General features: G+C 36.9%; 4 protein-coding genes across 6 annotated transcripts; 1 reads left to right on the forward strand and 3 right to left on the reverse strand.

Annotated features, from left to right (window-relative positions):
• Positions 1–2,173: 2,173 nt before the first annotated feature.
• LOC145224121 (carbohydrate sulfotransferase 3-like) lies at positions 2,174–12,121 on the reverse strand. The gene is made up of 9 exons (XM_080090551.1): positions 11,718–12,121; positions 10,913–11,066; positions 10,351–10,524; positions 9,321–9,450; positions 8,500–8,653; positions 6,705–6,869; positions 5,893–6,032; positions 5,552–5,640; positions 2,174–4,905 (listed from the first exon to the last, which is right to left on the reverse strand). Exons 1-9 carry the CDS (start codon positions 12,027–12,029, stop codon positions 4,721–4,723), a joined length of 1,503 nt encoding a protein of 500 aa, XP_079946677.1. The 5' UTR covers positions 12,030–12,121; the 3' UTR covers positions 2,174–4,720.
• Positions 12,122–12,848: 727 nt separating this feature from the next.
• On the forward strand, positions 12,849–18,283 carry LOC145225354 (uncharacterized). Its single transcript, XM_080092041.1, has 8 exons — positions 12,849–13,116; positions 13,256–13,420; positions 13,506–13,673; positions 14,175–14,380; positions 14,550–14,657; positions 15,186–15,305; positions 15,527–15,652; positions 15,812–18,283. The coding sequence occupies exons 1-8, from the start codon at positions 13,086–13,088 to the stop codon at positions 17,927–17,929; spliced, it is 3,042 nt and encodes a 1,013-aa protein (XP_079948167.1). The 5' UTR covers positions 12,849–13,085; the 3' UTR covers positions 17,930–18,283.
• A 371-nt stretch (positions 18,284–18,654) lies between these two features.
• On the reverse strand, positions 18,655–24,402 carry LOC145222556 (sperm microtubule associated protein 2-like). Its single transcript, XM_080088698.1, has 9 exons — positions 24,387–24,402; positions 24,093–24,135; positions 23,907–24,005; positions 23,711–23,840; positions 23,182–23,327; positions 21,052–21,193; positions 20,517–20,648; positions 19,724–19,899; positions 18,655–18,845 (listed from the first exon to the last, which is right to left on the reverse strand). Exons 1-9 carry the CDS (start codon positions 24,400–24,402, stop codon positions 18,731–18,733), a joined length of 999 nt encoding a protein of 332 aa, XP_079944824.1. The 3' UTR covers positions 18,655–18,730.
• Positions 24,403–26,726: 2,324 nt separating this feature from the next.
• LOC145223108 (uncharacterized) lies at positions 26,727–49,457 on the reverse strand. Of its 3 annotated transcripts, none has more exons than XM_080089445.1 (21): positions 49,264–49,457; positions 42,738–42,971; positions 41,444–41,758; positions 40,795–40,899; positions 40,263–40,389; positions 39,407–39,596; positions 39,133–39,200; positions 38,795–38,869; positions 37,106–38,415; positions 34,996–36,120; positions 34,382–34,562; positions 33,214–33,385; positions 32,123–32,275; positions 31,126–31,227; positions 30,331–30,561; positions 30,068–30,160; positions 29,729–29,824; positions 29,147–29,249; positions 28,924–29,057; positions 28,593–28,738; positions 26,727–28,136 (listed from the first exon to the last, which is right to left on the reverse strand). In XM_080089445.1, the coding sequence occupies exons 2-21, from the start codon at positions 42,936–42,938 to the stop codon at positions 28,057–28,059; spliced, it is 5,007 nt and encodes a 1,668-aa protein (XP_079945571.1). In that variant the 5' UTR covers positions 42,939–42,971; positions 49,264–49,457; the 3' UTR covers positions 26,727–28,056. The 3 variants fall into 3 exon arrangements, with proteins under 3 accessions (XP_079945571.1, XP_079945570.1, XP_079945572.1); XM_080089444.1 differs by lacking the exon at positions 49,264–49,457 and adding an exon at positions 43,241–43,411; XM_080089446.1 differs by lacking the exons at positions 40,795–40,899; positions 49,264–49,457 and adding an exon at positions 43,241–43,411.
• Between the last annotated feature and the right edge of the window lie 2,212 nt (positions 49,458–51,669).

Below are 51,669 nucleotides of genomic sequence, written 5' to 3' on the forward strand. Positions count from 1 at the left end.
GAAATTCAGGCAATATCAAATGCAGAACAAACAACTGTAAGTAACAGGAATTTTGAAATGAAGACAAAAAAAGAGTGAAGACAATTTAAAGTGTGGATTTCTTAACACACCATGTGGACAGTATTTGCAACCAAGTGCAATCATGTGTATTGATATAATGGACATGTACTGTTTGTCTAATCTAAACAGTAGCTGCTAAATTGCTTCACAGGAAGTGTTTCTTAAGAATGAACATTCTACAGACAAGATAGTAGTGACACCAAGCACATCCTATTGTTGACAAAGAAAAGCTAGTTACTCAAATGAAAATGTTTCTGTAGATCTGATGTTCATGATTACTTTGAAAATAATTAATCCAGAGATGATGTTTTGACAAGTTAAATTACTAGGATGAAAAATCGTTTTTTCCATGATTCCTTCAAAGGCAAAACAGTTCTTTTTAACACTGAAAAAGATGCCAATTTTTTCTGACGAACACCAATATTTCCAAAAGACTTGCACTTGCAGTGCTAGTACTAAATAGAAAAACAGTTTCTTAGTTATCATTTGGGATTAAGGAAGAAGCTATCAATTATCATGTCCCAACTATAACTTCATGATTCATTTTGGTTGGAAAAAGGAAGCACAAGATTTAATAATATGGTTTAAATTTAAGTGAGAGTGTTGTAAATTTTAAAGCTTGAAGGCGTTTTGCACATAAAAAAGGAATTATAAGCTATTTGCCAGCAAGCAGCAATTATAGCAGTTAAGAAACTAAAATACAATTAATAGTATGTACACAAAAATTCAAGAAAGATGTTTAAATGAACAAGTTCTGAAACCAATGTAATGTGGTTGTTAAATTTGTTAGTTATGATACCAATAAAAAGCTGTATGTCTAGTTTTTTTGTGTGACAATACCGTAATTTTCTGTGTATAATGCGCAAAATTTAATTAATTTATTGTCCTAAAATCTAGGGTGCGCATTATGCATGGGTACAACAATTTTTGAAGAAAATCTGCCTCGAAATAAAACTTGAAATCAGACCTTTCTTCTTGTTTGTTGTCAATCGCGCATCACATTTAGCCATCCTGCCCAACACACTTAGTCAGTAAAATTCATAATTGACGACACATCGTTTGATGCGATTGTGCAATCCTTGATGGTGTGTTATTGTCAAATACTGCACACTGCCCATTTAGCGACAACGTAAATGGGGTGATATCATTGCCGATATGCAACGGATCGAACTAAAATTTTGTATATAAGTTTGAATTTAATTATTCTGATTTTTAGGTATTTTAATCTGATACATATTAAACTTCATTTGTGTTTTAAAAATAAAAATGTTCTCTGCAAGTATTAAGATCGGTTCCGCTTGAACGCGACCAGTAAGATCTCGTTTGCTGTCACGATGTACCCTACACAATTCCTAAACATTTTTCGCTATCGAGTTTGCGAGCGCATGCGCAGTGATACTGACCGGCAGAATAACATTCGGTTGTTTCAAAAGATGATCTTTTTTCTGAAATAATTTTACGTTTACGGATTTAAGAGTAAACATTTGGGTGCGTATTATACATGGGTAGCCTACAGGCTTTTTTCCAGCATCGACATGCCATTTTTAGGGTGCGTATTATGCACGGGGGCGCACTATACTTGGAAAATTACAGTAATCTGTAAAGTGTCATAGAATATGTTGAAAACGCTGACTGTGACTAAATTTACTTAAATGAAACATGACAGTTTTTGTTGTCGAACTGAAATACTTCGACCTTTTCGACTCATTTATATGTATTTTTTCTATTACTTTTTTTTCTATTGTTCTGTTGTGTTTTACCGTATTTACAACCACTTCGTTTCGAAGCTGTGCCAATTGTGTTTTTGTGCCACATTATTACTACATGTTATTGTGTTTGGCCCGTCGCTGTGCAAGTAAACAAAATACACAAATGATGCCGTCTGCTGTTTACACTCGTGTACATTATTGCGCAACAAAAATTACGTCACAATGGAGTTGCTAATTAAGATTTGTATTACTTGTTTTTATACACTAAACAAATGGCTAGAAAACTAGAAATGTAGCTTTTCAATATATTGCCAACTTATATATGTTCAGTAAAGGCTAAAATTTGTGGGGGCAGCACTCCCACAAATTTTATGCACGAGCCGCCACTGGTTGTTATCTAGCAGAACACTACGTGTATGTTTAATTCACAAAAGAAGACAAAAATGTTATGAATTAAAAAATAATGACAAAACTACAACTACACTATAATAACGATACAACAATAAAATCGAATAATGATGAAAGATACAGAAAGCTTTTTTTTTTAAATCGCAAAATTATTGTTGTTTTGTAACAAACACACTGAATTTGGCAGTAAACATTGAAAAATAATCTTTAAAATGGAGTGATTAGCTGTTTTCACTGTTTTTGAATATACTATAGAAGATTCTGTTCAAAACAAAAGTTGGTAAAAGCTGTAAAGACGATTGAAAAAGCAAGAAACACCCAAAACATAATATAGATGGCACTACACGAAATAATCTTCACAGTGAAGAATAAACTGTCATTTCTTAAAGCATGGATACGGTGAATATTAATATACAGTAAAACTCGGTTAATTCGGATTTTTGTATATTTCGGACAAAACAAGAGGTAGACTACAAATGATTTGTAATGTGGTAAGATTTAAACTAATCAACATCGGTTAATCCGGATCTTTGCCCAATCCGGACAGTTTTTTTGGTCCAAACGGGTCCGGATTAACCGAGGATTACATAATGTTTATTGTACTATTTCGGCATTAAAAACAGGTATAGTTTTTGCGCATAAAATTGACTGTTTTGCAAAAGTTTACCAATACAGTACAGAAAAACAAAGTTTCGTTCTTTGTTGGTATTCGTTTGTGACAAAAGCTATAAAGAGTAACACTATAAAGTTTGGAAACATCGACCATATTATACAAGTACATAAAATGTCATTTTAATATAAATGATTGATAATCTAAGTTAAACAGTATACTACCAAGTTTATGATATGCAATACAAAGCCTTGTACTAGGACACACACATGGTATAGGACAGTGGGTCTCAACTCGTTTCAAGCCATGTTTAATTAAATGAATATCTTAGACCAGTCCAACCAAGAGTGATATCTAACAACTGATAGCTAACCATAAATGGCCAATAACTTGAATAAGTATTTTTCGTACCGAATATTCTAAAAAGTACATGCAACTATTTCCTTGTGTATATAATAATTAACGTTCAGTAGAACACCCCCAAAAGGACTACCAGCTGAGAACCACTGGAATAGAAATTTAACACTATCACTGTTTGTGCGTAAAGAATGTAGCATGGAGTAAAAACAGATATAATGGCATTTTACAGAACACCGATCAATTTGTGTCATGGAAAGAAAAAAAAAACATGGATAAGGTAACGCTAATACAGCATGAAAGGTATTGAAAAGACGTTTTACGATATACTAAAACGCGGTTCACAGAATGCTATGCTGTGATACATGGCAATGATATGCTACGCTCTGTTAAAACAAAACACTAGCTACAGAATGCAGGAAAAGAATTTGTGTGCAGAAAATGATTTAGATTTAGGATACAACTCTAAAGTGTAACAAGCTAATATGAGTCCGAGTTACGTTTGAGTCATTGGAATGGGCCACTCATGTCAAGTACAAGACAAATATGACCTAAGGTTTACATAAAACCGAAAGTGTAACAAGTTAAGTTGAGTCATGTACTTAAAGTTAAGTTTAAGTCATTGCAGTGGGTCACCCAAGTCAAGATATAAGACAAATGTGAGTTGTCACTTACGGTCTTACGCAAAACCGATAGGCATTTTTTATCTCTTATGACTTAAGTGACTCAACTGGAGTGCTACTCAAGTCAAGTCAAGTTAAAATACACACTGACTCAAGCGAAAAGTATTACAGTAAACGAATTGAGCTATTGTGTAACTGAATGTAAAATTAGTTAAAAATTAGAAGCGATTTTGTGTTAAAACAGCATGCGTAAAATAAAGACATGTGTGTATACATTGGGTACCGAAGCATGGCAATAAACTGGGCATGTTACTGGTTAATAAAATACAATGTTCATAGCGTAAAAATGCTGATGTAAACTAGTTTAAAAAAATGTTTAGTTTTATGATAACGCTGTTAGATAAAGTAATTAATAGAAAAAAGATAAATGGGTTAAGAACGTTTTACACAACATTCAATAGTGAATAAATACACAAAAACACTTTTAGACTAAAACAATAAATAAACTCTGCAAAGTCGTAAAAAAAGTTACAATGCTTTTAAATACTGCTCATAAAATGGCAATAAAGCTGCAAAGGGCAAAAACATATTTACAGAATCTAAAAGTACATTTGATTGATCGAACATGCTGCACATCTAAGCTAACTACACCATTGGCAATCAATACATTATGTGTATGTATGAATAGGTAACTCTAGTTTACAGACACAACAAACAGCTAAAATGGTAAAAAAGTCTATGATTTATGTCACAAAAACACATACACTAACTCTTAAAAAAACCAAATCCATCCTTTTGATTGGGTGACTTTGTTAATATTTAACGACTTTTGAGTGTTTGTTGTTTTGTTCCTTGGTCTTCTGTACGTTTATAAAACATCCAATGACCGCTTTTTGCTTTAGAGAGCTCACATGTCATTAAAACTTTATCCGAGCAGGCTGTTGCTTGTTCATTCAAAATTGTGGTATCTTATTTAGGAAAAAATGCCTTGAAAGGTTTCCATATGTCACTTTGTCAATGGGTAAATATCCAGCAATCCGCATAATTTCTGTGCATACAGACTCAATGACACGCGTCTGCAAAAATGGTAACCGGTATCTCCAACGTTGCACCACCTGCTTTGAATCTCTGCTGTGTCCTGTAATAGAATTTAAACATGAAAACTGATATTGGTGATTGAACATTGGCTGTATAGTGTAGCCATATTACGGGACTCTGGTTTGTTGGACGTGAGGGGTTAAAAGCTATGGCCAAAGTGATTGGAACCAAAGTGATGTACTATATCAGAGCATATGTGAAGCCTTTACAAGATAAGTAGGCTGCAGATAGTGCATACTGCTTGGACCTATAAGGTCCCATCAGTGAAAATGACATAGAATTAGAATTGATATTAGGTACAAAGTATGCAAGGTTTGCGTAAACTCGCAAATACGGAGAGATCCCACCTTCCAACCATCTAAGTGCTACAAGACGCAAGGTTACAAACACAGTAAAAATAGAAGTTTAAACCCATATCGGGGGCCAAAGTTTAGCCATTTGTTTTCGGCAAATTTGCCCAATTTTTTTTCACTTAGACATAATTTATTGCCTTGCTCATTAATGGTAAAATATAAAACAAAATAATCTTCTTTAAAAGTCATAATTCCAGAATTAATTCTTATAAATATGCTTTGGGCTGAATTTTTTTTCTGTTGTTATCTTTATCACATGTTTTTTTTAGTTCGTTTTACCAAGAAACAGAGGGATATAAAGATAGCAATTTCGTGTACAAGATGCAAACTTACCCCAGGGGTCGCGGCGGGGTTTTAGGCGTAACATACGTTGAGCGTTGATATCATTTGCTGGAATTTCTTCATCTGATGGTGAAGTGGATCTGAAAAGATGAGTTTTTTTCTCAATTTTTAAGGCAACTCATTAAACTTTTTTTTACGACACAACACTTCAAATAGTTTTTTTCATTTTTTTACCAAATTAAAGTAGACATTGCAAACTTATAAAATGACCCTAGTTTAAAGAGCTAACTTTAAAACACCAAACACGCAACGCACAAAGTAGCATGCAGCTTAGACAAAAAACGTAAGTACGTTAATGGGTTTGATAATGTCGGCTGCCCCATTAAACTAACCTCATAGAAGTAGGTATAGGTTGATTTGTATTCTTGGCAATCCATTCACGAACAACGTCAGGAAAATCGAGACCAACATAATCGTACAGCTCTTGGGCGACCTCGTACGGCCGTAACGCAGCATCCTCGTATCTGAACATCTTAAAAACAGGCAGTCGTGTTTGTGGTAACGCGTATTAAAAATAAACTAAAATTGGGTGCAAAATTTGTGTGGAAATATTTTGTCAAAAAATTCAAAAAAGGTCAAAACTCTTAGTCGAAAAAGCACTTTAAAAAAGTCGTTAATTTGATTGTTACGTCATCCCTGGCTCGATTGAGTACTGTGCATAAAATATTCAATCCTTGTCTGAACAAAAGATCCACAATTTAGGTCCATTTTTTCAAAGATTTTTAAGTTACTTTAAATTTCAAAAAAGGCATATTTTTTTCAGTTTATTTAGACTTTAGAGTAATAAAATCGATTAACAATGTAAAAATGAACAGTATGACATGCCGTTTTGCTAAATAACCCAGAAATCGATTGCAATATAATATCAATATAAAAACAGCCTAGTAGAGACCTTTTAATAAAGGGAAAGAAACAATGCCTGGCGTTGTGGTAAATATTACCAAGAAAAACGTCGGATTTTTCACCCTATAGCAGCAAGAGCACCTTTACAGCCTTATGCGCCGTGCGGAATAGGGCTACCACGGTTTAAACCTGCCGTGATAACATAATTCGCAAAACAAAAAATACACTGCATTGTGGTGTCCATAATCCAACCTCTTTTGCGTTTATTTCCAAACTGTACACGATTACGAAATCTACAAACCTTGTAACGGCCTTTCAGCCACTCGGGGGCGATATTGAGTCCAAGTAGGGAGTTTCCCGCTTGACGTTTGCACGTAAACCTCATCGATTCGACCATATTCATCCGAGGGTGGATAGCATGACGAGAGTGAGCAATTCCACGAGGGTCTCGTATTAAATGCAAAACCTAGATTTAAAAACAAGAATATTATAGTTAAGACTATGCGACGTTATGCTACAAAAAGCATAAAAAACTCAATTGTACAGTAAACCCCGGTTAAACCGGATTCGGTTGATCCAGGTTTTCGCCGAATCCGGACAAAACTTGGTATACAAATGATTTGTGATGTGGTGAGACTTTAATTAATCGACATCGGTTAATCCGGACAATTTTTTTGGTCCAAATGGGTTCAGATTAACAGACGTTTACTGTAGTTCTAAGCATAACCACTGAAATTAACGTCGAGTAACTAGCTGATAAACGCTGGAAAAGATAAACTGGAAATTTCTACGCAGGCATTCGGTGTTTTGGGGTACTGTAATTTCAAATAGCTAAATCAGAACTTTTTTGGCAAAACATATGTTGTACAAAACGCAACACGTCCAGCTAAACGTAGTGACAAAGACAGTGGTTGGTTAATTGCTACCTTTTGACAAGCTGTAAACTTAAAAAAGTCGCGTTTTTTGAATTAAAAAATTCGCTTAAGGCCAAATTTTTAAAAAAATGATGCATACGATTTTTGCGCTTGCTACAGATACTGATAATATTGTTAATTTAACATTCCTAAAGAACAAATGACTTTTTAAATCCGAAAAACAGCATTGCAAAAAAGATTCCATTTACCCAATACTTTGGTGCGTTTATGGGCTCAATTACAGCGTTTGTTAATTTTTGTCAAAGAGAAGTCAGAAATACGTGTTGGTAGGAGGTATCCATCACAAAAATTATCTGGGGTTCGTGACTGTAACACAGGAAACAGATGACTGCCATGCACTGCGCACAGCATTAAGTTAAGAATGATAACTTTCGATTCTGTTTTCGGTTATATTAGCAACATAAGAATTTGACCGAAGTTTCTGCGACAAAAGACTGCTTAATAAGGAAAATAACGGCCAAAATAGACTTAACAAGCTACGGCTTGATATCACTGATGATGGCATTAGGATTTGCCGAAACAATTGATTAGTAAAGCATGTTGTCTTTAAGTTTGTTATGGCCGTAATTTTCCTCATTAAACTTATGAACAGGTCCGCATATAGTGTTCCATAAGACTGTTGTATGGAAGTAATGTTGTCATTGTCAATTACCTTGCAACTAAACAAAAAATTCCTCTCTTTAGCTAGAGTACGTAGCTTGGTATATTAAACACTCTGACAGAAAATTCCAAACACATTTAAAGTATTTAAAATTAAATCATTACAACTTGTGATACTTTTTGTAATTAGACGCAAGACAGAACATCAATGATCAGATATTTTTGGAAACCAAAAGCCAAAAAAGTGTTGTTTTTCATTGTGCAAACAAACAGTTCATGAAGTATGAAAATATCCTCAAAGCTGCATACAGTGCACACTGTTTCCAAGTTTTATCGGTGCAGTTGGTGACAAGAGAGTTGGCAATTGAGCTAAAGCAGCTGCCTTAAGACACTCCAGTTTGTTGGGAGTTTTTACTTAATGTATTGACTCAATGCTTACATATCCTTCTGTTTTTTTAGTATTAACATGGCTATGGACAAGAATACTAGAAGTTTTAATTAAAGACACATAAGATTCACACAGATACAACCAAATATTTTTTTTAAATGTTAACAATTCACCTTCAAATCTATTGGTATGCTGTCTATAACATCTTCAAGGTCACCCATGTCACACAACCTTATCACTTTCATTGCCACATATTTTTTTCTTTTACAATCATTGCCGGCAAGATTGGTGTTGATCGCCCCACAGTGGTCCCATGGATCATGCCGTCTGAAAAAGCATATGCAAGATGTTTTCATACTTATGTAAGCTATTGCTGCCAGGCATAATATCAAGTTTATAGAGCATGCACATTAAGTGTTATTTACCCTGATAAAGGCGACCTGAATAGGAGTTCGAAACGCCGGAATAAAAATACATTTGCCAGAAGAGCTCTACAAACTTGATGTTCTCATACTGTATGATATCAATAACTACTACTTTGTTATACAACTGCAGCACAATGCAAACGTTGAGAAAAACTTTATTATGTAGGTAAAATTCGGGGATCGGGTCATAAGAAAAAGAGAAAATGTTAGTAGCCTGTACCAGAACACACTGTGCACAGTGCGGCTGATTTTTATGCTTGCTGGACAGTCATGCTTTAAAAGTGAGACAGCTCAAACAATACATGAAAAGCTTTACACATGATGGAAGAGGTGTAGAAACTCTTATCGCAAAAATTATTGGAAACAACCTATTTGTGTTAAGCTCCTATGCAATTTATTATCCATTTTAGCCGATAAAAACATTAACATAAGACCTTTGTGTTTACCAAAACTAAGCTTAAAAAACTCACTGTATGACAAAAGATACGAGAACCTGATGCCTTGTGTCATCAATGATCATTGCACTTTGAACAAACTAAACACAAAACATGGAAAATTGGGTTACTAACCTTGTTATATTAATTTGGGCCAGAGGACAGTGTTTCTCTTCTGTTAGTTCTTTAGTAAATGGTGCAAAACAGAACTTTTTCCTTATGCATGTAAAAATGTTCTTGGTCATACGGGGTCGTCTTGGCAGTTCTGTAAGCAAAAATATTGATTGTTATCTTCTAAACCAGTGGTTCTCAACCTTATGTTGACCGTGTTCCCCTAAAAGTAACCCTGTAGGACCTGTGGCCCCCTTAAAAATGTAAATGGCAATCTCGTGTTGAAATTCGGTACTATTTTCGACTTCAAACAGGTCAAACAAATAGAGTAAACAAGAATCCTTAATCGTAAAAAACCACAATATATCCTTAATCCTTAAGTATTATGACAAAGCTTAGACCAGTGGTTCTTAACCTTTTTGGTGCAGTTTCCCATTAAAGTAAATTACCAAGGTCAAATTCCCCCCTCTGTTATTTTTATAATAATGTTTTGTGCCAAACATTAACAAAAAAATTATTCTTTAATCGAAATAATTTTGTGAAGCGATTTGGTCGGGACCTTAAAGGTATACTGCGATTTTATTTAGTTTGATTAGTGATTTCTTGAGAAAGTAATATCGTGTGGAATTTTGAAAAATCTCAGGTGCTTGCATTAGTCATTTATTGCATCACAATCAACAGATCAAATGCATTTATTCGCGAACAATAACAAAGTCATTGATACTTTTGGTAATGTCTGTGACGTAACAAATGATGTTTGGATTTTTATGCGCCTTGCAAAACTAGATGTAGTTAATCTTACATGTTGTTGCGGAAAATATTGTATTAAATTAACTTTCAATGGTTAATTTCAACCCACGGGCCCGAGTTTGGTGACTTCTGATTCACATAATTTCCCTCTAAAACCATTAAATTTCCCACCGGTTAAGAACCACTGGCTTAGACATTAGGTCAGGGGTCGGCAACCTTTTAAGCAGCGAACTTTGGTCCATACATGTGTCACATAACGTAACATTAAGGGAAATACATTATTGGTAGTTTATACAGTTCATACCTGAATATATTTCATACCAGTTGGGTATTTTACACTGAAAGAGGTCTTTTAAGATTTTCTTCTGCAACTCTCTGTTTCTGCCACAGTATTCCATTTGAGATACAACAATAAGAGGTTCAAACATATAAAATACATCTGGATGCTGATTCAACAACTCTCCAAAGAATGAAGAGCCTGGCAAATGAAATCACAATACATTTGGTATTTACATAATACAGATTATTTCAGTCAGCAACAACTAAAACTTGCCAAGCTTACATTTACTTTGTAAATATACATAATTATTAACTAACTATAAGCAGTACACATCACAGCGTTTTTTAACAAAGAGTGTGTGAACTCAAGTAACTGCATAAAAAGTTTTGTAAGTTTCACCTTCTCGTTACAAACTAAAATGTATCTTTTTGCTGCATACCGCTTATATTAATACATACTTTCATTATTCGTATGGGTATGGTAAGGGAAAGCAAGACTCATCAGTGTTGAGAAACACCGCTTAAAATGCTTATTAAGTCAAATAACCATGGGAATATAGTGTCAAATCTGTTGGTGTTTGCCTTACCTGATCTGTAATTTGTTACAATGATAATTGCTTTGGACTGTGGAGGTAGTTGTTCTTCATGTGTTTGCAAATAAGTGACATATTTTTTCATAGCGGATGTATCATTTCTGAAGACATTTGGAAAAATAACTCTTTCCGTTTTTAGACTTCCATCCTAAAAAATCAATTCATTAAGGTTATTTTGTTCCTATGTTTCTAATGTACATGTGTAACAGTGCTACTAAGTCCAATAAATCTAAACCATTTGGGGTAATGTTATTCAACTGTAATATTGCAATAGCTGAACGAGTGAGTAATTATTTGAATGCATCATTATCTTAGTCACTGAAGGGTAGTAAACAAGTCTTTACCATAAAGTTTCAATTCAAGTTTGTTTATTGGTGCAGAGAAAAAAAATATAGGCTACCCCTTCTTATCAAATAACAGGTTAGGGATTTATTATGTTTTGTACAATACTGATAAACAAAATTTGCTTTGGTGAATAAAGTTTAAAAGTCACAAAAAACTGCTTGTTTTAAACCCATTGATTTCACATAACTGTGTGTTTTGTGCGAAATTTCAAGTATGCATGTAAACAACAAATGTCGAAGATGCCCAAACAAAAATGCTTTATTTCAATGTATTGGCCTAGAATTTTTTAAATGAAATACCAAGAGACAAGTGTGTTAAAACTGCATGATTTAAACTTATTCAAGACATACTGTGATTTGTATTTACATGCTAACACTATAATTATGTCACAAAAATGATGTCAAATAAATTAAATCACCATTAAGACAAGTGACATTAAGACATATGTATATACCTGCTGTACAATGTCTGGCACAACCCGAACACTGTATCCAGGCGGTATTCGATTGTGAACTTCTACTTTTGCCCGCTGTAACTTCACAGGGGGACCATCTTCAACCTTTGATATGTTGGTGACTTTTAGTACTGCCAAAGTCACAGTTTTTAAAGGAGCCCCTTCGTCTCTTAAATGAACAGAATTGGTGATGGCAGTTCCAAAGTTATTGTTTCTGGAAAAGCTTATTACAACCAGAACAGTGCCACATAAGAAGATCAAGACAAACCATTTTCTTTGGACACTGGCAAGTCTTCTTCTACATAGAACCATGGCAAACTACAGTTGTGCACGGTTTGGCACATCACTAATATCACAAAACACAGCCTTTTTTTATAAAATCTGAAAGTTAAAACAATAAAACATCACTTTTATTTGTAGAATAACTTTGTCCAAACCAAATGCATCACAATAAATATTGTATTTAAGCTATTAGTTGATTTGTTTTCTATTTAATACCACAGAAGGTCCGCAATGCAACAACTTAGTCTATTTACACAGAAGTGTCATGGTAGAAGTCTGTATCTTTTTCTGTAAACTAAAAGTTATAAATTTTATCCTTTTATCAGTTACTGTTATCCAACTACAAGCAAAGCATTAATAAGCAACCTGCGTCTAAATTATAGAATACTAATAACTTGGCACTTACAACCTAGCTATAAAACATCCGAATTCAATAACCCAAATCGTGTAAACAAAATATGGAACTTTTTAACTTTCAGTCAGCTACTCAGCTTTGAAAAAATAGAGTAATGACGACAACAAAACAATATCACGCTTGGTCAAGCATCACTGGTGTCGCAAGATTTTAATTTTATTATTGTGCTGCGATTTTATTTTATTTTGCACCAAAAATACGCGAACATGATCTGTCAAAATTTTGCAATTAAAGACAAAATTGCAAAATTAGACAAATCCCCTAAAAAAATTGCTCTTTGCAGTGTTTTTGTTGACATGGTTAATAAGAAAACAAACAAACATCTCACCAAGCAATGCAGCTTTTTTCGCAAACAAAATCTTACCGTACGCGATCTAACTGTTAAGAGGTTTAAAGGTATTTCGCAGTAACTACTTGGTATTGTAAGCCGGGCTTTGTAAGGCTATACGTAGCAACAAGAGCAAACAATACGAGAGAGAGAATCGTTGAAAACTTACGGTTGGAGTTCTTAGCTAGAGCACAATGGCACACAAACCACGGACGGTACAACTGTCTCCTGAGTAAATAGCTGTTTAGCTTGTTGAAATATGATTGGCCAGCATCTTATTAGGACTGATTATTACATCAAATGCGGTTGTCAAGCTGAACAAAACAAACAATAAGGCCTAAATATGGAAGAAGATACGTTTTGGTCAAGTGCAGGTACTGAATGGTTACAGTTTGCCGTTGGACTAAGTAAATATGCAGACTAGTAATAACAATTTGCTAACGGTTTGAGTAACATCGTATAGCAAACAGTTTAAGGTTGCGTTACGTACAAAATTTGCATTTGCTTCTGTAGAATGGGACTGGAATGTCGAAGAAAGTGACAGTGCAGACAGCAGTGTAAAACCGAAAGTGATAAATTCCTGTGAAATTTTAATGGAAAACCAAGAATGCAATCTAGCTGAAATTGAACCAAAGCATATAAGTTTAACTGACAGAGGTTTTACTTCACAATACAAAGGTAAGTTTTCCCAAACCATATCTGTTTCAGATTACCAGTGCTAGGTATTTAGTCTGTTTATTCAATGACTAAATCAACATTACAGATGGAACCAGATTGGAGAATGATGCCACGGAAAGCGTTACTAATTTGCCAACTTCACAAAACTGGTGCGAAATTTCGCTGGATGGCGACCTTGGGAAAGGTCTGGAAACAAACGACCGGCATGCAAGTGGAGAACCAGCATTAGGCCTACAGCAACAAGCTAACGAAGGTAATGGAATGGAAAAGCGCATGCATGTGAATAGTTTTTCGTACAGGTACAAAGACCTGACTTAAAATTTGCTTTCAAATTTGACCAACTAGCATATAGGCTGTGAAACCATCTTTCTAACATACAAACCGTATAAACTATAAGTCTATTTTAACCACGTACAGAAATACAAGCGTGCAACGTAAAACAAACAAAAACTTGGTTTCCAACATTACACAGCCTCACAGGCACTTACTTAGACCAAAGTTATTTGAAATGTAACAAATAATGTCCCAACAAAAACTTTACCGAATCGACATAAAGAATGTTCTATTAAAGCTTACGGTATTATGTGGCCCACAATGTTAGGTTAAAACGTACAAAACTACTAATGATTTTTTCCAATATTTTGTTTCATGTCAAAAAACATTATCGCAACCATATCGTCGCATGTTGATTTGCAACGTAAAAAGTTACATTTGACGTTCTTCAGACTATATTAAGTTCACGTACATTTTGTAGGCAACAAAAACGAAACAGCTAGCAGTTCGTTCGCATATCAACTGGGCATGATGGTTGTTTCGAAAGCTGCCGAGGTCGTTCACAATGTTTCGGAAAGTGGAGATAAAGTTGAAAAAGAAAGCAAGGCAGTGGAAATGTTACAAGAGAAATTGGAAACAGCGATATCGCGTGGCGAAGAACTCTTCTTGGAACTAGAGAATGCCAAAGTTTGTAGAAAATGAAAAAGTTTTCTATTTGTTACAAATCAATAAGATCATTTTGTCTTTAATCCGCGTTGAATTTTTTTTTTTGGTTGGGGGGAGGTATTTACTTTAAGTTATACTTTTACCGCATGAAAATGGTTTTACAGCAATGGTATATTTGACTATTTAACAGCAATGGATTAGTTACCACGAAGGCGTGGGACAGAACCTTAACCAACAGTTGGACGACGCAACACAGCGATACGTTTCTATGCAAAAAGAAACAGAGCTAAAATTGCAGGTTGGAAAAAAACGTTTTAAGGGATTGTGATGTTAAATCTAAGTTTTAGGTTGGGTTACTTGCAGTGAAATGCAAGTTAAATGCCAAAAAATATTCAGAGTTACTAACAGTACCTCCCGACAGTCCCACATTTAGCAAAATTTTGATAGGTGGCGCAAAGAGCTGAAATATTAATTTAGCAGCTAAAGAGGGGTAGGGGTGGGAAGTAAGTTTTTGAAAATTTTACATAAGGAACCAAAATTTAAATTTAAAATTTTGGTTTTATTGAATTTTTGATGATAATACCTTTCCCAAAAACCTAATAGCCTCAACCGTCAGCATTTTCTGAGATGTATCGCTTTAAATATGTACACTGTGCTGTTTGCGCCACTTATCAAAAATAAGCTAAATGTTGGTCTGAGGTGAGATAGTAGATTGTTCCATAAAATTAAGATACACATTTCGTTAGTGTTGTACCTTATGGTTGTTCATAAGCTCTGCAGTCAACAGCTGACGACATATTGATCCCTTGATAATATGTTGACACAGGCAAGCCGCAAAGATACTGAGAGGCTCGACACAACGTTGCACACTGTTAAAGGGGAGAACGACAAATTGATAGAAAAAGACGAAATGAGCCAACCCAAGATAAAAGATTTGGAAAATCAGGTGCGAATTTAATACTAAAAGAAATTTAATTTTTGACCTTAGTTTGAACAAGAATACAAAAATACCTGTTATTGCAAAATGAGGGGAACTATCTTATCTAAGGATTGGAAAAAGAGTACGCTTTAAGCAGTGTAACAAAAAAGTTATTCAAGTCTTGTGGTGGTTGTCCTGTGCCAAATGCAATTTCTAAAATGATCTTTTTTCCACCTATGTTAACGCAGGTACTTTTGTTATCCGACCGCCTGGCACAAAAGGAAAACTTGCACAAAGACCCAAACACATCCCTAAGCAACATAATGCAAGAATGCCAAACCGACCAAACTCAATTAGTCGAAACCTCTGTACAGGTCAGCATAACAACTCTATATGCTAGTTGTTGCAAAATTTTAAAGAGCCTTAAAGTTTAACGATTTTTTATTGCAAATAGGGCATTTTACAAGTTTTTTAACTTCTTCAGACCTCTGTGCTTGTCGAAATTAAAAGTTATTTTTTATCTTTTTGTTAAGTGTACTTTGAAAGAAAATGACGACAGTCGCTTGGAAGATACGACGTCGGCATTAGCAACGGCCAATGCGCGCTGCGAAAAAATGCGTCACCGGTTAATGACATCACTGGAGTCGATGAAGGCACAAACAAGCCAAATGCGCACGTCGCGTGTCGCGTTGGAAGACGCGCTGAACGAGTCACGCGACACGCGACAAAAGTTAAGCGAAGAACACCTGAAGGTTCAGAAAACCGAAAACGAGTTAAACCGAGCAAAGGAAAGTGAAATAACTTTGCGAAATGAAATAGAACAAGCTACAGAAGATGCAAAGAGACAAAATATATTACTTGAGGAGGTGAGAAAAAGCCTTGAAGTTGCTCAAATACAGGGTGAAGAATATAGGCGGAAAATAACTGCGCAAAGTCTTGTGCAGAACTGTATTCGCGACGCAAGGCAAGAAATTGCAAACTTTAATTATGACCAAAGAATTCAAGAGGCGTTATCCCGATGCCAGGATCTTGCCAAAGAAGTCGACGCACAAAAAACTTCCAACGATTGTCTACAATCTAGTTTATGTGAAGCGCAAGCTAAAGAACAAGAGGCATATGAAAAACTACAGTTGGTACACGCTGAGAAAATGATTCTTGCAGATGACCACAAGAGGAGCAAACAAGAGGTATTTCGAGGAAAAGAGGAAATTCAAAACCTGAGGATCACTTTGGAACATCGCGATCTGTTGTTGGAAGACACTAGAAACGATTTTAACAAACTCCTGCACGTGAAAAGTAAAGAAGCGGATGGACTGAACCGAGTGATAAAAAACCTTGAGAGCGAGAACTCATCTCTCCGGAGGACAATCCAAGAAGAGAGAAACAAGAGAAATGCATCTTCTGAAGATAATCAACGCCAATGTAATTCCCTTCAGTCGCAAATATACAACATCACGAAAGAATTGCAAAGCACTAAAGCTGAAAACAAAGAACTAAAAATCAAAGTATCAGAAACAAATGCACAGTACGCGGATTTGCTGATTCAGCATGACGCTGCAAAAAACGTGGAAAAGCAACTTCAACACACACAAGAAGAGCTTTCAAGGGCTGAAGCCGCAAAGTCTGAGATGCTAGCGGTTACTGAAGAAGATAGACGGGCCATCACAGCTTACGACCACGCTTTGCACAATTTGAGAGAAGACTGTAGAGGTCTGGATTGGATTTGCCGAGACCAACATAGAAGGATTGTCGATTTGAGCCGGCAAAATAATTCAATGCGCATACAACTGGCTGATTTAGCAACGTCTGAAAACCCAATTATACCACGTGCTATGGACACTAATGAGGCCCCTACGGTGTTAGATACGATTGTTGAAACCGAAGAAAGAGATTCCATGTCGAAAACTCCGAGTTCAGATAGAGTTTTAAGCGTTGAGAATAGTGTCAATGATACAGATAGGGACACCAACCTTGCCTCTGGTTCGCATTCATCACTTAACGCTGCTGCAGCCATTCGTGCCACTTCGCCATGCAGTAGTGTCACAAGCACAACGAAAAAGACTAAGTCGAGAAAAATTACCACCAAAACGCGAGGAATTTTACCCAATCGCCAACGTAGTAGGAGCAATTCTACGCCAAACAGCGAACGCATACCTAGTCTTGCCATAGCAGCAGAGGAAAATAATAGTGACTGTGTATTCCTACCTTCCCAAGGGCCACAAATACGCCTTGGGATTCCAATGCGTGAAGAACAGTTTAACGAAATTGCTGGCAACCATATTTTTGCATCCAATCACCACAAAGACTTTGATCACGTGAATCTTTCTCATGACGACGGCTACGCATCATCGACTTGCGTTACGCCTCACCGCCGAATGCGTCGTTCCAGCCGCAACCGTCCGGGCACAAGCACCGAGCACTATTATGTAACGTACGATGGGGCAACCTTTGACCTCGCAACCTTCTCATTGGCTAAGATGCGTCAGCTGACAAGCACATGTCCGTCCACGCATACTCCAGACGGAATGGACGCGTTTTTTGAGTTTTTAGCTGAGAAGGCGAATGAATTAAACAATGACCCGAGATGGCGTGGACGTCATACTTTAGGAGAGTCCACTGATTGGCTGCAACTTCGTAATGTTTACAACTAATTGGAAATACACATTTTTAAGCCAATATAGCATAATTTGACACTTCAGAAATGTGCGCGGAATTTTAACGTGCCAAGACAGACTTGCAGAAAGTAAAAATGAACTTTATTTCTGTTGGCCAGACAAAGTGCAAAACATTGATCTTTTAAATAACAGCAGTCGGAAACTTTTAGCTCGCATAACATGCAGAACACAATGAATATGTAAGTTATAAGCACATACTGCTTAAGCGGCTGGTAAAATTGTCGTTGCACTAACAATCTAACACCTGCTACACCACTGTGCCTGCTTTTCAATATCCTTTCTATGCTGTGTACCGCGCGATTTTGCACTACAAACAAATTCTATTTTTAAAATTTAATTCCCTGTGGTAAAATATCTTTGTTCATCGTTTTTTTCCAGATCTTTGTTTATCGTTTTTTTTCTCCGAATTTTTAATACAGATTTTTTATATTGGACTCTGCATTTGCCGAAACGTTTGAACAATAAAGCATGTCGCTTTTTACGTCTATTTGGGCCGTTATTTTCACCATTGGACTCTACAAATTTTCGATTTAATTCCGCTAATAGCTATGATATATGGTGTTTCAATTTTTTGGGTTAATCCTGCTGAAAACTGATCTGAAATAAAAGCCTAGCTTTCTAGAACCTGGAAGACAATACGACCACGTGACAACACAAAAGGTCATGTGACGAACAGGCAGCGGTTCTTATTCTTTCGCGGTAAATCGTACCAGGCAAGTAAGAAGAACGAAAGGGTGAGGGAGTAAAAAAGTGATATAGAACGGCGGCGACGTGACATCATCGTTGAATCGGCCTTGCTAGCTCTTCTAGTCGCGGGGTACACCGGGCTTTTCGCGCCAAAGCACTCACTATGAAAGCGTTGGGATTGAATTGTACATGGTCCATTGATGCTCTATAAAACAAATAAAGGATTAAATTGCCAGTAGCAAAAATATTTTAGTAACAAAATACGTACAAATCAACTTCTAAAGTATAACAACGCTTACCATTTACGGTAAGAGTGAGATCTGACCTATAAAATTTCGTTCTAATTGACAAAACCTAAGTATTTAATGTATGTATGAAAGGCCTGTGCCATGCCTGTTAAACGTTTATGTGTTTGACAAAAAATGTGGTATTCGAACCCAATGCTATACGGCATTAAGTTTAAGAAGGTTCAAAAACTGTCGTAGAAATATGGTTTTAATTGACAATAATGGATTTTTTTAGACAGAAGTTCCTGTGTAGTTTGCGACTGTCCGCTAACACAGCGCGCTTTAACCTGGGTGTACCACAACAGTTTTTTTTTGCATTTTTAAATTCTGCATACTCGACTTAGTACAGGTGTGAAATTTCACCTTTCTACCGGTACTAGAACTAAAGATATGCGATGTTTTGTGTGTTTGCTGGAGCCTTTTTTCCGCTGTTTGCCCTGGGGGCGTAGGTGGCTACGAAGGGGTACGTAAAGAGGGATCGCAAAAAAGTTGTGTGTGTGAATAATTGGCAGTATATGTTTGATAACGTATACCGCCACTTAAAACGGTTTTTTCGATTCACATTTGCGTCCTTCTAGCAACTTTTTACGCCAGTACACTGGTACATAATTACAAGAGTGCATGGCATCGAAGCATGTATATAAACGTATATTTTGCCATTTCTCATAGTTTATGGTAAGAGATGTAGCCAGCATTGGCTTGTTTCAACCAATCCTTCATCCAGCAGGCATGTGCTAAAGCTAAACTAGAATTAAAGTATTCAGTTAAGAGTTGATTTTCTATTGTATAACTTCACCTTATGATGGGAGTGGCCAGTTCCCCTGTTCGTGGGGTGGACACCGCTCGTCTGGCCGCCCTGGACACCGGCCACTGGACGGTCCGATTCGCGATGTAGCCCTCAGCGAAAGTTTTGTACTTTGAAAGTTCGCTCATGCGAGGAGACGCAGTGGCTGCTCTTGCATTTTGGCTTACCTGTGGAATTATCAGGCAATAGTCTTTTTTTAACACACCATGGTTTTGAGGAGTTTTCCAAGCTTTTAATCAGTCAGGGATTAAGGCGGATTGTTGAATAAAAAGTAACAAGTTTTCTGAGAAGTCTATACAGCATTTACCCAATGGAACGCAAGTTGCTGTAAGATTGAATTTAATTAATAATGTAGAAATTATTTTTGTTTCAAACTTGAAAACCATAGTATAATGAAATGCGAAACTGTTGGCTACGTTGCAAACTTGCATGGCATTGGCATTTATATTTCTGAGCTGAATTTGAAATGACAGTTGCAATGTATTGCACAAGATAGAGATGTGTTTCCTTATTCCAAAAATGTTGTATATATCTTGCGATGAGGCAAAACAGGATTTTAAAGGGGCCAGAAATTGGGGCTCGAACCCCACACGAACCCGTAAGTACAAGTCAAAGTCCAACTCAAACCCGCAAAGCCGGTGAATATGCTGCATAAATAACCCCAAGTGTGAAGCCATTTCCGAATCAAGTCCCTTTTATTCTTAGGCCGGGCCCGCCTGAAAAACCTGTTCCGACTTACAACTCTATAGCAAATGGCGAAGAATAAACATGCAGTATTGCCTACCCTCCATATTGAGTCCTCGGGCGATCTGGAATCAATGAACGGTCCATCACCACGAGTTTTGGGTCTTGCCAAATCACTGATACGCTCAGTACAAGCCGCTTTCAGTGAAACTGGTTTAATGACCGTCTCCACCTAATAATATACACTCGCTTAACTAAATAAGCCACAACATTACATTTTTATGTTTCAGCTGTATATATGGGCGTCTATGTTTAAACCTATTATTAAGGAAATGTTAGGCGTAAATTAAGATGAAATTCGGATGTAAAATTTTGTACTTGGAAAGTTCGGTTACATAAAACTGTGGCAAAAAACAGTCTAAAAATATAAGTTTTCGACTGATAAGTCGGCTACTAAACTAAGAATGTTTGAATATGTAATTTCTAGTCATTAAGTGATTGTTTAAGTTAAAAAATGATAAAAAAAACACGTTTTCATGATGCATAATTAGAAGTTAATCTTCAAAGAAACTAGTATCCCTAAATGTCGCATGCTCTATGAATAAGGAACTGACCACGTCTTTTATATTGGTTACCTCACTGTTTGGAAGGTAGTCGGGGTGAGGTCTTTTGGCTTTTGACAGCTCGGCAGTTCGGGGCCTATCCGTGCAACGCAGAGCACCAGGGGCTACATGCCAAATCGGTGAAACCCGCCCGCAGCTGTATTGGTGGTTGTGTCTGTAACATAGGAAATTTCAAGAAAATTCTGTGACTGCTTTAGTTATGCTAGATGAAGCTCATTGGCGCCTCTAGAGGATGTTTTTGCGTTAGTTTTAAATTGTACCCTTTTATTTAAGACCTACAAAAATGTGGAACATACATTTTAAGCTTAAGGAAAAGTTAATAAAAACGAGAGATATGTGAATAGCTAAGATGAATTCATGCATACTGGGATCAGCCCTAAAGCGTCCATGTAGACCAGCGATCTTGGCATACTGATGCATAAATCAAACGAGGTATGTGCATAGGGTTACTTTTGGATAATTACAGTATTACCTGTTAAGTCATAAGTTCTCTTTTTTACAGAACATAAGTTCAGGTAATACTGTACTGTAATTATGCAAAATGAATCATTTGAAGTGTTTGAGCGCTAGCAAGTTATACCCCAGCCAATTTCCATAAAAAATAAAGCAATATCATCCCCAAGACACAACAAAAGCAATTTCCCTGAAAAACGTCTCAGCTTTGCGGGAGACAAACCTGTCGCGTGTTGGGACAAAACTTTACAATAGGCTTGACAAAATTTAACAAGGCCTGAGTGAAACTAAACAGGTTGTCTTGGACACGTCGCGCTGGGATGCCTGTGTATTGGAGCCTATACTCGATACCCGATTACAGGTGCTTATCAATGCAGGTCGGGGAACTCGATATTTAGGTCATAACCGTTATGACTAAACACAATAGGAAGACGGTGTCGTGTGTGCGTTGGATAGGTAACAAAGTGAAGGCATTAAGTGGGTATGTGATTGGTTTTTTTAACTTTTAAATGTGGATGGGTTTTACACAGAGCTGTAAGTAGCGCTGGGCTTTTTGCGTTCGAATTTGAACAAAACGGGCTTGATTCGTGTCTGACTTAACACTATGCCAATTTTAGTGTTGTGTTCACTTTGAAAAACTTTAATTTCGACGGAATTTCGGTATTATTCAAATTTTTAAACATCGGATTCGCTTCAGGTTTCGGGTCGTTTCGGATTTAATTTTAGATCTTCATACAACCGGTTCTAAATAATTTACATCTAAATGCTCGGATCTGAATCCCCGAAAAAAAAAAACAATTCGAAAACTGTAAAACCAATGTACATGTACATAAAGTCTTGACCAAATGCGTGAGTAATTGATTGAACAAAAATCTTATGCGCGTGCTCTAAGAAGTAAGTGCTTGTTATAAGTTGTTTAAAAGAGCACTTATGTACGCCCTTTTATCTCTGCATTGTGTGGAATGATAAACACAACAGATTTGCTGAATAGGTGATGAGCCAAAATGCTATGTAAGTGGATTTGTCTAGCCTAAGAGGGACGCTATTTGAACGGATTTAGAATCATTAGAGTCGCAATTAGGATAGTTGAAAAGGCTGATGCTAAACTCCACAGACACTATGTGGTCTCTTTACAAAGCGATGACAATTGGGGTTAGAATATAATTAGGATAACTACACTATAAGTTATGCTTTCTTCTAATAAGCCGTTTGCGCAATTGTTCATTCTGTGAAAAAAATCGGTGTATGACATAAAATAGTGTGTGACCTCAGCGTGCACGTCTAATCTTGCTGTTTTAGGAAGCTTGTGTATGTAACAAATTAGAGAAAAAATAGAACGTAATTATATGATACAGCTTTGGAACACTATACACGGATCTGTTTATAAGTTAAATGACGAATATAACGACACAAATAAACGTCAAAAGCGACATGCTATCTTCAGTGATGTGATGATAAAGCATGTCGTTTTGGGCCGTTATATTCGTCATTAAAAACCTATGATACAACCGATTTGCCAAAGGACTAATAATTTTCCTCGTTTTCACATCCATCAAAATGTAGGACATGCCAACAAATGCAAAACTATATCTTTGGAGCAACTGCGTACCACCATGTGCAAACCGGTCGCATTCCAAAGCTTTCTGCAAACCAACACCAAAAGTTTGGGCAAAATGGGAGCTATATTACCTGTGTTCTTGATATTGCGATGGTGGTTGCTTTGGCTTGGCTAGGTTGCGTAAATGTCCGCTTGGTTCGGCCTTCATTGCTGATTTACTGACTTCCCATATTTGCGAGTTGCGACCGCAGCTATACACAAATTCCGGTCGGTTAACCTAAAAAACAAACAAACAAAAATATTGAACGACAGTCCAGGCAATTTAGGGCAAAAAACAGCTTAAACGGTTAAAGCAAATGCAGTAAACCTAGGTTAAACCGTGTCTTCGCCTAATTCGGACAAAACTTGAGGTACAAATAATTTGTAATGTGGTTGACGAGTTAAACACGTTGAAATTTAATGTGTGGCTACGATCCCAGTTTCAAAATGCTACATTTCGTACCAAAATGTTTGATAATGTTTACAGTGATCTGTGGCAATTAAAATTGTAAAGGTAGGCCACCAACATTGATACGATAAATATACATTGATTAATGAATTGTAAAAAGAGGTTTAGATTTTCATTTAAATGTAGTTATGGCACAAAATCCCGACGTTTACCTGCTTGGTGCCAAGCTGAAAATTCTTCTTTGCAGCAGCCAATTTTACAAGTCTAGCTGTCGGTCTCGCATGTAGGGTTTCTTTGGAAACTGGCCACATCATATCTTGATCTCCCCAATATAACTTGGGACTAAAGAGAACAAAAATGTAACACGCATTTGCAGGTAGATTATAAACCAAGAGATTTTTTGCTCACCCAAAACTTGTCATCCATATTTGTTTAGAGTCTTTTGGTCTTGATAAGGTAAGAATACGTTGTTTTGAATATCCACGCGATAGAGGTCGGTCAATACCACTTAAACAGACAAAAAATTCGCTGTTTGGCAACATATGATCTTATTTTAAGTCTAAATAGCAAAAACTAAAGACTATATGCACTTACCTTGTATTAGTGGCCAATACATTGGTTTCGTAGCTTACAGGGCCTGCAAAAAACAAAAGCCAATGTTGTAATTAAGTAATTAGGTATGTTTCCTAGAAGGTTTACCGCTTGGTCTTGCTGTAACAGTCATGATTTCAGAATATCGTTGCAAAAATATTCACGCACATAAAACTTATCTTATCTTTTCAGTGTTAAAAGGGTGGACCTTATTTTCTCATACAATGCCCATTGTGACGTTCTAATTTTAACCAAACGTAATCTATATGTGCGTTACATTTTTTTTTGCTATCTTACCTTGAATAGTAACCATAATTTATTTTTTCCATTCAGCCTTCCTTTCCGAAACTGAACATTCAGTGTTTTACAGATTCTGTGCCTAATTATGTAAGACACATTCGCTGCAAACTTTTAAAGTGTAACAAAAGTTTAAAACACAGTTTTGTTGTCTAGGTAAAATTGTTGTATCTGACACAGCTAATTATATTTATTGTCTTAACAACTGTAAGGAAAACTAGTAGCACTAAAACTTCGGGTTTTGACTTGCTAACTTAATTTTAAACTGAACTGAAACTAATTAAAGTTTTCACATTGACAATTAAACAAGCACACTTTTTCTTGCAAACAGACCAAAGTATACTTGCAATGCAGATCAAATGTATGTACACACACATTAACTGAATTAGGCAATACAACCAGCAACACTGAGAACTAGAGAGGCAGACAGACCTTCTGGTGTTAAATGTCCAACATATTTTAAAGCACAACACAGCAGGTAATATGATATGCTCCTGGTTACCAATTCTCACTTCAGCTGGAACAATGTACCTGGGCTAAAGCATCTGTAGCTTGTCTTCTATCTGTTCTAGAAACAAGATTACGTCTCGATAATGTTACGCCGCAAATGAACTGAGGCGGTCCATGATGCCTGTTTAACCGGTTGGTTGAAAAAGGCACGGGCGCTTACGACTTATTGAATAAATTGTATTGTAAGAGTGGCCACGGGGTAATGAATAATGTCCCTAGTGTTATCTTAAGCAAAATAAACAAACAATGGTACATTTTTAATGGGTGTTTTACAACAAAAGCAAAATGTGTAAGGGAACAGAATCCACCTGTATTTGTTTGCAATAAGCCACACAGTTGGATAACTTTTAGGCTTTCCCAATAATTTCAACATTTTTTGGTAAAAAGCTAATTATTTTAACCTGTTATTATTTGTAGGATGTCCTTAAACTTATGTGGAGCATTGTTAAGCTACAACATTGTATAGGGAGAGAAATATATTGTATGCATAAGGTACATAGTTTTTTAGTTGTCTTTTAATAGATAAAAAATGTTAAGATAGTTTATTTAAAAAAGTCTGCCTTGTTGGCGCATCTACAATCATACGATTGTGGCGCCGTGTTAATCGCACCATCGGCAGAATATTTATTGTTCACAGTCCTCTATCGCACCCAAGCGGTAAAAAGTATTTTAACCGCTAGGGCGCGATAGAGTATCGTAAACAATCTTAAAAAATTCAAACCTAGAATTTTCGTGCGGAAACTCCGAAAAACAAGTTTAGCAAGTAATTTAAGGCTTCTGTGTAACGCATATTAATTGACGAGAAACAAAAACAAAATTAAATTTATTTTTGTGATGTATCCATGAAAAATGTTCGCGTTGAAAATGCTCAAAAAACAAATCTTTTTGTGGGCATTCACCGGAGCTTGTAGGCATGCAAAAAACTTCATTGCAAGTGCTTTGAATTTTTCGGGTGCAATTAAGGACCAGAAACAAACAAACAACTTTTAGCCGCTAGGGAGCGATAGAGGACCGTAAACAATCTTTAAAAAATGAAACCATAGTTTTCTTGCAAAAAATTCGAAAAACAAGTTTAGCAACTAAATTAAGGCTTCTGGGTAACGCACGTTAATTAAAAACATTAAATTTATTTTTGTATGTATCTGTGAAAAATGTTCGCGTTTAAAATGCGATGTTCTGCTCTAAAAACAAATCTTTTGTGGGCACTTTAGCGGAGTTTTATTATTGTAGGCATGCAAAAAAACTTCTTAGTCTGTGCTTTGAATCTTTGGGGTGCAAATAAGAACCAGAAATCAACAAACAATTTTCAGCCGCTAGGTGGCGATATAGGACTATAAACCAGGGGTGTGTAACATTTTTCATCCGTGGGCCATCTAACCAATTTTGGATATCAAGGGAGGGCCACACAATTTTTTTATGTACACAATAAATTTGAAAATCTTCCATCAATACATTTAAGCATCAATACATTTATTTTTTGAAACATACAGAGTTTCGCCACAACAGTGGCTTTCACGACAAAATAATTGTTTACTAGATAAAGGGAATTATTACATCACATTCGGTGAAGTACTTGCAAACTACTGTATCGCACACCGGTTGGAAAACGCTGGTTTAGCTTAAGCTTGTTACGAAAAGTATAGCAACTCGTGAGATTTACAAAAAAATAACTGGATTTTTTTTCTGAACCTCCAGGAGAATTGCATTTTTTCTCTGAAACCGTGGAGTGCAACACTAAATAGCTTGGCGGGCCGGATTGTGGCCAGCGGGACGCCTGTTGCACACCCCTACTATAAACAATAATTACTGAAATAAAACATAGACCCAAAGTTCGGATTTTTGGATTTTATTATTTTGCACGTCGACAGGCAACATAACGATTGTCGTGCGCTAAATTAAAAACCCAGCAACCGAAAAAATAACACAAAAACCAACACACGCGAGGCCCACCCAAGTGCACATTCGAGAACGGAAAACAAGGCAATGGCGCTGAAATGCAAGACAAAACACAAACTACGTCGATAGACGATACAATGGTGTTGGCAGTGACAGTTTGGAACATTAGATGAACGAAAAAATGACAAACACAAAGGGTTCGTTACCCAAACAATGTAACATTTTAAATGACTGGGATTTAGACCTGTGTGCTACGACAAACCTCGCACAGCTCAGAATGTGTATTCCAGTAAATTTAACAGAATAAAACTGAGTAGTGCAACATATATTGCCGTGTAGACTAGGGGTTGAACCTTAAAAGACAAGACTTTCAAGACTTGGAGTTGGATTAATTATCTTTTCGAGTTGGTAGTAGTTGGTTTTTCGAGTGTCAAAAATACCATTGAAACGAAAAGTTTTGTCGTTTAAAACAGTTTAAAAGAAAAAATAGGCCTTTAAAGCAGTGATCCCCAAACTGTATGCCTTGCAATATCCGTTTTATGGAGTGTTATTCTCATAGTTTAGGATTTAATGACAAAATAAAGGTGTAGAATGCTAAAACCTTATGTCACTTGGTACCAAAAGCAGTTTTAGCAGTCATATACAAATTTGCAATTGATTACCTTTGAACAAACTTTTGTGCGTTTCGAGCCTGAAAATTATGCCAAAGTCTAAAAAAATGTGGGAATCACTGCATTAAAGCCTTCTTACAGGGAAAACAGTCTTTTCGGCGTTTCCAATATTCCCAATAAAACCTCGTATTCTGGATGGAACATAAAAATGCAATGCACATAAAATGGTGAACAAATATGGAAACACTAGCACCCACCATAACAACAACAATAGTAATAACAATCGTAAAACAAACAAACAAACAAAATTCGGGAGTGGAACCAGCCACAAGGACTTCATACGTATTTGTTCGCATACCACAAGTATCAAATTTGATTCCAATAGAAATCATACGAAGTGTTGTTGTTTTTGACAAACATCCACCACTAAATGTCGCTGTTCATAATTTTTTTTAGTCCGAAACCCAAAAGGTGTAAATATTGGGCAGGAACTTGGCCGAATGGCCTATATTGTTCATAATTGTAGCTTGAAACCTACAATCGTTTAAAAAAGCATTTTGAGGTTAAACTGGGTAGTAGCCAATTTTAGGTAGTTTCTTTTGCAATACAAGGAGTTACCACTACATGTTGTAGCAGTAAGAAATTTTCCTGGGTCATCGGCGCATTGCTTTTTTAAGTAATGTGTCGAAGTCGTCTTCGTCTGTTCTCTGCTGGTTGCTCTCTGGTGCCTCGTCTGGACAAAACAAAAATTGTTTTCTGTTACACAACTGTCTTTTTTAAACTACGGTAATAAGCATTTCATGATCTAACACTTCGGGTTCTGCAGAATGCTCAAGCTATTATGACATAACAATAAAATAACGCATATTTGTTCTTTAAATTTTGACCTGAAAATTAATTTTTGGAATAAATTCGTCGATTTGAAGTTTTTAATGAATTTCGTCGTAACGTAATTTTAGTTTTGCTAATCATATAATTTCGTAAATATAACCCACAATTTTCTCCCCAAAAGTGTTGATTTATGTCAACGGCCATAGCAACTAGAATTGCTGCTAACAAAACAAAAAGCATTAAATGTCCCGCGCAACAGAAATTGACAGTTCCACTGATTGTTTTAACTTAAAAATCACAGGTAAATAAGTTTTGCATAACTCGACTTTTAGCAGAAGTCCAAGTGTTGAGTACTCACCGAGATCCGCGTACTCGACTTGGCAAAACTCGCGTCGACCGCCGAAGCAGAGAGTGTACTTCACCTGTGTGACGTCACTGTTGCCTTTCTCGATCGCCTCGAACGTGTCGCAAGTGAAGCGGAACGTCACGAACGCGTAACTGTCGCTATGACAACCAAAAAAATGTTCGGGATTGAAAAATACAAAAAAAACAAAAACTTATTTTTCCATAAAATTCTAAAAAAATGACGTCATAGTGTTGTGACGTCATCAAAAAACGATGACGTATGGGTGTATCTTGGGAGCTAATTCTGTATGAAAAAATTCAAAGACAATATTTATCATATTTACCGGTCTCTTCTAAAATGTAACGAAATTTCTTCGATCGTTCCAAACTTCTCGAACCTTCGACGCAAATCGATCTTCGTGACGTCATCGTCGATACCGCCTACGTACATCACCCTTCTTTCTTGAATGGCTTTGTTCTGCAAAACGAAAAATCCTATACTTAACCACACTGGCACAGACCGAGGTGACCACGCCCACTTTTAGGAGCCACGCCCCCTTTTCCCACCTTTAGTTCACGATTTTTATCGTCAAGCCGTTTTCTTCGCTTTCCTTCCCAATCTGAATCGCTCGAGTAAGGTGAACGACGTCGTTTGCGGGTGGATTTCGTTCTAAACGTTAAAAACCAAACATCAGATTGTTTATCAGTTGTATTACACTAAACCTCGGTTAAACCGGATTCGGTTAATCCGGATCTTCGCCCAATTTGAACAAAGCTTGAGCTACTAATGATTTGTAATGTGGTAACTAATCGACATCGGTTAATCCGGATCTTCGTCTGATCCGGACATTTTTTGGGTCCAAACGGGTCCCCATTAACCGAAATTTACTGTATTACTGTACTCGTTTAACAAATCTTCAGATTATACGGCAAATTTATCGTATTTTTTAACAACTTAGGTAGCTTTTCTCTAAATTAAAAAAACAATATAAGTTACGCAGGTTAGAAACCATTGGCTTTTTAAAAAGGAAAATTGATTTGAAAGCAAAATAGACTTTGCATTCAGACGCTACTTATTAGTTTACGAAATATGCCGCGATTTGGAAATATAAGTATAAGTTATTTTATTTCGCATATAAAATAACGTACCTGCTCGTAGGGTAGTCAGAATCGGATGAGCTGTAGGACACGTGTCGAGCAGGTGACCTTTCCGTGACTTTGTACCGTTGTGTCCTCCAAGACCGACTGCAAAAATATACTCAGAAATTCAAGTCAATGTCAAATTGCCGTAATGTTAGCTTATCCTTAGCCACATGGGAATGCTTGGGAGACCGCCTTTTAGCCGTATGGCGCCTTTGATAGACCCGGCGTACTATGATTTCGTTATTTTAATTAGATTCAAAATTTGTCTCGTTTTCAGCGGTCAGGGGTTTACTAAATGCGTATGAGACAAATGAAAACACAAATGAATAATGAATTTCGGCTTACTCTGGACTCCTGGAAGGCGATCTCGAACTCCAGCTGCTTTGCGAAGCGGAACGGTCACGCTTGGGCGAGTACGATTGTCGGTAAGCACGTGACCTGTAAACGAGATATATCGATTCAAAGAAATCTTCCAAATAAAGATATGTTGCATTATGTAAGTATACGAAGTACTAGTATTCAAAACATCTTTGATAGGCATCAACGTGTGTGCGTACAATATGCGGTTACATGAAAATCTACAAACTCAAGTATAATGTACTTTATACCTGTAACTAGTGTGAGCCTCCTGGTCTTCAGATCCCGACGAATCAGAAAGCGAGGACGAATATGACTGCTCCGAGGCTCGACGATCGGGAACCAATGAGCGTCGACCAGCGAGAAAGTAATGCGGTAACTTTGAGTAGAGAAGGCGGTCTTTCTCCAACTGTTTGTCCTTCTTCTTGCTTTGTTTCTTTCTCTTCTTTTTGCGTTTTTTCTTTTTCTCTCGCTTCTTGCGCCTGTCAAAACGATAGTGCGAAAAATGTTAAGTTCTATTTGAATAAGATACCGATAATGCTATAAAGACGAAATACAATGATACGGCTTTTAGGCAACGTAGTCGCACTGAATATAACTTGCGCCCATATTTACGTAATTACAAGATATCGTAATCCATCCATATAAGTATGTATGTGTCAAACCTAGCCTCCTCTTAAATAAGCTGTTGTTGCCAGGCATAATATCAAGTTTATAGAGCTCTTCTGGCAAATGTAATTTTATTCCGACGTTTCGACGTCCTATACAGGTCGCCTTCATCAGGGTAAATAACACCGAATGCGCGTAGTACAGTGCACGATAAACAAAGGTAAGTTAATTTATGTTCTTCCTAAACCTGAATCAGCAAGCATAAGGTTCATTTTAGTCTTCATCCATCAAGCAACAAGCTGGGAGATTCTAGTGATGCCATGCTTAAGTACACCATTAGATACCAAAGTTAATGCCGTAACGGTGGTTAGCTTAACCAAGTTTTGTGGTGAAAATAGGTGATGTCCCTCAAGGAGATTTCCACCCTTATGACTTACTTTTCCTCTTGGTCCTGCTTCCACATGGTTTCCGGGGTAACAGTGTCGTCTTCTGGCGGAGGTGGTTCGGTGACGGTGTCGACCACGTGATAACGACCAGCGCTGCCAAACAAATAAATCCATTAAGTGAAATCATCTATACTAGCTAAACTAGCTAAGAGGCTGAGTCATAAAAAATACATTGTTTTTGTGATCTGTTAAGATGAACATAAATTCATAACTGGGATCAGCCCTGAAATGAGTCCCGGAAAGTCTCCTGTCGTGGGTCAGAATCCCACCGCTAGATTTTTCTAGCCTACGCCTTGCCATATGGTGAGGAATGCTTGGTGACTGGCTGATTCGGTATGGCGCCATCAATGGGCCTGGCGTACTGTGACTGTTTTTGTGAAATAATAATTGTATAGGCATGACACAGCAAAATAGAATCTCTTCAGATTGAAATGACGCCCAAGGCGAGTGACGTAGTATCTTATGTGGTGAAGGGCCTCTTGTCATTTCCATGTAATTTAGCAAACATTGCAATTTGGTCCGTTTTAGATAAATTTACCAAAACAACCCGGTTTTAAGTTTGCATTCAAAAGGTACAGACAACCTCGGTTAAACCGGGTTCGGTTAATCCGGATCTTCGCAAAATTCGGACAAAACTCGAGGTAAAAATGATTTTTAATGTGGTAACTGGTAAGGCTTTAACTAATCGACATCGGTTAATCAGTTGAATTTATTTCGCTTGGTGAAAGACAACATAGCAACAAAATTGCACTAAAACAATCACCAAGCCGGAAATAGCTGCGCAACGTTAAAACGTTATGGAGCGCAAAATAGTTGCGAACACAATTGATGGATAATAATGGTTAAAGCGCGGCAGTTACACAGCATTTTTTAATCCGGATCTTCGCCTAATCCGTACAATTTTTTGGGTCCAAACAGGTCCTTAACCGATGTTTAAAGTATTTGTAAAAATAGTCATGATGATGTGACACCTTAAGGCAAAAATTACCTCAGGTATGATGGTAACCTGGAGTAGAAAAGTTCTCTTGTGTTGACAAGGGCGCCCTCTGGTGTGCGTTTCAGAACAGGGTAGTTGTCTAAGCTTCCTGAACTAGTTGCCAGATTTCCGCTTGACCTACGTGATGACAGGCTCTTAGCCATTCTGATGAAAAATGATTGGTTTTATTAAAAACACAAAACAAGTTTTAATGTCGTTATAGTTAAAACATTTTTTTTGCTAGAACGTAATGTACAACTATAGCCAGGGTTGCCATCGACTTGAAACCAAAAATAAGGACAACTGAAAAATCATTTTTTTTGCCGAAACGAAACAAACGTTTTTAAACAAATCTTTGCAATTATAAGCTTACGAGTCATGACATAATATTTGCAATATTTTTGACAGAAACAGTCTGTTTCAGTAACTCGTTGTTCCTAGAAAATATTTTGTGCATCTCACGACAGCTCAGGTCTAGACTCACTGTTACTTGTAGCAGGGATTTGACTTGTATTTGTTGAAAATAAGACAAAAGAAGGACTACAGCCAAAAATAAGGACATTTCTTAGAAATAAGGACAATGAACTTTTCTAAGACATAGCCGTTCAAAATAAGGACAAATCTTAGAAATAAGGACGGTATGGCAACCCTGACTATAGCCCTTGTCACACATTACGTAATTGCATGATGTCAGTCATAAATAATAAAAGATATGCGTCAAAAATTAGTTAAATAGCAACTGAAGGGTATGGGTTAAGGAACTGTACGAAAAAGGACAACAAGCTGGTGTTTCTTACACTTCTTACCCCGTAACGGACCAATAAAGAAACCAGATGATTTAACAGATGATTCAGAAAAATCAGTCTTCAACTTAAAGGATATTTAAACTAACTTTTTTTGCTATCTGTTAGTGCACCATTTTTTACAAAGCTGATAATTCACCCAAAACAACTTCTCTAATACCAACAGCACAATTATACACAGTTTTTTTTTCCAACAATAACAATTTTAGTAGTCTCTCAGAATTTATTGGGCAAACTTGCAAATATTCGGTTTCATCTTTAGTAACAACTTAAACTATAATTGTCAATACTTGAACTTACCCTGGAAAGGCCTTCCCACCACGAAGGTAATGTGGCAGCTTGTTGTAATGCAATTCCTCGAAATCGCTGTGCTTTTCCAAGCTGCCAATCAAGGGGTCGTGGTTTAGGTCTTTTAAACCTTTTACAGCCGAGTCATTAGGGAAATCCCCTGAACAGGAACTTGTGGTGGTACCTAAAAGTTTGAGGTTGCCGTTTAGAACCAATTTGACCCGAAATGTTTATAGCTAAATTGCACAAAGTGAAACAAGGTTCTAAATTGCACAGAATAAAACTTATAAATCTTTGGGTATTTCAATTAATACCACAAAACTTTTAAATAGCTTTTGTTAACTGCTTGTAATTACAGTCAAACTTCGATACTAAGCCACCCTTTGGGACCGAGAGAAAGTGGCATAGTAGCGAGGGTGGCATAATAGCGAGGGTTGGTTGTAAAAATAGCCTTGTGACATAACAATGTACTGTAATGCCACGTTGTGTTGTACGATTGTAATTTATTACAGTATAAGGTACAGTATGCAGTATAATTTATTACAAAAAACGGATAGATCGTGCATAGAACAAACAGGATCTTTTAGTTTTGTCGTGACACAAGCACGGAACGGCGTTTACATAACTCGCTGCAAAGCTGTGAAACCTCTTAACATGACCACGTTTGTTTACTCAACGATTTGTTTTTCATGTTTTCTCTGTTTTATCATGAGCTCAAACCGAAAATTGTCAATTTTCAATCCGGAACCAGACCGTTAATACAGTAATACTGTACTCTCATGTGTCATAGTATCAAGGGTAAGGGGTGGCATAGTAAATATATTTTCTATTGAATTTGGTTGGTGACGATCAAAAGTAGTATAGTAGCGAGGGTGGCATAATATCAAGGTGGCATAGTATCGAAGTTTGACTGTAGCCACAAAACACCCAAAATACAAAACACATTCAAAAAGTCAGGTACCTAAAGTCAGGGGCAAAAAAGGTCTACAAAACAAAATCTAAGACCAAGTATATACAGATTTTAAGAAAATAAAATATGCCATATTTTGAATTGAGCTCTTTAACATTGACTTTTAAAACAAGTCCATAGTCAAAATACAAATTACAGATTTATATATTATTCGAAGCTTATGATATTTATGAATTGCAGATTAAATTCTAGATGGAAAGTTGCTCTAACCTGAACTTAGGACTTTGCCAGAGTAAAGGTATGCTGGAAGTTTGTTAAATAGCATTGGCTGATGTTGCTCAGAATCACTTTCTTCTGCGCATTCAACTGTTTCTTGAATAGCCACCTCATCAATAGTTGCGTCTGTGCGCAAATCCAATACATCGGGCTGTTCACTGCTTGATACTGGCAGCTTGGCATAAAAAATGGACTGATTATGTCAAGGCAAAATTGCAATAAACAATGATACAGGAAATTAGTGATAATATACACAGTGCATTCCAGTGTTGTAAGCATGTTATAAGGAGCAAACTCAAGTACAAGCCTAAAATGCGACCATAAAAAAGCCTTAAAGTTGGTAAAATTATGTCACAAATTATGGAGGGTAAAGTCAGGCCTGAATCGAGCTTGTTATATATATTTACATTCTTACAACTCTGCTGACTCTGCAAACCCGGCCCAACTTACAACTCTGCTGCACACTACGAGTGTAATAAAAATAAATATGTTAAAATTGTTTGTTGTAGTTTAATTATATGTTTTGTTTTGTAACATATTGACTTCGAAGTTATCTGCATTATAACTTTAACTTATACACAATAATGAGACAAAAATTTACTATGTACCTGATGCAGGACTTCATTGACATCAAAGTCCTCCAACATTTCAGAGGCAGCCATGCTCCGTCTTAGTGGAACCTTTTTCATTTTCTGCAAAACCTCCTGCTCTTTAACACCAACCTCTTCATTCACATTACAAATATCATTTGTTTCATTGGAGTTAGAGTCTTTGGCGACAGCAGCAAGTGTTGATGAACTACTAGTGGTTTCTTTAGTTGCAGATTTTGATGTAAGCGTTGTTTTGGTTTGCTCTTTTTCAGATGATTTTCCAGGTTTAATGTGTATTAATGGTACAGGGGCAGCATTGGGATCAGTGTAAAACACCCTTGGAGTTTGCGCATTAAGACTTAAAAAGTTAGTTTTTGATTCAACAAAAGGCTCACTTGCATGAAGTGGAAGGTCCTTACAGGCTAACAGGTCCATTTCAGACAAATTACCATCCTGCGTTGGTATTTCATTTGTTGCTTCATCAATGCCTAATAAGTCACTATCCAGCATATAAGTATCATCAAGTGCTTGACTAGACTTGGCTTTCGAAGACTGTTTATCCACTTGGTCAACAAACACAGTAATCTGGTTGCTCTCGTGGACATTTTGCCTCCTATTTTCAGAGTTTTGTGACTTTGAGACCCTTTCCTGTGTTGAATGCCTTCGAGTGACAGTCTTTTTGAAAGTGTTATCAGTACTTTCTGCACTTGCTCGCCTGTTAGCCAAGGAAAGTACACCTCCACCAGTGGTCATCATAGCATTTTCTGGTACTTTAGCAAGTTTAACTGTTGATGACGCAGGAACTGTATATACATACTGAGGTTTGGTTTTAGAAACTGACTTCACCGAAACTGCAGATTCAGTCTTTTTGCTCAAATTCTGTTTGATTTCATGAATAAGAGACAAAGGGGATGGCACAGATTTTCTGCTTTCTGCAATTTTCGCAGCCTCCGGCATTACGGTGGTGGCATTGTTTATAGTATTTTGTGCAGTACTAGATGTAACGGGTTTAGTGGTAGCTGTAGAGGTAGTTTGGTGGGTGGTAGTAGCATTTTTAAGGTTGGAAACAGCTGTCAGAAGCTGCTGTAGAGTCTTTTGTTGCTGTTGACTGTTGTCTGTTGATGTGGAAGTGCTTCCTTGTTGCTGAAATACAACAGCAAGGCATTAAAAGGCTGTTCTATGATTATCTGTTGTACAAATTCAGCAACTTAAAAAAAGTTCTTTGTGGGCTTGTGTTATAACAAATGATTAATGAAACAACAAGAATCAAAAGTTACAATGCAAATTTTCAGATACTTATCCTTGAGAAAAGTAATATTGAAAATTTGACAACTAATTTTTATGAAACTTCTGAAAAACTGTGTTTCATGATTAAAAGGGGACACAAAATATTATTATGCAACAAGCTTTTCAAAAAAGCAGCCCAAAGTTCACAGCCTAAAATTGTTATATTTTCTCAATGATTTGCCACAGAAAACACATTTCAAATCATGTATACAGTCTACAATTAAGGCATTGACACAATAAGAATCACAACATTAAAAAACACAGATTTGTGTGATGCCTACCTCACTACTGACAGTTAAACCACATCACAGATCATAAACACAATGATCAAACACAAACACACACAACAAGATTCTTTCATAGTTTTTTTTGTTATGACCATACAAAACACAACCTAAATTATTTTCCACACATAAATCATGAAGCATTACCCAGTCGTTTCCATCTTTTGTGCCTAATACCAAAACACATTTGCGTTAACCAAAAGACATCCAACTTAAAAAAACACATCAGCAATACATCAGAGTTGGACTGATATGTTTTTTTAGCCAAAAACCACAGGGATGGGCTAAACTGCAAACGTTCTGTTTGGTCAAGCACCAAGTATCTCATGTTCGTGGTCAGTGCTTGTGACATCACAAAGATTCACATTCCATAATAATTTTGTAGCTTTCCAATGTCCCTTACTTCACCAGCGGTGTATTAAGCTCTAAAGGCCACAGAAGTACACATTTTTCGCCACCTAACGCATTTAAAAACAGTCATTTTTGTTTTTGGTTCCCTTTCGAACACTAGTTTGGCCTGACTGATAAATAAATCAATACATCCCTACAATACATACCTGTTGTTGTTGGGCCAAAAGAGTCAGAATTTCCTTCAATTTTCCAGATACTCCACTAAGAATAAGAGACTTCGTTTCCAGTCCACCTTTATTGGAAGTCACCAATTTAAAAGTGGGCCCAGATGATGCCGTTGTTTTACTGGCTTGACCAGCAATGCTAATCTGTGATGCTGTTACTGGTTTTAGCACAGTGCTTGACACTGGCGTGGAACCATCAGCGTTCCATTTCACCTTGGAAATTGGCTTTACCACATTGACCCCAGTAGTTGGCTTTGGCTTATGCGATACACGTGGGTCTTTTAAAAGGTCTTTCACTGTGGCAGGAACAGGTGTTGTTGAGGGTGCTGCTACTGCGGATACATATTTAGCACTGGTTGCAGGAGTGTATACATGACTTCCCAATGTTACTACACTACCAGTGCTGCCTGCTTTCGGAATCTGGATCATGACAAGAGGTGTAGAGGAGCTTGGATGAGCTGAAGACACAGCAGCTGTATGTACTACTCCGCCACTGCTAATCTTTACAAATGATTTACTTGCAATGTTTGGCACCGTCACTTGCTTGGAGCGCTTAGGAGGTGCTCTTGGCTTTAACAAAATAGCCTCATCCTTTGCTACGCCAGCCTTCTGTGATCCAACATTGGTTGAAATCGAAACTGATGGAGGGTTGCTGGAAACTGATGAAGGCTGCACAGTTGCTGTAACGTTTGTATTGTTTTGTAGTTTAGCAATGTACTCTTCAAACTCTTGAAGTTGAAGGTTAGTCTTTTGCTTTGGAACTTTAGCTGCAACAATTGGTTCAACCAGCCGTGTAACAGGTCTGGCTGTTGTTCTCACAACACCAGGGTTATTTAAGACCATAAAATTGTTTGGGCCACGCGCTGACCCTCTCTGCATCTTCGGTGAAGACGTAGGACTGTTTGGAGCACTTCTGATGCCTAGTCGTACCCGCTGCAAATAGTCCTGCCATTTTAAAACCTTGTTTGATTTGACACCTATATCATCCCCTGCATTTTGAATTGCATCAGAGTTAGAAGATAGACCACTTGCTTCTAGCACAGCGGACAGAAGGTCTGAACTTTCAGGCTGGGGTGTTTCTTTGTGACAATAATCATGTTCTGCTGATGGTTTTTCAGTACATTGTCTATCCGCTGGCTGTGCTTTATCTGTGTTTGTAGAGGACTCTTCATCTATCGTTTTGCCATCTACACCGATTTTTTGTCTTTTATGCGGCAATGGGTCTATTAGGACTGTAGAGCGTCGCTTGTCAATCAACATGCGACTTTTAATAGACGAGCAGTCAATCCCACCTAAAACACACAAATCATAATACCCTAAATTGTAGGAAACTGTTATTTGTACTACACCATTGGCATTGGTTTACAAGGTAAAGTTTACAATTAAGCTCTATGCAAACTTGGTTCAAAATTTTGCCTTCAAGGACCCCTGGAATTAACCAACAGACCCTTAAGGGGGCACAAACTGCAGGTTTCAAAACAAATAACGTTTTTTTTTGTCAAAAAATATGTATCATATTTTTGAATGGCACTCAGCTTTAATATAAATGTAAGTTGTGGCCCATTGTAATAAATATTTGCACACCCCTGGATTAAAATGGATTCAATTTCAGTTTATAATGGTAAAATGTAGGCAATGTTTGATAAAACACCTGTAGTTTTTGATACCTACTTTGTGCTTTCCAGTCAGATGGTGATTTGTTTTCAAGAATATCGAGAAGACTATCGGCATCGGCGGCTACTATCACTAAACATTGTGGAATTGGATTGTTAAGTTATATCGATAAGCCATTTGTTGAAACTGAGTATAAAAAGTACAACCTATATATTTGGTGCAACACTAAAAAATGCAAATGTATATTCTTAAAAAATTTTACATGTGTGAAGCCCAACAATTGCAAGGATACAGCTTTAGAATATTTAAACATTATAACTTATGCTCTTTTGCTATAAATTGAGCATGATTGGGCAACACCCAGAACAAGCCAACAAACAAATGTAAATACTTACTTTTTTCTGGACCCTGTGTATTTCCTTTGTTGGCTGCCGATAATGATTTTTTCAATGGCAGTGTGACACTGTAAATGCAAAATACAAATATTTAAAAAAATCTTATATAAACCTTTGTTCTATTCTTGTTTTTTAAACATTGATTTATGCAAATTTGTTTTTTGTTTTTGCAAAAAAAGAGTTTTAATGTTGGTTGGTTTACACATAGTTGTAATCAGATAATTACCATTGCCTATCATATCATAAAAATACAACAAAACAAATTACTATTTACTCAATTGTTTGTCGACGACCAGAGCTCCTTGTGGCCACTGGCATTCTTTTGGATTTAGTGGACTTTGATTTCGCAGCATTTCCGGAGTCATCTTCAACAGGAGAAGGAAGTCTGCTCACGGGTGCTGAACCATATTGCTTTTGATACCTGCTAGCATTTACAACCCTTGTAGAGTTCGCCTTGGCTGTTTCTGCAAGCAAGAAATAATTCAACAGAAATAAAAAAGGGCTTAAAAATGTCCCAATTAGATTTGAATGAAAACTGAGTGAATCTAACTAAAAGTTACAAAATCCTCGTGAATACTTTACAATGCACCAACCAACAGAGTATGAAACTCATGGTTCATGTACTTTAGTAAGTAGATCTGTTTTTAAAATTTCACATTTTGGAGGCCTGTGGTTGGACTGCTAGGTCATTTGGGGTCACACTTCAGAAGGATCAAATTTGGACCACTAACTAACATGTGTGCAAATTTGAACAAATTTGAAGCACTTTTTTGACCAAAAGCTCAGCATTGTACAGAAAAAAAACCTTTAGGGAAGAGGATCCATAATAAATCACTACTAAAAAACATAAGTTAGAAAAAAAGGGAAAACTTGGCTGTAGCAATTGAACAGAAAGTTAAAAAGATAGACATTGTATCTAGTCTAAAAAATGATCGTAGTACCTAATCCAAAACTTAAAATTTGTCAAAATAGTTTGTGCATGCCTATGCCAGGCTAAGTCCAAAACTAGTTCCAAGACAAAATTGTTTTCATGCATTCGTTTTGTCTTTAATTTAAAACTATGATACATAACTGTGCATCTGATCAATACAGCTTGTCACATGTATTTAACTCAACCAAAACAAGCTTACTTGATGCACTGTCTGGGTTTGTAGACTCAAAGTGCTTTAATAATTCAGTAAAGGGCTTTTTGGTGATGCTTTGCTTTTTCGCAGTCTTTTTCTTGCGTCTTTTGTCTTCCCCATTGCTGTCAGATGCCTTAAAAGAAAAAAAAACACAGCTTGTTTACGGATGCCACTGAGTAACTAAAGACCTCATGTAAATTGAAAACTAACTAAAAACTAACAGAGAATATAACTGCCCGAGTAGACTTAAGAAGTGACATGCTTTATTTAAACGTTTCGGCAAATGCTCATGCCATCATCAATGATATGAAGGGGTACACTTTCACTTATCAATCTCTTATGTGACTCCTGCAGTTATAAATGTGAGTAACTGATGTGGCCTCTCATATCACTGGTAATGTCATGAGCATTTGCCGAAATGTTTTAACAATAAAGCATTTCGTTTTTTACATTTACTTGGGCCGTCAAATTTGTCAATGAACTTTTGAACAGATTTGAGTAGTGTTCCAAATGAAACAAAATCCAAGGCCAACCATACCTTGGGCACAACATTGACAGCTACATGGTCCAACATGCAGTTGTTGTTTGAATCTACTTCGCGCGGATAGATAATGTTTGTACGACTCAAAAGAAGTTGTTTCAACTAAAAGCAAAGGAAAAAACAAACTAAAACATCCTGTTTACAGACAGACATACTAAAAGGTATATTCAGGAAAGGATTATATATTCAGGAAATATAAATGAATCTTGCCAACTACATTATATAATTGGTTTAATTGCCAAGAAAACTGTAGCCATTTGGTATGAAATTTTCGATTAATTGCAGAATCTAGTTAATGGCATACAAAAGGTTTAGAAGAACTAGGATATATTTTCATGTCCACAGCTATATATATATTTCCCCAAATATAAAGTGTATCATATCACAGACATTTTGACGCCTTATTTGAGATATTAGGGCAATGTTGAGATGATTTTATCAGGGTAATGATATGCAAAGAAACATTAGATCGTCCCAATAAACCAAAAAAATAAGCATTTTTTTCCAAAAGTGGTTTACCAACTGGTTTCTGGCCCTCTCGTTACCAGCTGCACTGATGCGACTTTGTAGGTTGAAACTGTGTGCACTGTCTCCAACTGCTTTCATACTTTTAAAATTAGAGATACAAAATTACACTATTTCTTACCATGGATTCATCACTTTCTTCCATGTCATCCAGTGAAACTTCTGTCGCAGAACTGACCACAGACGTCAGCGACAAATTATCTCCTGTTGAAGGAGACATGCTCACTGATCCACCTAGTGGTGAATAACTGCTGGATGACTGCGGAAGAGCAAAACAGCTGGATGGGACCTGTAGAGAGGAGCTGGACGAGAGAGGAAGTGGAGGATGATCGAGAGAAGAAGATAAAGAAACAAGATCGGAGACAGTGTCACATTCCATGTCCATAGATTTTTGAAGAGCTTCGAGGAGCCCAGCTTCATTTTCTTTTTTGTCTTTCTGTTTTAAAATATATATATATTTCAGGGATATCAAAAAAATGTTTGAAAATATAATCAAAACAAAGCAATTGATTAATGGTTATGAAAAACATTAATTACTCTTACTTAACATTTTGAGATGTATCTATTTTGCGTTAAGAACAGTTTAACTGACATAACCTACAGATACTGATGATGCTGGAGATTTTAATTCAAAAGTACAAACCCAAGAAATCAACTTAATTTTGTTTAAATTTGTTAAATTAAATTGAAGTATTGCTGTGTTCTTTGTAAGTGTAACAGACTTATACGGTCAAATTTATCCTGACATATTTTGAACATAATAAGGCCCCAACCACTAAATTATTTTTAGAGCTGATGAATACAGTTTGGTTAGACAGCCTTTATAAAACGACAGGTTGTAAACTAAAAATATATCTGTTTCTTTATTAATATAATAAATACAGCAAACCCCAATTAAACTGGATTCGGTTAATCCAGATCTTAAATTTGAGGTACACATATTTTGTAATGTGGTAAGGCTTTAACTCAGGGGTGGGCAACCTGCGGCCCTTCATTAAAGGTTGTGCGGCCCGCAGAGACGCTTGGATTTTAAAAGTACTGGCAAACGAGTCCAACTATTACATATTTTTAAACTGATTAATGCGTCTGATGCTAGTTTTCCAAGATCTGGCAAAATGTGGGTAGAATCAAAAACGAATTATACTTGTGGTTAAGCATATTTGGTAAGATTTAAGAAACAAAGCAAAATCACTTTGTGTGATGCATATGTGCGGCCCTCGATCCAATTTTGACATTTATAATTGGCCCTACAGTAACAAAGGTTGCCCACCCCTGCTTTAACTAATCAACATTGTTTATTTCAGATCTTCCAGAATATTTTCTGGTCCAAAAGGGTCCAGATTATACGAGGTTTAATGTACCAATTTATTGTCTTGAAATGAACACAAAAATGCAAGTTACTAACAGTAACTGACCTCAAATTCTATCTGAGACCCATACTGTTTATGAGCAATTTCAGAAGTGTCAGAGTACCAGTCCAACACTTCAATGCAATCATTTGACTGAAAAGATCCTGCAGAACAAGAATTGGGAGGTTGCACTGCATCACTTGGATCCCCTATGTCCAACAACTCATCCAGATCCGGATAATCCTGGGACACCCCGAGTGCTGTCATGACATTGAATGCATCTGGATCTAGTCCAGTGTTCTGCATGAAAAGCAACAATGTTTAAATGTGGTTTTGGTTGCTAAGAGGCCCAAAGTTTTTTACCTAAATAACAAACTGCCATTGTTTGTACCAAGGCAGGTGCATAAACAACTTTTAAGCTGTGATTTACATTAATACTCTCCCGCTTTGTCAAGACAATGCAAATAAAATAATATTAGACAAAAAAGACAGTTCAGGCTTTAGCTGGAGCACACATATACAACAATTGACAAAAACAAGATATCAGATCTAACATCTAAGTTTCATACCCATGAGTCGCCACAAAGTGGTTCTGGTCCAAATAGTTGGCTAAAATCCAGTATCTCAGACATAATTGTTACAGTTTTGTTGTTTTAGTAATAAAGCAGTATTCAGTACTACATCTGCATTGTTCTATTATTTATAAAACTCACTAAACAAAACAGACAACCTGACAAAACGTATTTCCTACTTTTTGCATAAATACCATCTTCATGTCAGGAAAAACTTCATACAAAAGAGACTGCTTCGTGCATTATAATAGTTAATACACAAACAATGTCTTTACTCCAATTTTAACTGAATGCCACAAACATAGCATTCTATGCCTGTTAATGCACAAACAATATTTTTACTCCCAATTTTAACTCACTGCCACAAACATAGCATTTTATGCCTGTTAATACACAAACAATTTCCTAACTCCAATTTTAACTGAATGCCACAAACATAGCATTTTATGCCTGTTAATACACAAACAATATCCTAACTCCAATTTTAACTGACTGTCACAAACATAGCAAGTATAAACGAACACCAACAAGTATAGCATCCAATTCAATAGCACCTGCCACCTGGGCTTAGCTGGATAAGAAACTAAAGGGCATTTATCAACTGTGTCTGGCCTGTGTAACGTGGCGCGAATGCCTTGCGCACGTGTTTTTCTCCCATAACCACGTGTGTATCAACACTGAAAGCACTAAGGCAGCATGCAAGACTGGGGTTGCTGCTTTGCGCTGTGGCCTGTTTTGATGGGATCGGCGCTTATGGGTTTACCGATCTATGCCAACGTCCTAATAGCATTTAACAGGAAACTGTTGCAAATTAAAACGCTGCAGGGACATTTTTTTCGTTTTGATGAGATGAAACGTTAATGCGGAAAACATTGCCTTATTTGGAAGGAATACATTTACAATTAAATGTCTAAGCAGCCAGTGTTGCTAGGTAAATTTTATGCTGTACAGCGTGTGTTTCAGTTATATCGTTCAAACAGTAAAGTTAAGGTAAGAATAACAACTCATGATAATGCAACGACACATTTTTCGGCAAGTAAAGTGAATAGATGAAACCTGTTTTTACACCAGCTTAATGCATGACCAAAATCTTTCTACTGTTCTGGCAGTTTAGCCATTACCATTTCAGCAGCTAGCAACAGTATGTAAAGATAAAGTTATGTAGAAACTATGCCCTGCCACTAAACAGCACCATGTTACTAACGCTCTGTCACGAATACCCAGTGCCTAATCCGACTTACACGCTATGTTAGGTCATGTGGTCAAAGCCAAATATTCCCGTTTCGCTGCGCTAAGTTAAACAACAAAGGTATTCTGTCTTCGCTGTAGTTTAAATGTGATTTTATTCCTTTTGGGAACAGCTTCTGAGCAGAACCAGCAATTTAAATTGAAATGTATGTCACCCTATTTATCAACCCATGCAGTGCCGGATTAACCATTAGGCAAAGTAGACACGTGCCTACAGGCCAGTCAAAAATCCAGGCCACTTCACAACAACGATCTTTGTGACAATGATTTGGCAACACTGATAATTTTATTTTTTTAGTTGGCAACCCTGATTTTTGGGTCACTTATAAAATGTGCCTACAGGCCAGCAGACCCTTAATCCAGCACTGAACCCATGTTATCTATGAATACACTAAATCAGTGGTTTACAACCCGTGGCACGCGACCCTCTAGCTCTAGCGGTACGTCGCCTTTCATGTGGTACGTGTGTAGCTTTTTCTGTACTTAATTCATGTCAGATCAAGAATTGCAACTAAACTGACCCAACTGATCAGCCCTGGTTTCGGGCAAAACGTATATCAAGGACTATATTTTACTTCTAGCCTTGCTGGTTTCAGAAATATGCTAACCTCGCCAAGACAAAAATGTCTATTTCTTGATCTACCCATTCAAACAGGGTTTAAGTGGTTCGCAACTGTAGAAAAAATAGTCAGGTGGTACGCGACCTGTACTAGGTTGAGAACCACTGTACTAAATCCTTACAACCGTTGGCAAGTAAATAAATACACCGTTCCCTGTTTAACAACAGCCAACTGCCGTTTCGTACCTAACTAACCGCTACCTGGCAACTTTAAACGAGCCTGTTTGAAAGGGCATTAGAATTAATCCATTCCATAACCTTGAAAGAGCAACCCTGCTTTTATAACACAGCGACAAAGGCAAGTTTGGTTTTGCATATTTGATTAAATCAACTGCGTGGTAAAGTAGGATATCGTAGTAAGCTGTAAGGTTATGCGCTGTAATCAAGCAACACTCTGTTGAAATGAACTTACAAAAGGTAGTTCTTGTTCCTACACTGCAGACCACAGAAATCGATAAACGGCCACTCTAATCTTGTTTCGTAATTGGCGCTGTAAATTATTTGCCCAAACATACACACAATTTCTTCAAAAACGCATTCTATTTGAATAAGTTGAAAAATCTGAACATGCCTAAAACCTTCCAAAAACGCAGCATAGAACACTAAAAACATTAGTAGAGGACTAGAGGTAAAACTAGTCACAATACGCCAGGGGTTTCAATTCATATGCCACGCCAGGCGAAACGTCACGAGTTACATCACAATCACGCGATCGCTTACATAGTCGTGACGTCACCAAGGACACGCTGACGTAGTGTAAGACGAGCGCCGGCTCGGGAGCAGTTGCGCAACAGATACAAAGTTCGGCAGCGCCGGTTTTGAATGCTGCGTGGTTGGTCCTTGCCGCTCCTGGTCTTTACTAAAGCCTGTGTTAAGCAAACAGCGGGGTCAATACTACCTCGGTGCAATGAGACGGCACAAAATTCAAGTTTTTGCAAAACTTTCCATTTGCTCCGTACACAAAGGCAGTAATGAAGCAGTTTTCACCCGGAATATCGAGAAAATTGAACGCACAGCTATTGCAGAAATATGTTTTCTTTTGTGTACGGAGCAAATGGAAAGTTTTGCAAAAACTATTGAATTGCAGAAATATGCATTGCACGTTTAGTTTGTCTAAACCCGTTCTGTGCTACAGAAGAAATGCTCTGCCTGGCAAACAAATACGACACGTTCTTCGAAATGTTATGAAAACAGCCCTGACTTCGTATGAATTTGAAAAGTAACTTTCTGTAATATATAAGCCACCACAATGCGATTCATTGCACGCTAGCATTCACAGGCCTGTCTCCATTCAGATTTACTATCGACCTTTAAGGAGGCGAACGAACCAGCGATTTGACTTTCCGCTTTAATCCCACAATGACGCTAGCTTTCAGCAGCACTGGTCGCAAACAAAACCAATAAATCACAGCTTCAATAACAGTAAAATTTACTCTAATTACGCGTTTACTAGCTGAGCTGGCAATTTAGCTAAATCGAAGGCATTTAAACTTAAATCTAGATTCCCAGCTGATGCAAACACTATTATTTTAAATTGAGTGCCAAGCTAAAACCAACGCTATTGTAAGTCCAGTTGATGCTATAGTAGCTATGTCCAACATAACATGTGTGGTGATAACGTTTATCTGTTTGCTTTACGAAACATAGGAGAAAATCTACACTAGTAAGGATTTACAGCTGTACTCGTGTGGAAATATATGCAATGTAACGACTTATAAAAGCAACTGGATAACTACAACAAAAATTCAATCAATGCTCCGTCTAAGAAAATTAAGCCTATTGAGAAACTGCAAGTCAAATCAGTTTGGAGTTATATGAGTAAATCCAACACTTTGGACAAATTAAAAAGCGTTTAAACAAAGCAGTAACAACGAATAGCAATTTGAAAGTCAGTAAACCGTCAGTTTTCTTACGACTCGTACAAAATACCTACGTTAGTTGGACAACGCAAAATCTGCCTATAAACGTCCACTCCAACTACATATTCACGCAAAAACTTCACAAATACAAGCAAAAAACGATTACTGCATTTTCGGCTACTTACACATTTCCTAACAACGGTTTACCTATCAGTCTGTTGCGAATTAACCTGATCGCTACTAGTAACAACCGTTTGTTCATTGATTGTTTACCGGCAAGTATAGACGACTGGAATGAAATTGGATAGGCTATCGGGCATCAGAAGGACTCGTCTACTACCTTTGTGCCCTTGTCACCCTGATACCTGTGTGACAACACGAATGAACTCCGCTGCCACAAACGACAGCGTTATATGACCACGGATCGGAGACCACCCTTTCGTATGTACAAAGCTGAAAGACGACTGTACGAAAGGAAACCTACAAAAAAGGTAGGCGACGGACAATTGCACATCTTTGATTTCAGACAAACCCTACGTCAGATGTGGACAAGCTTGCCCACGGACAATGCTATGGCCAAGCTTATTTCAGAGGAGTGAGTCGTGTATATTTCGCTTCTCAAATGTACTGAAGGGAACCTACAAAAAATGTAGGAGATGGACAATTGTGTATCTTCGATTTCAGACAAGACCTACGTCAGCTGTGGAAGAGTTTGCTCACGGAGAATGCTATAAGCAAGCATTTTTCGCAGGATACTTCGTTTGTTGATAATAATTGACACAAAGCATTGTAAAAGCATTTTATGCTACGCCAAACTTGCGTGTAGCTTCCAGCTTTTGAAAGACTATCGATAAGAAAAACAGAATAATGCAGCGGCAGTGTATAAAAGTCTGTTGTTGCAGAAAAAATATAGGTACCGCAGCGCTTGAAGGCGCAAACGGCAACAAAACGTCACCAATGCAAGGTATGTCTGCAACGCATAACCTACTGCCCGCTGCACACGCAAGGCGGACGTTGATAAATCGGTGCTCCGACTATTAGATGTTTCCCTATCGATTTTGACTGTCAATTGCACCCACTACTGTTGTATTTTCTTTGCCTACATGAATTACGGCTTAAAGAATAAGCGCATTTGAAGTGTTAACCTAAACAATGAAACACAGAAAGACATTGCAAAACTGCTACAGTATTATATACATAAATTTGTATTACTTTGTTTTCTTATTTCATCTACTGTTTATATATTCCTGCTTGCAATATTGCACAGCTGTGATTTTATGTATGTCTGATTTATTAATGTGTCATTTGTTTTCTGATACTGAACAAGATTGCTGTTAGTATAAAACCATTTCATTTCAGTCTCTTACAACTGTGCAATACATATAAGTTCATTATACTTGTTTCGGTTCCTAATCTGGCAATGAAAATAATGTATTTGCAGATTTTCAAGGCTAAACCAAGCTCTGAAGAATGCAAGTTATACTATAGCAACAGCTCTTTAGAAGACGAAACAGCAATACCAGAAACAGGCTCTAGTTATCTGTAGACAAATATATTTGCAGATTTTCAAGAGTAAACCAAGGTCTAAAAAATGCAACTTATACTGCAGCAACAGCCCTTTAGCAGACGAAGCAGCCATACCCACAACAGGTTCTAGTTATCTGTTTACAAAACCACAGCTCTTTATCCTTTACTTGATCATGCAACAGCTCTATATTCTCAACTTGGTCATGCCAATCTATCCAAAACATTTTTGTAAGCACAATTTTGAATGATACTGCCAAAATGTGATGTTAATCACGAAAACCAAACAGGAACATTGCAGCGAGTGGAAAATATTAACCAATCAGATCCATAACACAACACATTTTAAGACTTAAAAATCCATGCTGCACAGATTATACATAGAATACTGAAAACGAACATTTTCACACTTGATTTTTGAAGAAAATCAACAAAACATCCTAGTTCACAGACATACTTTGGGAGTTATGAAAAGCATATTATATAATGCACACCCACAGTTAGAATGACTGACAAACAATCGTAACCAATTTTCAAAAATACACAGAAAATTTTTTTCAGTAAAGTTTGTGCATTTTTTTGCAAATACGTTATATGATTCAATTAAAAAAGCAAAAAAAGTTTTTAAATGTAAGTTTTACAATCACTTTATATATTTAACATATATTTTATTATAAACTTACTGCATTCACACAGACATGATTTTTATTTGTAACTTTAAAAAAACAGCAGCATTATGGTTTATGCATCCTATGAAAACTAAAACTTACCAGGAGTAATTTACAAAATGAAGCAGTTCGTTCAGCTTGGTTCAATAAAGTCAGGGGTTTGATAATGCTTTTGAAAACAATTCCATACAAGTACAGGTGGTCGTTGGGAACTTTGGACAATTACCAAACAAACACAACTTGTTTAATGCTGACTAGTCAATTTTAAAACCATTTCATTAAACCTATAGTGAATGACCTAAGTAAATAATAGAAGCTACTAATGGCGGTGAAATACAAAAGCATGGTGTGTTGCTCAAGATAAAAACAAAAACAAATTTTGATCACAAACCGGGAAACTTATCAGCAAAATCGACAATTCATGTCACGTGTTTGCATTGCATGTCGCACGGGTCATTGCGTTTTGATTTGGATTAGAAATCGTATTATTTATCATTGCTCTTTCACCAATCAAGATTTTCTCAAGCATAATGTCGTTAAAAACAGTCTTTATTTTGTATTCACAACCTTTTTATCAGGCACACTTTCAGATATCTTGGTTAAAAACCATACTTTTTTACTGGTTCAGGGATTTGGGCGTTTTTAGATTTAAAACCATTTAGAAGTAAATTAATGTTGCCGCATTTCAAAATATTCGTTTGACTCATTTCAAATAAAAAAGCGTACAGTGGATTACCAAAAACTGTTTTGTTCTTTGTAATCAGGTCATATCAATGTGGTTTAATCACAATTACAACGGGCTGACAACCCATAAAATTTGAGTGAGGAATATGTAGGCCTAGTGTGAAACAATATGTTTTCAAAGTTTTTGATTTACATTGTCGCAAACGCGTTACTGAAACGATTAGATAGCAATCGTAAACAGTTCCGTCGAATCACCGTAAGCGTCATATCCTATTACAATCGTATCTGAATACATAAAGCCAGAATCGAGCTCTAGTTATTTGTTCGCCAAACCTCGAAATCAGATGCTATGTAGGTGAATGAACACGGCATATGTATAACTACAAAATGCCAATACGATGTCAGATATTATGGAGCATCTAAACCAAAGTTGAATTAAGTCTTTCAAATTAAAACAGTCTGTGGGCTTTACCATACGCCGCCGGTGTGTAAAAAGTTAGTGAGTTGGCATAGAAAGGGTTGCAAAACCGTAAAATTGTGGTTGGGCTTACTTAGGCTGGTTGCTGCCGTGTTAATAGATTTAGGATACTAAGCAGACATATATGCATTATTCTGCAAGCATTTTTGCTGCTTTGCCACATGAGGTGGTATAGTTTATGCCTACGGCGAGGTTCAATTGTTGTTTTAGCTTCACACATTCAAACGAAAAGATTTCAAAACAAAAGCGAGAGCATAGCCTACTAAAACACTATGCTACGTAGCATAGATTTTAGGGATGTTGATTTTGGCCCATTAGCCTTTAATCTGGTCACTATATAGTGAAGTCAGGCAAGGAACACAGATTTCTGCTTAAAAATGGAAATTATAGCTTACAAGTGGCTGGAGAACTAACCAGAAAGGCTTAATTAAACTGACCTATGTAGCTTAACTTTGTATACACCCGTTTTACTCCAGGAATGTTAACCCTCAGTCCCTCATAGTATTGTTGGAGTAAAAAAGCAACCAAACCACTAATTTGGAAACAAGTCACATTATTTGTACGACAAGAGGCCAAAACTACACAGAAATAGGATTTGCTGTATAGTGGACAATGTGCGCTTAACCCATTTCTTAAAAAAGCTTGTCTTGTCGGTTGTCACTTCTTGATCCTATGAAAACAGACATTGTGACCCTTTCAGAACTTCGAATTGATTTTGTGTTTGGGGTAATTTGCACGCTTTAGTGAACGACTGAGGTTGCCGCTCAGTCGAGCATGTCGTTTCAAACAATGCTGTTGCATTCTTTCATGTGACAAAATGAGATACATTGGTAGACAGGCGATTTAAGTTTCTTGGGGGTTACAAATGTAGCCTACACCAAAAACCGGTTAAAATAGGTAGCCCACAGGATCACACAATATAAACAAACAAATGTAACAAAGGTATATAACCTATAACTTCATAGCAATTGCAAATTTATCAAACGTTTACATTTAGTTTAACTTAAAAAGATTATCGTTGAGAACGAGTTTGGGGTGTTTCTAATGCTAGTATGTGAATAACGAGAACTATTTAGTTACAGAGAGATTAAAAACGTGTTTATTACTTAGTATCTAATATTATTTTTGCATAGACCCACAAAATAGGGCTACTATATTGCAGAATATTGCTTTTTTTAGGTCATTTTAGCAGTATCCACATCCATTTTTTGGTTAAATAAAGAGATGTCTTACATGCATGTCTTTGCCGACGCAGTCACCATATCATCTCACTCTCAGCGAAATTTTATCGCTATCACCACCAAAAAAGGAATCGAAATAGAAGCCCTGGAGTGTATCCACGGAGC

The sequence above is a fragment of the Phallusia mammillata genome, chromosome 4 (genome assembly GCF_965637545.1).
Source record: "Phallusia mammillata chromosome 4, kaPhaMamm4.hap1.1, whole genome shotgun sequence".
Taxonomy (NCBI): Eukaryota; Metazoa; Chordata; class Ascidiacea; order Phlebobranchia; family Ascidiidae; genus Phallusia; species Phallusia mammillata.

What these genes read in the sequence shown, in the direction of transcription:
- LOC145222556 (XM_080088698.1), bottom strand. An exon ending in ATATGGATGACAAGTTTTGG is followed by an intron (nt 23,841 to 23,906) that starts GTGAGCAAAAAA and finishes TGTTCTCTTTAG; the next exon opens with TCCCAAGTTATATTGGGGAG. An exon ending in TTCAGCTTGGCACCAAGCAG is followed by an intron (nt 23,328 to 23,710) that starts GTAAACGTCGGG and finishes TTTGTTTTTTAG; the next exon opens with GTTAACCGACCGGAATTTGT.
- LOC145225354 (XM_080092041.1), top strand. Translation starts at nt 13,086, where the DNA reads ATGGAAGAAGATACGTTTTGGTCAAGTGCAG. An exon ending in TACGTTTTGGTCAAGTGCAG is followed by an intron (nt 13,117 to 13,255) that starts GTACTGAATGGT and finishes TTGCTTCTGTAG; the next exon opens with AATGGGACTGGAATGTCGAA. An exon ending in TAGTCGAAACCTCTGTACAG is followed by an intron (nt 15,653 to 15,811) that starts GTCAGCATAACA and finishes CTTTTTGTTAAG; the next exon opens with TGTACTTTGAAAGAAAATGA.
- LOC145223108 (XM_080089444.1), bottom strand. Translation starts at nt 43,303, where the DNA reads ATGTCTGAGATACTGGATTTTAGCCAACTATTTGGACCAGAACCACTT. An exon ending in GGTGGGAAGGCCTTTCCAGG is followed by an intron (nt 32,276 to 33,213) that starts GTAAGTTCAAGT and finishes ATTTTTCATCAG; the next exon opens with AATGGCTAAGAGCCTGTCAT. An exon ending in AGGTTACCATCATACCTGAG is followed by an intron (nt 31,228 to 32,122) that starts GTAATTTTTGCC and finishes TTTGTTTGGCAG; the next exon opens with CGCTGGTCGTTATCACGTGG.
- LOC145224121 (XM_080090551.1), bottom strand. Translation starts at nt 12,029, where the DNA reads ATGGTTCTATGTAGAAGAAGACTTGCCAGTGTCCAAAGAAAATGGTTT. An exon ending in GCCCAAATTAATATAACAAG is followed by an intron (nt 8,654 to 9,320) that starts GTTAGTAACCCA and finishes ATGCTTTTTCAG; the next exon opens with ACGGCATGATCCATGGGACC. An exon ending in GCATACCAATAGATTTGAAG is followed by an intron (nt 6,870 to 8,499) that starts GTGAATTGTTAA and finishes TTTTAAATCTAG; the next exon opens with GTTTTGCATTTAATACGAGA.